This window comes from Prunus persica, chromosome G3 (genome assembly GCF_000346465.2).
Source record: "Prunus persica cultivar Lovell chromosome G3, Prunus_persica_NCBIv2, whole genome shotgun sequence".
Classification (NCBI taxonomy): Eukaryota; Viridiplantae; Streptophyta; class Magnoliopsida; order Rosales; family Rosaceae; genus Prunus; species Prunus persica.
Genome location: NC_034011.1, coordinates 23,276,388 through 23,345,173, shown reverse-complemented (window position 1 = coordinate 23,345,173; position 68,786 = coordinate 23,276,388). Strand labels below are relative to the sequence as shown.

Below are 68,786 nucleotides of genomic sequence, written 5' to 3'. Positions count from 1 at the left end.
ACTATAAAAGTATATATTGAATTACTGATTTACTCTAATATAAAATGACAAAAAAAGATATGGAATTGTGAAACAAATATAATTTTAATAAGTATACTCTATTAACTATATTCAACTCTAATCAAGAGATTGCTTGTCCTATTGTGTTTTTAACGAAAGATGTGGTGATTGCAAGAACTTGGAATTGCAAAAAAAGTGTCAATAGTTTTATTAAAAGCATAAATCTATATGAAAAGTCAAAGATTTATAAATACTATTAAAAAAATCAAGCTGAAAATCAACTATAAAATAATGCTACAAATATTAGAGTGTACCATGAGTATTTTTATTAGTTTTATAGAGTATACTTAGTTAATTTTACATTTTAATTAAAATATTAAGGTGTACTTAAATCATAAGGTGTACTCAGTTAATTTTAGAGTTTGTTTAGCAGCACTCTGTATTTATCTCTTGGCATTGATGATATTAATATTGGAACCGTTCATTATTTGTTGTATATTATTCTATAATTAATACAAAGAGCAATAACTCGAAAATTCTATTAATAGTTAAAATTTCATAGGACACAGGCCCAACCAAAATCATATAATTCTCCTCCACCCTGGTTGAACCGATTCAACCTAAAAAAGGAGTGGAAAATAAGAACAGCTCGAAACATTCAGCCAAACTAGATGTATATTACACAAATTCCTCATTCATAAGAAAATTCCACAGCAGATGCAAATACAGATTCCCTCTAACAATCCTCAACACAACTGCCCTCAGTCAGTTACATGAAGCTAGTTTCAACTTTCAATCAATTCATTGCACTGAATACAAAAAGAGAAGCTTCAGCTAGCCAAAAGCATCCGCTGAAGCTAAGTTGGCTTCCGCATGTTGCGTCCAGCACGAATTACTTCATCAACCAACAACAATTGAGATGCAATTACGGGTCTGCATTAGAATAAACGAACGTCAGTGAGATATATAAAACAGAAAAAGCTTACAAAAATAATCTAGGATTAATGAAAAAAATAAGGAAATCTTTTTTACAATCATGCGCCATACCCTGAGTTTATAATTTGTCGCTTCACAGAGTAGTTGTCAAAGATACCCTCCATTTGTGGGTCAATGGGTTCTCCAGTGTGGTGATTTAATCCCACGACGTTTCCCCGATCATGCTCTCCCTGAACAAGCATCCACATACATGATTATTTTTCAATCACCTCAAGAAAGATAACCAAATGAAAAAGTGAGGAACTTTCAAAGAAGTATACCGTAAGAGCAATTATCACATCTTGCGTGTCAAGGCCAGAGTTCTCAGCAAGTGTTTTGGGCACCACAAGGAGAGCATCAGCAAAAGCTTCAACACCAAGTTGAGCTCGCTGTTCCAAGTATGTCAATGTGAGAGCAATAAAGGCTGAGAAAAGATGAGGTGCTTAAAAGTATTTCCTATGAGAAAATTTAGGAAAATATTCAATTACCCCTTGAACAGTTTTCTTTACTTCATTTACTAAATGTTGTCTGGCTGCAACTTCAAAAGCTCCAGCACCCTGAGACACATATGAGAAACATACAAAAATCACAAGCTGACATGTATACCAGAAACCAAACTTACGCCCAAAGCATTACAACATGGAGAAGGCGGCACAATTCAAAACAAAAGAGGAAAAAGATAAGAATATGATGGGAAGATTTCCTAGGAATTTCTAACTCAAACTTACTAAGATGACAGCTTCATCTTCAATTGTATTTTTGACTGCCCTCAGGCCATCACGAACAGCATCCTTAATCTGGGCGATTGTATGGTCGTTAGGCCCTGCACCATTAAAAGTGGGCAATAAGGATTACATTCCCACAGGACTTGCCGAAGGCAATAGAACAATTTAAATCATGTAAGCATTACCATGAGATGGGTGCAAGATAAATTACAAAAGAAAAAAGGCAAAAATTATATATGGAAATAAAGTGAAACTACCAATGGAGTACCTTTGATTAAGATTGTGCAAGAATGAGGGTTCTTCACATTTTCAATAAATGTATACTTCTCTTCACCAAGGACATGCTCATATACAAGTCCAGCCCAACCAAGGCAATCAGGAGTTAAATCATCTACTGAGTTTACAGCCTCCCCTCCACAAGCCAAAACCAACCGTTCCATATTCCTCCTCTTTGCTCTTCTCAGGGCAATAATCTACGAAACCACGGGATTAGAAAAAATACCAAACAAGAAGAAAACAACAACAAATCATAAAAATAGCTGCGATGCATATCTGGCCCTCTCAATTCAAATTGAAATGTTTATAGCGTACACAACATGTCCAGTGGTCTATCAAAAACATGAATGATGTTAAATCATAACTTCAATGCAATAATGTCAAGTCTCTCTCTCATAATCATAACTCCATAAATTTGGCAAAAACATTGGAGCATAATGGAACTTCTTGTAACATGCTCCCCATAGGTGGAGATTATTAAAGATAAAAGATGTAGAACCATTAAGCTGCGAAGACGTTTTTCAATATTGTTTTCCTTTGTGTATTACAAGAATATAGTTTTGGAAGGGTCTCCAAGATCTTTCCCAAAGAGATACTTTAGTACTTACACAATTCATGCACATTTGACCAGAGGTAAATGGGAATATAAAAAGATATTTTGAAAAATAATTGGACACAAATGTGCAATAACGATCTATGACTTACCCCTGCCCTAGCGAGAAGGTCCAAAGATGGGGGATCAATTCCCTTCTGATTGATAACGACAAAATTATTATCATTACCAGAACAAACCTGCAAATCACCAAGTACAGGAAATATTTCAGAATCCGTAATGCAAGATATGCTAGGGTGCTACATCAATATCACAGATACAGCATGAATAACAACACTCGACCTTATTTTTCAGCTCAATGATTTTTCTAACTCTTTCATCAACCTGACGCCTTTCAGCTAAAACCATGGCTTCTCTCTGTTCCGCATTTGAATAGAAAAAGCCAGAATTTACTTCACTGAGATGAAAACCATCAAATTCATGATGATCAGGAAATCATATCCATAAAAGCAGAGGATGTCAGCTGTCCAGAAGACTGCTATCTCAATTTTAAATATTGTATTAATAAAAGGTGAAGGCAAGCACATTTCAAACGAAAATACTCTTAACACAATGGTTCTTGCACATAGATCAATTGTTTGTGAAAGAAATGAAGATCTCCATATGCAAACACTATCTCCACTATTTTATGCACGTGGATCAAAAACAATTACATAAAGACATCCTAACATAACTATGTAAATGAATGTGTGTGTGTGTGTGTGTGTGTGTGTGTGTGAGAGAGAGAGAGAGAGAGAGAGAGAGAGAGAGATTGAAGGCAAAACGTAACAATTATTTAAACAAACTTCTATATATTTACCTTTTCTCGTACTCCAAAGATACATTGCTTGTCAAGATGTAACAATTCTCTGCCCATCGCTTCATATCAGGATGCCTAGAACCATGATCAAGGACAAGACCCTCAACCTACAAGAGGACATAAATGAACTGAGAAACCACATGGTAACAGCAGATTTTTCTATTCTGTAAAAAAGTAAAAAATAAAACACTATTATGAAGCTTGCACCATGCTCAGTAATTAAAACCTAATTTAGATATAGGTAGCAATATCATGATTTACAATTCCATCATCAGAACTTGGAACTAAGAAACAAAATGAATAGAAAGAATCACTATACTACCAGCAGTAACGCTCATAACATAACATGCAATCTCCCGAGGTCTTCACTACATCTACATGATTAAATACAACTTTACATAACCATAAACAGCCTATCATATAAGATTGCAACTCTAAAAAAAAAATTATCTATAAGCTTAAATTTTTGCAGAACCTTTGCAGAAGATTGAGAACCCATTATCATAGGACTGCCTCTTAATATTCATCAAGAGATAAGGAGTATCTGAAAAGTAGAATAGAAAACATAAGATGTTAACATACCAAGCGTGTGTCAACATCAAACTTGTGTCGCATGTGCATAATCTCCACCATGAACAGATCAATGGATTCTTCAGGTTTGCGTATGCAAAGAACCTGTCATTTGAAAAGCCGTAATTTGTCACACATCAAGATGCAAGAGGTGCACTACAAATTCTGGTTTCCATAGAATGAGCGGAAAAATGGAAGGGGAAGTGAAATAGCAAACTTTCAAGCATTCTTAATAAGCCGCAAACACTCACTGAATTAACAACTATGTCAGTCAATTGATCCGCCAATGCTTCATATAACTGCACGATGGAACATGTCAGATTCAAATGACATATAATGTGTAAAACAATTCCATTTATCTGAGCAGTATGAAAACCTAGGAGTAAACCGAACCATGCCCAAAACCATTTTAACAGAAATAAATAAAATAAACAAAACACAAATACCTTTGTTCGCAACGTTGTCCTAGCTACCATTTTTAGAATCTCTTTGTCAGGCTCATTGCCCATCACCACAGGAGTTTTAAATTTCTCAATAAACTGAAGCGTTGCTCTTTTGGCAATCTCAAAGCCATCAACTAGGACACGTGGATGCATCCCTGTAACAAGCATAAACTCACTATTGTCATGGGTACACACAAAAAAGGAAGAAACGAAACAAATAGATTGACTAGAGGGATTTTGCAGAACCACAAGGTGCAAGGATCTATAGACTTTTATCCTTCCATGAAGAATCAGAAAAATTGTCCCATCATTGGTTACTGATAATTGTGAACCAACCTTCATCAATGTATCGCTCTGATTGTTTCATAAGCTCGCCAATGAATAAGACAGTAGACGTGGTGCCATCTCCGCTTATGTCATCTTGGGCAACAGCTGTTCTTGCTATCATAATTGCTGTTGGGTTTTGAATTTGCTGCAACCAATTGATAGAACACCATCAAACAAAGCAAAATAGGGAAACACAAAACATATGCAGAAACATGCTGGATAAATACACTTAATTTAACATACAAATCCATACAAACATTTGGAGAAAGCCCTAAACCACAGTTCAATGCACCTTTGGGTCCTTGCAAAAGCAAATCCAGTAACATACAGTTTACTTCAAAAAATTTAGAACAGTAAACAGATCCTCAGCTAGTGAAAACTGCTTCATTTCGTATTTTGATCCAATGAAGAAATGCTTAAACCCTAATTTCACACTCTACACAACTAATGGGTAAAACGGACAGTGTGCAAAAGCAACTGTACGAAACGGAGATCTAGGGTTTGGAATAAAGAACTGTACCATTTCTTTAAGCAAAGTGTTGCCATCTTTAGTGAGCTTGATGTCACCGGCTCCACCAACAAGCCTGCAAACATTATATAGCAAAACGTAAGAATAAAATAGACAGAAAAATGAGAAAACATACAGAAAAAGTTCAACTTCCGTACATTTTGATGGTGCCCTTAGGGCCAAGGTTGGTTTTGAGGACGTCCTGCAAGCCCTTGGCTGCGTTGATGTTCATGTGCAGAGCCGCCGATTTGTTCAGCACCTCCGCATTTGGATTCAAAACTCGTAGAGACATCTTCTTCTTCTTCTACTGCTCGACTGAAAATCAAAGTGGCTGAGAGAGTGAGTGTGAGGTTTTGAAACTTTGAGTTCGCGAAGAAGTAGAAGCTTTATGAATCTCAGGGTGGGTTTTAGGGCTTTCTGGAGCTTCGGTTATTTGAGTTTTATTTATTCTTTTGTCTTCTGAGCCACGACGTCGTATTGGATCTACTGAACGGGCCAAATGGGTCACACCCATGGGTCGACCCATGATACCAACTAAATAAGCCTATTCAAAAGTCCAAAGCCCAAAACAAGAAATGGCCCACATTAAATAGGCCACAACTAATTAGGTTTAGTGTTCAGCCGCGGTTATACAGCATAAAATGATTTTCTTACGTAATATTTTAGCATTTTTAATTACTTTAATGAGTAATTATTTTTTTAATTATCTTTTATTTAGTGAATAATTATAATATATTTAAAGATTATAGCCGTGCAGATATCTTATTCTTTTTAAAAAAATTAGAAGGTATAGCCGATCAGCTATACTATTTAAAAAACATTATAGCCGGTCGGCTATACCCTATAATAAGAATATTTCTAGAGTATAGCCGTCCGGTTATAATCTTTAAATAGAAAGTTTCAAACGTATAGCCGCGCGGCTATACTCTAAAATAGAAAGTTTCACAGGTATGGCCGATCGGCTATACCTGTAAATATCATAATATGGACTTCTCTTTTTTAATTACTTTAATTAGTACTTCTGTTTTAATTATTATTTAGTTAGTGAATAATTAGTATTTAAATATTTTATTAAAGAAAAAAATTACATATCATGTCAAGGGTATATTTAAATATTTTTTATAAACTACATATCAAGTCAAGGGTATGGCCGCGCGGCTATACTCTATAAGTTGAATTTTTCAGAAGTGTAGCCGCTTATAAGAATAATGTTTCCCGAGTATAGCCGGTCGGCTATACTGTTTAAATACAAAGTTTCAAAAGTATAGCCGGTCAGCTATACTCTAAAATAGAAAGTTTCAAAAGTCTAGCCGCCCGGCTATACCTTTAAGTAGCATAATATGAATTTCTTTTTTTTAATTACTTTAATTAGTAGTTATGTTTTAATTATGATTCAGTTAGTGAATAATTAGCATTTAAATATTTTATTAGAGAAAAAAATTAATTACTATTTATTAAGTAATATAATTTATGAATGAATTAAAATATTAAGTACTAATTATTCACTAAATAAATAATAATTAAAACATAATTACAATTGTAAGTAACTAAAAAATGATAAGATATTACTTAATTACTAAAAAAAATTTATAAAAAAAATTAGTATTTAATATTTTATAAACTATATACCATCTGAAAAGGATGGCCGGGCGAATATTTCAAAAGTATAGCCGTTCGGCTATACACTAGAAGTAGACTATTTCAGAAGTATAGCCGGCCGGCTATACTGTATGAGAAGAATTATTCTGCAGCATAGCCGGGCGGCTATACTATTTAAATTCAAAGTTTCAAAAGTATTAAACTAAATAAACTAATTAATCACTCTTTTTTTTCGCACATAAATCATCAAAAACATATAGAATCAGTTTGTAGCTGTAAAAGGCTCATGAATTTGTTTGGAAGGATTAAGCTTCAGCATATATATATAGAGAGAGGAATGCTGTAGCTGATTGTTTGGCTACTTGGGGTCACAACTTGGATCCGGGCTTCTGCTTGAGGGGAGTCCTGCCTGGCCTGGGCTCTGTTGCTTGATGTTTCGTTGGGGTTTGGTGTCTGCGGGTTTTCCCCCTTTCTTCATAAAAGAAAAACGTATGGAATCTCTTAGCGCTTGTTGAAGGGCCTTAATCTTGATCAGTTCGTGCTCTTCGTCATGGAACTGTGAGGAAGCATCATAAGGGATATGAGGAGGTCATTCCCCCAACACCAACAGCACAAATGAAAACCTGGGAAAAGCTGGTACCATTCGTAGTTCCATCACTCTACTGCATGTTTATCATTTTAGTTTTATTTACTGGTTCTCAATATTCTTACTTAAATTTGATAATTGGAGATGACTTAATAGGAAATGCACACAAGTGGACCCCGAGTGGGGGAATCTCCTACATTTTTTAGATACTAGCTGCTCTCATAACTCTGAAATACTAGACATGTTTTTTTTGCTTTCCATGATCAATAGGAATTGCTAAGTTTATCATTGCTATCATTAACATTATCAGTGTATAAACTAGCCATAATAATTTGCGTTTCTGGTGGTTAAACAAATAGGATTGTCCTTGCTTGCTATTTCTTTTATCACCTACTCACCTCTATTTCGGTTATTGCAATTTCTGTTTACTGTCCTCTGCTGTGAGATTGAGATAACGGAGTTAGATGAATTCGCTGAAGCTGCTTTTCGTGGTTATAATTCTCTGAACCGTATTCAGAGCCGCATATTTCATACTATTTATTACACTAATGGAAATATACTAGTAAGTTATTGATTATGTTGATTATGTGAATACCAAACCATTGCAGTGAAAGTGCTGATATGATATGCTTGAATATGATTTCCATTTACTTGCAGGTTTGTGCTCCAACAGGAGCTTGCAAAACAAACATAGCTATGATTTCTATTCTACATGAGGTATGCAAATGATTGGCTATTCCTGGGTTTCTATTCTCATTTTTGGTAATCATACTTTTTCTCTTACTACTTTGGCTTGATCTCAAATTCACACATTTGTTTTTGTATTGTGTATGAGTTAATCTGGGTTAATTGCATAGTTAAAATGGCATGGGGATGGCTGTAATGTCATATGTGCTGGTATTGTATATATTTTTCTGGGAGGGTTAGTGTGTTAAAGATATCAGCTTGCAAAATAAAGCAAGGAAACCAAGCTTTTGGCTGCCTTAGTTGTTCGACTCCTTTTATGTCATGATGATGTACTTATAGTACTTTTCATGTTGAATTCAACCTATTTAGTTTTTGAAAATATTCAGTATGGTAGTATATCATCCATTCTAAGATTTAGATACTGAGTCGGCATTGTCTGTGGCAGATTGCACAGCACTTCAAAGACGGTTACTTGCATAAAGATGAATTTAAGATAGTTTATGTTGCACCAATGAAGGTATCCACCCTATATAACTCTCTTCCTTTTTTTCTTTTTCTTTTTTTTGAGTTGGTGGGTCACTGGGGTGGGAAAGTAGCCATTGAAATAGTGGCTTGTTACTTATTATCATGTATTTTTTCAGGCATTAGCTGCAGAAGTTACATCAACTTTTAGCCATCGCTTATCTCCATTGAATATAACTGTGAGAGAACTTACTGGAGACATGCAACTTTATAAGAATGAACTTGAAGAAACTCAGGTCACTTTTATCAAATTCTGTGTGCTCTGTGTGCTTTTAACTGGTACCCAAAAGAGGAAAATGAAAACGTTAATGGCTTCACTTTCTTCTTATTCAGATGATAGTCGCAACACCTGAGAAATGGGATGTCATTACTCACAAGAGCAGTCACATGTCACTTTCAATGTTGGTGAAGATCCTAATTTTTGATTAAGTGCATCTATTAAATGATGATGGAGGCCCTGTAATTGAGGCACTAGTTGCTTGAAAAATTTGCGCCAGGTAAACTTTTACTGAATTATTAATGATCTTGGCTTCTTTCTGCTGAATAACTAACCCCCTATTTAAATTAGTTGAGAACATTTGTACAGTTGCAACTTATGCTCATGAAAGTTGGAGAGGTATTATCTGTTTCTTATTCGGGTTAATGTGATAGCAGGATGTTTATATTTAAAAATGTTTATCAGATGTCTGTTACAATTTACATGTTACTTATGTAGTTTATGATTGTTTGCAAAAAATTTAGTTGCTTATGACCTTTGGTTTACTTTTTATTTATTTATTTATTTTTTAATGTGTGTGGCAGGTGGAGTCTACACAGACAATGATACGCATTGTAGGCCTTTCAGCCACTCTACCGAACTATTTAGAGGTATTTTGGTCACCTGATGATATCTTTTGTCTGTATTTATTGGCCTTTAAATGCCGTACTCTGAAGTCTATTTTGTTTATTTGTTAATGTGGATTATTCTTTTATAACCACCCAGGTTGCTACAGTTTCTGAGAGTGAATCCAGAAGCAGGACTCTTCTTCTTTATTTCTAGTTATCGCTCTGTGCGCCTCGCACAGCAATATATTGGTATTAGTGAGCAGAATTTTACAGCCCATATTGAATTGCAGAATGAGATATGCTACAAGAAGGTTTCTTTTTCCTTGGGCTCTCTTTTGTGTAACGTATGTATTAGAATGATTATTTAACTGATTGATACTTTTTTTCTGCCAGTTTGTTGAATCACTCAGGAAAGGTTATCAGGCAATGGTATTCGTTCCTTGAAAGACAATTTAAAGGATATGTTAAGATGATTCACTTTTCCTTATTGTTCTTGAAATTTTCTCTATGCAGTTTATAAGTTCCTTGAAAGACAATTTAAATGCAGAGGTTGCACGTGGTACTGTCACCAATGTCAAGGAAGCTTGTGAATGGCTTGGATATACGTATCTTTTCATAAGAATGAGGCTGAATCCTTTGGTGTATGGTATTGGGTGGGATGAGGTACTCTATGTTGATTTGACTTTACCTATATGGTTGATTGGTTGATCCTTCTTGAACATTTTCTTGACTAGCAGCCTGGACATGTTGTATAATTCATTTGTCTTTAATGGTGCTTATGTATTTGATATTTGCTTTTGCTTGTTTCAGGTTATTGATATTTTCTTCTGCATTTTGCAGGTTGTTGCTGATCCTTCCTTGAGTTTAAAGCAAAGAGTTCTCATAGCAGATGCTGCACGTGCCCTGGACAAAGCAAAAATGATGCGCTTTGATGAGAAAAGTGGCAACTTTTTGTACAGAGCTTGGTCGAATTGCAAGCCACTTTTATATTCAATACTCAAATGTTGAAACATAGAATGAAATGTTGAGACGCCACATGAATGAGACTGAGGTTATTGTTTTTGTGAACTATTTTATCTTCATTTTTTAATTTATTTTCCTGCCAGTTACACCCCCATTCATTTCTTCTATATCAAACTCATTTTCAGAAAAGAATCCTACGCATAGCCTCGAAATATGTTTCTCTGTATTTCGGGTAATATAGAGTTTGTTTTTAATAATTATCATTTGATTTGATTTCACTGATGCTGCTTTTGCTGTTCCTTCAGGTAATAGACATGGTAGCCCACTCTTCAGAAATTGAAAATATTGTTGTTCGAGATGAGGAACAGAATGAGCTAGAGACGTTGGTGCGATCATCGTGCCCATTAGAAGTTAAGGGGACTCCTAAAAAACATGGAAAGATATCCATTCTCATTCAGGTTGATTTATGCTCAACTCGTACCAAATGCTAGTGAAGAAGTTAGAAAAACGGAAATATTTGTTGACTAATTTATGGCTTATGTGGTTTGCAGTTGTACAGATCTTGTGGCTCAATTGATACCATTTCGTTGGATTCTGATGCAGCATGCATAAGTGCAAGCTTGGCACTCATTATGCTTTCACATTTTATCAAATTTATAGACTGAATTAATTGTGTGTTTTCATACCATACAACTCTGCTGTGACTTGTTTCTGATTGTCATCAAATAGTATGCTCTGTAGTTAAGTATAAAATTTTGATTTTGCACTTGAGGTTCCTTATTGTGCGGTGCGGGTGAAACATTTGGTGTATGATCTTTGTGTTCCATTACATGTTTTGAATGCTGCCTTATACACTGAAGTGTACTGTTTCTGAATTGTTGACTTGACTGTAGGTCATTTACATAGCTCCTTTGAAGGCTATTGTTAGGCCACCGCTGGTCCCATCACATTGATCAATGGGCGTCGCAGGCCCCTCCTTCGCTGGTCCTTATTCTGTCTCGGGATGCCCTCCCACCCCAAAAAAATGTTTAGGATTTGGATTATCTTGCATTGGATCTATCTGGTGGCTTCATTATCTTTCATCAATCAAACAAACAAGCTAGCAACTTTTAGTGGCAGTTGTTACCGCTGCAAAAGCAAAATTCCTTCGGGAAAGACTGTTAAATATCGTCGCAGAAGGTGTAAAAAACCGTCAGAAAATAATAAAAACCATCATTTAAGACATGACTTGGCTGAATATTTCCGATTCCAAAGTGTTTCTCATCTGTTTTTCGGTAGAAATTTATGTACCTTCCATTAAAAGCCCTTTAAAAATTTTAGTAAACCATGGTAGAAGATTGTGTTTACCATTTTCCAATGTTATGTACAATCAAGATATGAAGAAGAGCTATTCCATATCAATAAATAACTTTGTAAATCGATATTTTCTAAAATAATTAACATGTACTTTTCTTATGAGTTGATCATCCGTACTTTATATAAAGTCAATGGTACGATAAAGTATGGATTAGCAAAATATTCACGATTCCATAAGTGTTCTTAATCTTATACTGTACACATCACATCAACATTTTGAGTTCAAATGAAGGCACTAGCCCAATTTTTATTCCCATCCCTCTGCATCCATAGCTTTGCTTTCTAGTTAGAGAGAGACGCATTAACTTAAAGCACCGATGGTGAGACAGTTGGGGTTGATTTTTGGTACTCATGATGAGAATTATATGTTGAAAGCATTTGGTCTAATAAGAGCCCATGACATAGAATTTATCAGTATCCAGCCCCTTGTACCCTCATGCATGGTGGAGTAGTCAAAAAGGAGGAATAAAAGAGAGAATAATTCTAAGATAAAGATGGCTTTGGCTGGTACTGTGGGCAACCCCATTTGCAAATCCATGGGGATTGAAAGATTTTCCTTCTGTTTGGGATTCGAGGATGAAAGAATCAAAAACTTTTACCTCCATAATGCATGTGACTTATGAACAGTGAGGAGAATACGACTAGACTTCTGATATATATGCATATAGGATTGGATTTGCTGAGGTATCTTGATATATGACTCAGTTCAGTGGATTGGAAGATTTTCAGGTTTCAGTAAATCTATCAAGGTTGAATTTGGTGGTACATAATCTTCTGAATACAACCGACTTAATGTCGAATTTAAGACACGTTTCATGATCTAGTATAGTTTTATCTGTTCTGCAGTGAACCAGTCCTAAATAATCTGCAGATATCATCATTGGATAGCATCATGCATGAGATAGGCTTTATGTGAAAGTCTAATAATACTAATGAAACCTTTGTTGAAGAATAATGACGGGCCAAAAGATGGACGGAAGGCAAATATTCCAAAGGCAAGTACAACACAAAGAACAAAATCTAATTTCAAGAATCTACTTCCATTTTTGTTCTCTTTACTCCTTTTTTTTTTTTTTCCTTTTTTGGGACAACTTGTGCGGGACAGGTACAAATGTACGTGTTCTAGTTCTGTGGCTGCAGAGAACAACAAGTAGTCCAAAATTTCATATCTAAACCATAATCCTTATTAGGGGAGAAACAAGAACTTCATCAGCTCCGTAATCAGTGATTAATTGCATGAAATCTCATCAGTCTTAGGATTGTTAATTATTCAGTCTCGGATGTTTTTGTTTTTTCTGCTAACCCCAGTAGAGAATTTGAATATAAAGAGTCAAAAAGCAACTGAGAAGATAATAAAATATCTGAAGAATAAAGTTGACTGTCCATTTGCAAGTCCTTAGAGTTTTAAGAATATTCATTAATCCAGAATCAAAAAGCACTGTCGGCAGGCAACTCTCCACTAGCAAACCACCAGAGATTTTCAGAAGAGGGTTAGTCATAATGCTTTGCATAACCTTACACATCACTTGCTGCATTAGACTTAAATTTGTTGTTTCTGCTGATCATGTCTGTGAGATGAATATTGCTTCGATTTATAGATAATGTTCCAAGAAAAGAAAATTTACCGAGGAAAACGATAATGCTTCAATCAAATCAACAAGAAGAAAATGCCAACAGAATATTTGGAAAGGACAAACTAGGAGGGGATGAGCAGCCCTCGTGATAAGTTTTATGTGTTGACTTCAATTTCGTTATCTTCTCACTGCTTGACCTTAATTATTGATTGTGAGGGGTGACCAGGAGATGTTTTAGACAAGTTGCTGCATGACAGCATATGCTGAGTTCAGATGCCACTTGTCAGATAAAAAGAAAGGGAAGCTTTCTTCCACAATGAACTAGAGCCTCTCTCTTTGGCCATAAGGTTCTCATTTTCTATATAAAGAGCATGCAAGGCAAATCATAATCACATCCACACCACAGAGGCCACAAGCCCACAGAACTATATTCTACTATTCCATACATCGCATGAAATTTAGAAGAATGTCAACCATTTCTCTTGATCCAAGGCTTAACCTCCAAGCCATTAAGAACCCTCCTAACCAACATGGAGTTGTTCTTGAAGAAATTGAAGGTCTCCTCAGAGTTCACAAAGACGGAAACATCGAAAGGCCTCCAATTATCCCCAGTGTCCCAAGCACTCTGGCACTACCACATGGTGTCACAGCCAAAGACGTTGTCATTGACAAATTTACCAACTTATGGGCCCGTATTTATGTTCCAAGCCACCCCGGAAACCTCCCCGTGCTTGTCTACTTTCACGGTGGTGGATTCTGTGTTGGCTCTGCTGCTTGGAGCTGTTACCATGACTTCTTGGCCAACCTTGCTTGCAAAGCAAGTTGTGTCATCATCTCTGTGAATTACCGTTTAGCCCCAGAAAACCGTCTCCCTGCTGCTTATGACGACGGATTCAAAACTCTTATGTGGGTGAAACAACAAGCTATGAGTGAGCCTAGTGAGCAAAGATGGTGGTTAAGTAGGTGCAGCTTGTCAAGCTTGTTCATAGTTGGTGACAGTGCAGGGGCTAACATAGCCTACAATGTCACCACACAATTAGTCTCCCGTGACCCCTCCAGTTTAAGACCTTTGACTTTGAGTCTCAAGGGCACCATCTTGATCCAACCTTTCTTTGGAGGAGAGGCTCGTACTTGGTCCGAGAAATATGCAACTCAGCCACCAACCTCTGCACTAACTCTGTCGAATTCCGACGTGTATTGGCGATTGGCTCTGCCGTTAGGGGCCAACAAAGACCATCCATGGTGCAACCCTCTGGCAAACGGCGTGACCAAGCTGCGTGATTTAAGGCTCCCGGCCATAATGGTGTGCATATCCGAACTGGATATATTGAAGGATAGGAATTTGGAGGTCGGCAATGCCTTGAGTAGCTTGGGGAAAAGGGTGGAGACAACAATGTACGAAGGAGTTGGACATGCCTTCCAAGTTATGCAGAACTCTCAGCTCTCCTATTCCCGGACCCAAGATTTAATCTCTCACATCAAGGCCTTCATCAACCAATAGAGTATTTGTGTTTTTTATTTTTCCTTTTACTTTGATATTTTAGGGTATTTTGTATGTATATAGTTACGCTAAAACTTAATATTTTGATACCTGTTAAATGCTAATGAATCAAAAAGTCTGTTATTATTTTGTTATGCATTATTATGTGTTTCTTTTCATGAACTTTATCCAGATGTGTATTATATTATCTTGCATAAACTATCTATTTTATATTACTCCCGATAAAAATAATAGAAATTCAGCATGTTTGGTATTCTATCCAACTTTGTAAATTTAAAAACAGAATTTGAGTATAAAATTCAAAAAATCTGTTTTAATCGAAGTTTAAAAAAAGAACTTCTTGTTTTTTAAGAAAAATAAAAGCTTTTGAATTCCTACTTAAATAGGATACCAAACACGACCTCAATTACTTTAATGCGTTTGGATAAAGGAATTCTAATTTTCATAGAATTTGTAAATGAGAATTTGTAATTACAACATTTGAAATTACGTCAATTCCAAATTTCAGTGTTTGGATATCTTGTATATAAAATTTAGGAAATGACAGAAATTACAATTTCCCATATTTGGATAATCATAGAAGGAATTTTAAAATTGTGATTCGCAGAGAATAAAACCGTCTCTATCTCCCCTTCGAAAGTCAATACAACATAAGAACGAGTAAAACAAGATAAAGAATCCCCTTCATTCTTTGAACTTGGCAGCTTCTATGAGTTGAAGAAAAAGACGCTTGCATTTGACTCTTCAGCCAAAGTTGAATTAACCTAAAGCATGCAATTGTAAAGCTAGTAACATTCAAATCCCTTAATAATAATAAATCATAATCGACTATTGTTATTACTCAAAATTGTAATCAATATAAAATCATCTATATTACTCAAAAGACAAGCGTAACAGTAAATCAAAACAAAAATCCAATCATTCCAACTACTATTTAAGGTACTTGTTATAAATAAAAATAATTAATAAAAATTGACGAGGATAGAATAGAAGTCTCCTATTCATGGTAGGAAAATAGATCGTCAAACCTCTCTTTATGTATAAACCCAACTCTTCAATTCCACAACACATGACCCATCAGACGACACATTCCCTCTCCTTCTCTTGTTTTGTTTCTGATCGTGGATGCTTTAGGAAGGAAGGAGGCTAGCTAGCTAGGACTATGGAGGAGGCATCGATGCCGCTGAGGAGCAAGAAGAGAATGATGAAGCAATTGCAATGCAGCGAGAGAACAACGCAGTTGGTGGAGCTCCCATTGGATATACTCCTGAACATCCTTTCGAGGCTGCCCACAAGATCACTGTTTTCTTTGCTTTGTGTCTCTAAGACCTTGCGCAGCTTAATCGACTGCCCATCTTTTGCTCACGAGCATTCACAATATATTGCTACCACCAATTATGAAGATTTGGACCCGTCTCACGTTATGGTTCTTACCAACTCCCAATTAATCACCTTGCGAGCTTTAAATCCATTGTCGCCCTTTAGCGAATTTGCATTCGACATTTCCAACTCCCTTAGAAACGGATTCAATCTAAAGCTTGTTTCGTACGGCTTGCTTTTGTTTAACAAGAAAGAGTCAACAACAAATGATCAAGCCCTACTCCTCCTAGTCAATCCTCTCATGGGAGAAGTTCTAAACCTCCCACCACCACCAACCACCATTTTCTATGAAGCCCTGCCGCCACGCTGGAACTATGAGTTGTATGGTATGGGATACGATGCCATGACTAGCAGCCACAAGATTGTTCGTCTTTCTAGACCCGGCCCAAAACACGACCTGGTGGCCCAAATTTATGAGCTGGGCACAGGCTCCTCATCGTCATGGAGACAAATATCCTCAGTTCCTCCACCTTCTTGTTGTCTAAGCAGCAAAAACTGTGTGTCTGCATATGGAAACATGCACTGGCTAGTTAATGGTTTCTCTTCTGATCTTGAATTCAGAATACTTTCTTTTGACTTCAAAAGGGAAGAGTTCGAATGGACTCCTCATACCAACTTGCCAGACTTCGGTAAGCGTTCTGTTCTTCACCTGATTAATTTCAGAGGACGTCTCGCCATTGTTGATGTTACGGCAATTTCATCACCTAAAAACAGTCATCACCATGACCAAATTGAGATATGGGTGATGAAAAGTTACAAAAACTTCACGTGGGAAAAAAAGTACGCAGTAGAAATCGATCTTCATCCTTGTTGCATGAAATCATGGGAGACTCCTTTTCGTTTCCATGGTGTTGGGCCTGGTTCTGTAGGTGCTTGGGAACATGGCATCTTTCTCAGAGATATTACTTCGACAAAATCTAAAAATATGGTGGTTTTTTTGGATGTGGATAGTGGCGGCATCAGAGCCGTACAAGTTGGATCATCTTCAATGAGCGATTGTGATGATCTTATGCCCATCAATGTGTTCAGTTATACCGGAGGCTATATTTCTCTAAGAAAATATGGTGATTTGATGGAAGCAGAGACAGGGGAGAGAAATTTCTTCTCTGTGGGGAAGATGATGCAGAGGTCAATGTTGACAAGGTATTGTTTTGAAGTACGTGTGTAGAAGGAGGGCTGAGAAGTAACAGAAAGGTTTAACTGAGACTAAACTTGTATTGATTATTGATTATGATATGTACTTAATGAATATCATTTTATTATATCTTGCTATGCTTATTTTGTTGAGCAACACCAAACTGTTTTGGTTACTTATTTGAGAAGCCTGAACTGAGTTTTGCTCTTCAAAGGTTGATGATTTGTTCAACTGCACATACCACTGCTTATTGAAGAGGTTAATTATTGATTGTCAGATTATGCAAGCCGATCGACCCTAATTAGAATTTAATTAGAACTCATGTCACTACTTCACTTGCATTCGATTTAAGATATGATTGCAAGTCAAAGCGATAAAAGGAAAGGATAAAAAACGTGGTCCAATGTCATATGTTCGATTCCTCCTTCCAATATCGCTTCTTTAAAAAAGACAACCACCACAACTAACTTTGAATAAAGAAAGAAACCAATTACTTGTTGTTACTTCATAACCCAAAACAAAAAAATCTAATTAATAAATTGGAATTTGAAGTCTATGGTAAAGCTCAAGGTAAAATCAATTACTTGATGTTACTTTTTGGTGTTCAAATTAAAAGACTGAATCACTGCTCTGGCCAACTGGTCTAACTCACGTATGCAAATAATGCCTAATTGTTATGAGAGGTTGTGTTATAAGAAAATTGATAAGTATTTTAAAAGTCTATTAAACCTGTTGATTTTAAAAAGGAGTATATAGTTGTCATTTGTTAAAAACCAAAATTAAATATTAATGGGTGTCCAGAGAAAGCCCTTGGGTGTGAATAAAGTCCCTGAAATTAGAACTTTCCAACGTGGGCATGGCTTTACTAATAATGGAGGCCTTTGGGCCCAACCCATATTAAGCACAGACGACACAATCAGATTTTCTCTCTCACTCTGCAGAGACGACACAATTTTTTATTGGGGAGATGATGCAGAGGTCAATGTTGCCAAGGTAATTTTTATCGGGGAGATGATGCAGAGGTCAATGCTGCCAAACTGTTTTGGTTACTAATTTTCGTCTCTTCACTGAACTGGAGGTCTCGAGACGCAGACTTCACTAGACTCTGCGGATTTGAGAAGCCTGAATTGAATTTTTCTCTTCAAACGTTGATGATTTGTTGAAACTGCACATGCCACTACTTACTGAACAGGTTAATTATTGATGGTTAGCTTAGTCAAAAGACAAGATTGATGGTCAGATTATGAATGCAAGCTACCCTTAGAACTTAATTAGAACCCATGTTACTACTTGCATTCAATTTAAGATATGAATGAATGCAAGTAGAAGCGCAAAAATAAAAGGATCGGAAAATGTGATCCAATGTTATTCATTCGATTCCCCCTTCTCAATGTTGCTTCTATTAAAAAGACAACAACTTTAACTAACTTTGAATAAAGAAAGAAAAATTGACAATGAAATGTGATAAGGTTACTAATAATATGAAGGAATGATAAGTAATAAGTTATCTATAATTCACTCAAAAGAGACTATAAATATTGTTTATACCCATCTGATCGACCAATGCGAAGGTTACTGTGGAAAATAAGATGGCCATTAGTAGGAAAGTGTTCGGCATCCCTTATTGTCGAACGCAACACAAGACCCCTTGCCAGTCATTTCTTGCTGGGACAAGTGAAGCCACCACATGCAATATCTACAGTTCCACATCGAAGTTTTACTCAACATGCACACCTCCTAAGACTTATAAAAGTGGGCACAAATCCCAAAAAAGTGTAACTTATACTTCTGGCAATTCAGCCATTACTCTGTCCAGATTACTATACACTCCGTACTTATTCTTACTTAAGCATCGGAGAGCTTTTGGCCGGTACAACACTAGTGCCCAAGGGCTTACCTAGCGTTTTCTATCTTGCAGATCAATATGGTTTAGGATTTAGAGTTAGGGAAGTCCAAAAGGTGCCAAAGGTCAAAATATCGCTAAGTTGGTCCAAAAGTGCTGAACTATTTTTTAGCACAACCAAATAAGATTCATATTGTTCAAATGATATACACATAGTAAGTGTGTTTTGTTTGGTTGATGGGAGAAATCACCTTGAGATATATTTTGCATCTGATATATGTGCAAATGAAACTCTTTTCGCCTTTGTTTCAGTGGTAGCTCCAATTGGCTCTCTTGATTTACAAAATTTTGTTCCTCAAAACAGTTATTTTCATCAGGTCCGTTGGATTAATCTAACGACACATACTTTTATTTGAGCGGGTTAGAATACATGGAGGGGGTTGTTTGTATAACAGAATGGTTATGTCTGAAATTTAATAACGTTGATTAATCGGGAGTGCTGCTATTTCAACCCACCTGTCATATTTTCCCACCTACCTTATATTCACACCCACCATGTAAATTTGAAAAAACATAATCTTATCTTTCCACCCACCATTATTCCTAAAATACCCTTTAATTAATTAATAATGCAATTAAATTCAATCCCTCTCTCTCATTCTCAAATAACAACGCAGAAGAAGAGGGAAGGAGGAGGAAGAAGAAGATGGACTGCGAAAGAGCCAAACCATCACCAATAGCGTTGTCTCCATTCTCAGCTCCTTTGACCACTGCCTCTCCGCACTTGAAACCTCCATGCGTCCTACCCATGTGGGTCTTCTCCTAACTATCTGTTTGGGTCGCCATAAAATCTTATTCAACAAGAATATGGAACCAATAGTTTTGGTTCACTTTGAGTTTGACTTGGCCTTTACTTTTCTTAATAAAACCAAATATGGGTCTTAGAGCTTCTTGATTTTTTACTTTTCTTAATAATCATATCATAGTTATAGGAGTTTGTTTATATAACTATAGTATGGTTCATGTCTTAATTCAAAGATAATCCCTATTTTCGAATTGGGGCATGACAACGTCATCTAGTTACTCCAGGGCCTCAACACATTAGTGAGCAGATGATTTATCATGATCAAGTCGCACAACACCTCAAAGAGGAACCTTGCAAGAATAGGCACAACCAAAACCAAACCGGATTTGAGACAATAGATTTACTAAAAGAATAATAGATCGACATAGGTCTACCTGAAGCCAGAGAATACCGAAGATCCGACGGAATCCAAGAAAAAATCCCATCAATCTCTCTCTCTCTCTCTCTCTCTCTCTCTCTCTCTCTCTCTCTCTCTTAGTACGAGACTAGGGTTTTACCTTGGGCTTAATTAATTAATTTCTGGCTATGATATGTTATTATTTATAGATATTTCCTTATTATTGCAATACGATTTAAATTAATATTGTCATTAATTAATTATAACATCACAAGCAAAGAACCTTTTACAGAGATATTGCACAAATATTTATTTTCTCTCATCACCTTGTTAGACTTGCTTTTCCAACTAAAACATGCAGCCAACGTGGCGCCAGTTCTTTATTTGACATAGAGTACCTCACTCTTGTAATCCTCATTGTTGCTTTAATCCTCCGGCACATCACCACAGAACCATATACAGGCCGGTGGCTGAGGCGGGCCCCAGCTATACAACCAAAATTCCGCCTGGCCCCACAACCAAATGCTCCCGCAGGCCCCAGCCATAGCTCCAAAATAAAAAACTCTGCCCCAGCTACAAAACAAATGCTGCCCCGGGCAACCCCAAAAAAACAAATACTGCCCGGAAACCCCACAAAACAAATGCTGCCCGGTTTTCACAAAACAAATGCCTGGTAGACAAATGCTGCCCGGTTGCTGCCCGGACTGCCCGGTAGACAAATGCTGCCCGGTTTTCACAAAACAAATGCTGCCAGGACTGCCCGGTATGCTGCCCGGTTTTCACAAAACAAATGCTGCCCGGACTGCCCCGTAGACAAAATGCGGCTATAAATCTCCAAATAAAAAAATCCCACAAGCCAAATGCTGCCCAATCTCCAAATGCTGCCCCAAAACCAAATTCTTTCTGAAAAAGATGGCCGTTCTGTCCCACTCCTCCAAAAACGCTTATATATAAGCAGAGCAAGTGTAAGCATTCATCCGAAACTCATCAAACACTACTTGTTCTGACCTCTGAATTTTACTTTTCCGGTACGGAGAAGGTCATTCCATTCGATATACAACCGTCAGACGTTTACAAGAGTAAGTAAGTGCACTTCTTTTACAAGACCCAGAAAGAGATCCAGTAACTTCTTTTACATATATATATGTCTGTGTGTGTGTTGGGTTCTGATGTGCATGTGCTGGCCGTTCTCATCAACTATGTTTTCTTATTTATTACTGTAGATTTAAGGCGGTTGTGCGCGGGATGAATCGTCAAGCAAGCAATCCTGTCAGTGTTAGCGGTCCTCTTCCTGCAGAGGCGTGAGTCTACATACATTACATACATACATTCATACTACTTTGGCTTTCATTTGTATAACTATTAATTTGTTTTCAGCCAACTTATTGCTTTAGCTTGAAAAAATCAAAGGGGGGAGAAATTTTGTAAAAGAAGTTAAAATGGACAAAATTGTCCTTATTTATTTATTGGATTTTCTAAAAAATCATTTACACTTGTATGTCTTTGGTTTGAAAGTTGAGAGGTTTTTTTGTTTTTTTTGAAATTTGTTTAGCTTTTTCCAAAAATAAAATTTGTTGTGTGGCTAAAACCTAAATTTACTTTGTTTTTTTTTGGGTTAGATAAATAGCTTAGCTGCATATAATATGTGTACAAATTTAACTGTTTTTGCCTTCGTTTCAGATCGTAGCTCAAATTAATATTAAAGTAATGTGGGACCCACTTTAAAATAATATGGGACCCATATTTTTCTTTATCTTTAATAAAAAAAAAAAAAAGAAGGAAACAAGCGTAAGTAAATAGTAATTTTTATTTTTATTTTAAAAAAAAAAACTATACTAGAAAAGATTTAGTTGCGAAATCTTAGTTTTAGTCATAAAATTAGCCAAAAAGGTTTAAAATATTTAATATATTTCAAAATGAGTATTTTTTTTCAAGTATAAATATTACAAATGATCAGTTTTTAAATTGTTGCATAATATTTTGTTCTAAATGCAGTTTACACTTTTTTTTTTTCTTGCTGAAATATGTTTGGTACATGTTAATTTTTGACCACCCCAAAATTCAAATCCTAGTTACGTCCCTGTACAAAAATTGTTCCTATAGTGAAGAATCTCTCTTCAAAATTATCAAGTTGAGGTACTGGATATTTCATTTGAGGTACATCTACAAATTATTATTGTGTAGATATCATTGAAAATAAAGAAAAAAGTAAAAAAAGATAATAAAAACACAAACCGTGCTAACCTCCACATAAGAGAAAATCTATATCTAAAATCAATATGAAAGCCCCGCGTGATTTAATGAGAAAGACTTTTGGTGGTTGACGTGCTTGGTCGGTCTTTGTGGAAAAAATACTCTCTCTCTCTCTCTCTCTCTTTGTTTTTATTTAGGAGACCTCCTTCCCTTCTTACTTCCCAAGAATTATGTCAATTTTTTTCCACGTTGGACTGAGTTCTCATGGCTCTAGCTCCCCCCATTTTACTGCTCATCATAGTTTTTCTTACTAGTTAAAGATTACATACATAATATAAATAATCCTTTATTGCAAAGCCAATAACATTTTCTCATTTATTGTAACAGCACAAGCAAAGAACCTTATATAAAGGCATTGCATAAATATATAGTTTCTCTCATCACCATGCTAGGCGTGTTCCTCCAACTGAAGCAGGAAGGCGGAATGACATCTCTATTTGACACAGACAACCCGACTTTTGTGATCCTTATTGTTGCTCTAATCATTTACGGGGGCTCGTTGGTTGGTTCTACATACATACTCTACGCTGACCTTAATCCAGATTTGGCAAAATTCATGAGTAACATTAGCCTCCTTTTTGGAGCTCTTGCCTTGGTTTTGGAATTGGTGATCCTTGTCCCGAATTTAGGGTTAGGCTTCCTCTTCTTTTGGGTCATTTGGTTTGTGAGCTTTGTAGTTGTTTACTCGTCCCCATACGTCAAAACATTGTTTACAAGTGCGGTTGGAGGAGTTGTTCAGGCGTTTGAAAAATTGAAAGAATATCTGAACATGATTATTGCCAGTTTCACAATGGAACATGTCTTCTATTCTTGACCAAAAAAATAAAATATATTCTTGCAATAAACTGCCAGACCAACTTGAACCCGTAAAAACATTAGAGAAACAAGCTCAAAGAGATGTACCATCCATCTCCCACAACATTCATTCTCCTTCTATGGAATCCAAATGACACACTGCAGTTCCATAAAAGTTTGAAGAGCATATCAAATGAAAGGAAATAAAGTGATTACTCAAAAGAAAGGAACTGCATTTAATCTAATGAAAGGAAATAAAGTGAAAACAAAGAAGCTATAAGACCCATCACCTCAACAATTACCTTCAGGGGAGGACATATGCCAAGAAAATAAAATCCAAAGTTCTCACCCCCAGCAATAATATACTCAAATTGTAGGGTAAAACAAATAGCAAAAGAACAGAGCAATAAGTATTATCCATTAATAATATACCCAAATCAAATGAACTTCTACACCCCAGAAATTAAGAAATAAAATCAGCATGTATTAATTGCAACAAGAAAATGCAAGAATGCTACATTAAAACAAACCTAAATCAAACCCTTTCCATCTCACAACTTAAAACACAACCAAAACCCCAAAAGCGAAGCAAATCATGCAAATAAATAAATAAATAAATAAAAATGTAGTAAGATTCAGATTTGACAAAAATTGAAGAAACTTAAACAAGAAATTGGAACCTGCAGCAATCCAAGGGTATGGCTGCACCAGTCTTCCCTCTTCTCAGAAATCAGAAAATAACAACATAGTTTTATGACTGCACCATTCTTCCTTCTTCTCAGAACGGTGGTGCATAAGTTTTATTTTTATTTTTATTCAGAACAAAAAAGAGAGTTGGTTAACTAAAATGGGTTACCAGTAAATCTGGATGTAAACATTCTCTCTTTTAAAAGACAGTCATATCATATGTCGTTATGCAATTGGTGTATTAATACATCAGAGCATATTATGGGTCGTTTGATATGACGGATTGTCATGAACTGGACTAAATGCTAGTATTGTCTTGGATTGGCTTGACATGGTATAAATTGGATAACACTAGTACAACGTTTGGTGTATGTTTGATTGAACTATGACTTATATATATATATATATAATTTTTTTTTTTTTTTATACTTTTCTTCTCTCTCCATCTCTTTCCTCGTTTCCTCTCTGCTTCACTTTTTTCTTCTTCCCATTTACATCTTTTTCATCTTCTTCTTCTCCATTTTCTCTCTTCTTCTTCTGTCTATTTTTTTTTCCGAAAATTTTCTCTCCTCTTCCCAGTTGTTTTTGAAAAAAATTTTATCCCCTCTTCTTCTCCATTTTCTCTTATCTTCTAAGTTTTTTTCAAAAAATTTATCTCCTCTTCTTCTCCATTTTCTCTCTACCCATCTTTGCAAGCCCTAAAATTCGTCCCATCTCCACATACACATTGATGTTGTTGGGGTGGTGAAAAGATTGGGACGATGATACAATGACTTTGTTGTGGTGTTTTTTTTTTTGAATTTCGAACGGGCTATGGCTGTTTGGAATAAAGATCTAGTGGCCACGGTGGATCTGTAAATCTAGGTTGTGTAGTGGTGTGAGTGTGGGAGTAGATAAGGGAGCAAAAGAGAGATAGAGAGGTTGGGCACTGGGCAGTGGCGTGGGGGTTGGGTTGGGCAATCTCTTAGAGCATCTCCACCCCAAAGGGCTAAGGCAAAGGCAAGGGCAACGTAGGGGCTGCCACTATTCACGTAAATAGTGGCAGCCTTGCCTTTTTTGGTTCCACCCCAAAAGGCTAGGGCAAGGACAAGAAAAAAACAAAATATGCAACAAAATATAAACTTGTTATGTATTTATAGAGAAAGTGAATAGAATTGTTATGTATTTATAGGAAAAACATCCATAATTTTTTGGTATTTTTTTTGCTCGCTGACGTCAGCGCCTTTGAGCTGAAGCTCAAGCTCAAGCAAAATCAACCATTGGGCTTGCCCGGGCTGGTGGGACCCAGGCCTTGCCCGGGTTGTTGGTTGCTCGCTGGAGCCATTTTGGGCTTGCTCGGGAGGCCTCCTACCCGGTTTGCATGCAACGCTGGAGCTGCTCTTGCGAGTTGCGGATGCTATTGAGACGTGAGTTCCACTAAGAACACCTAATGAGGTGTTTTTAGTGAGCCCACTTAAGCTTAGAACCGCTTAAAACGAACATGTGATATTTATCCAAGCCAGTCAAAGCCATGAGCTGTAACAAACAAACAGCTTTTTGGCTACCTGAGCCCCCATGATGACTTTATAAAGAGTCCACGGAATGTGAACAGTGCCTGTCCAATTACTTCAAAAAGGCCATACACAGAGCGAGTATTAAGTATCATTCGAAACACTCGCTCCAAAAGCTCTTCCTCATCAAACACTACCTTCTTTGAATTTTACTTTTCCAGTACGTAGAAGGTCATTCCATTAGATATACAACCGTCACACGTTTACAAGAGTAACTGAGTGCACTTCTTTCACAACACCCAGAAAGAGATCCAGTAACTTTACAAGTGTTTGATTATATATATATATATACATATATATATGTTGGGTTCTGATGATGTGCATGAGCTGGCCTTTCTCCTCAATTCTGTTTTTATTTATTACTGTAGATTTAAGGCGGTTGCGCGCTGGATGAATCGTCAAGCAAGCAATCCTGTCAGTGTTAGCGGTCCTCTTCCTGCAGAGGCGTGAGCCTACATACATACATACATTCATACTACTTTGGCTTTCATGCCAACTTATTGCTTTTGCTTCTTTCTCGGCATTGAAACAATATTGTGCTTCTTTTCTTACTTTGGCTCCCATTTAGCTGGTTGCATCTTCTTTGTATTTTTGGCAACTAACCTTAGCTGCATCTAATATCCGTACAAATTTAACAGTGATATTTAGTCATATACCCATTCTTAGCATTAATAATATAAATAAATTCTTTTTAAAAAAAAAATAAGAAAAAAGGAAATTACAAACAGAAACCATGCGGGCATGCAAGCCTAAAAAGACAAATCCAAAAAATGACAATTGACCCTATTAAATTTAATTATTATTATTAAATTACTTTGATACTCTATTGAGTGTTTTGGGCTTTTTTTTGGGAAGTTTTGGGGTTATGTTTGTTTTAAGAAATCAATGGCAGTTTTGTGATTTAAAAGAAGTTAAAAATCTTTTTGTTATGTTGTAAATTGGCTTTGAGTGTGTTTCTAAAGTCTATTTCATATAGGATTTTTTTAAATTATAATTTGTGCTTTTATATTGGGTATAATAGTGAACCCCTCTAACATTTTCTCATTAATTGTAACAGCACAAGCAAAGAACCTTATATAAAGGCATTGCATAAATATATGGTTTCTCTTATTTTCATGCTAGGCGTGTTCCCCCAATTAAAGCAGACTGACTACCCGACTTTTGTGATCCTTTTTGTTGCTCTAATAATTTACGGTGGCTCGTTGATTGGTTCTACATACATACTTTACGCTGACCCTAATCCAGATTTGGCAAAATTCATGAGTTACATTGGCCTCCTTTTTGGAGCTCTTGCTTTGGTTTTGGAATTGGTGATCCTTGTCCCGAATTTAGGGTTAGGCTTCCTCTTCTTTTGGGTCATTTGGTTTGTGAGCTTTGTAGTTGTTTACTCGTACCCATACGTCAAAACATTGTTTACAAGTGCGGTTGGAGGAGTCTTTCAGGCGTTTGAAAAATTGAAAGAATATCTGAACATGATCATTGCATGTTTCACAATGAAACCCGAGGAGCAAAATGGGTTGCCACAAGTAAGTTAGTTATATATACCAAGCTGCAAGCCAGATCAATTTGCTTCAATTCTTTGTCTATGTTTTTGGCCCAAATTGTGCTCAAAATGGGTCATGTTAAGTCATACTTGTTTGGTTTTCATTATGTTGTCGTGCGTCAAATGAACTTTCTTTCTTTTGAAAGAAAGGGATCAATAAAAGGAGAATTCCAAGTTTTCAAGTAGCAAACTGAGTAAATTCAAAATGCATTGGCAAGTTTTGAATTTGGGGCCGTGTGGAGCTTTTGGTTTTTGATTGCTGTGATTAAGTTGTACCAATGAGAGTGCAGTTGTTTTAAAAAGATTGCACCAGTGTGCAGTTGAGTGACTATGGCACCCCCCACATTTTTAAACTGCAACTTCTAATTTATATGATATAATATGGAACCTTGTTAATTTTGAGTAAACAACATCACAGCGCCTTTCAACGCATTATACATGAATAACTTAAAATTAGTTTTATTATATCAATTTTTAATACTTTTATTTAATAGTCTTTCAACCTTACAATTGTTATTGAATACATGCTCTACCCACCCACCCAAACTCCAAATACACCCAAGACACTCACAAACCTATTACACAAAAGAACAAATCTCAGGTTCTTTGCTCAACAAGTGGGAAGAATCTTGCGTAGTCAAAGAGAACTTTACATCACACCAAACAAAGAACCCCTTTCGTGTCTTGTTTGGCTTGAAATAAAATTCAGTATTGACCAAAAAAAAGAAAGAAAAAAGAAACTGACCCACCACATCACCAAGTTGGTTGCCTTTGTCCTCCAACTTAGCAATTAAAGCACCACAACACCAATAATGAAGGCGAGAGCCTTAATCTCTTCCTTACCTAAGCTCAAGAAAGAATTTCTCCCTCAAGAAGAAGTAGGATGCTAGGAGTGCTCTCAAGGAGGTTAGGAGATGCTCTCTAATGTTTCCCACACAAAGCTCTTGGATCCCTTGGTAGATTTTAATACCCACATGCTCTCAACCACAATAAGAAATCCAATGCTGCACAACCAATACAAAAGGAGACTCTTCAAATGATGCGGGAGAAAAATCATGAAAATCGGGGATCAAGATTCCCGAGTTTAATTTTCGTCAAAATAGGCGTCATTTTGCAATTTCTATTGAGCAGGAATTCGTTTTCATTGGAATTTCTATCATTTAAAAAATTTGACTTACATAAATCCAAGCACTGAAACGATGAAGATTTAAATTCCTCCATTTAAGAATTTTATACAATTTTCAATTCCTTCATCGACATAAAAGGTAAGTGGTTTTAAGTGATTTGATGAAGAAGCATATAAGAGGTGTTTCTCTCCAGAATCACTTAAAATTATTTAAAGTGATTATATATAGGGATGACGAAAATTCCCACGAGGGCGAGTTCCCAACCCTAACGGGGGGAGATTTCGAGGCTAAACGGGTATCGGGTACGGGGATTCCCGAATTTGAAAAATCCCCAACGGGTATGGGAGGGGATGGTATTGGTGTCTCCATCTCTGAACCTGGCCCGAATATATATATGTTTATACTTAAATAAATAAATATCTAATTATAATATTTATATTTAACCCTAAGTTAACCTCCATCTCCTAATTATTCCTAATCTTCTTTGGAACTTCAGATTGATTTGATTTTGAATAGTTGAGATGAACTTTATAGTTAATTTGGATGTGTTGAATGATAATTTAATATGAAACTTAATGTTAGAATGTATGATAAATATGTTTGTATGCAAAAAAATCGGAGATTCGAGCTGAATATGGGGGATAGTCCCCAAATGGGGACGGGGACGGGAATTCCCGAAACCTATTAAACGGGGATAGGTTCGGGGACGGGGGCGGGGATCGGGGGCGGGGACGGAGATGGTATTGTCATACCCGGCCCCTATCCGACCCGTTGCCATCCCTAATTACATTGAGAATCATGTGAGAGATGCTTCTTTCCAGAAGTGATTTTGGTATATTCAGAATCACTCCCAAACGAACTCTTAATCTCCTAGTTTAAAATGTGTCCCATGATATTTGTTAAAAATTAAAATTTTAATGGGTGTCCGTGAAATTAGTAGTTTTTTTGTTTTTTTCCAACATGGGCCGGAGCTCATGATTTTAATAATAATGGAGGCCTTTAGGCCCAATCCATATTAAGCACAGACGACGGCACAATCAAATTCTCTCTGTGTGCAGAGACGACGAAATTCTCTCTCTGCGTCTCCTTGAAGCAGCTGAGTTAGCTTTGGCCTTAGAGAGAGACATTGATGGGTTCATCAGACATGGAGGAGAGGCCAAAGAAACTACTCATACTCTACGCGACTCAAACCGGAAACGCCTTAGACGTTGCCGAGCGAGTGGGCCGTGAAGCCGAGCGCAGAGGCTGCCCCGTCCACCTTATTTCCATCGACCAATACGATACCGTAAGTTTTCCATTGCATTCTTTTTTGTTTTCTTTGTTTTTTGTTCTAGTAAACAACAATAACACATGAATAAAAATTACCACTTTCGAATATTAAGCTAATTTTTGCTGTTGCTTACCGTCTCAGAGTTGCTTAGCTCAAGAGGGCACTGTAATTTTTGTTGTTTCAACTACAGGCCAGGGGGATACTCCTGATCCCATGAAGGTTTGCTTTTTCTTAGCATTTCAGTTATTTATTTACAACAATTACTAAATACTATATACCTTTTGAAAGAGGCCTAGTTGTTTATTTTTGCTTATGTACATATCTATGTGTATGCAGGGATTTTGGAAATATCTTCTGCAGAGAAATCTAAGTGGGCAATGGCTTGAAGGACTTCATTATGCTGTTTTTGGATTGGGGGATTCTGGTTACCAGAAATTTAATGTAAAGTGTCTAGTCTTTAATGTGATTGATGAGTATAAAGTCGCCTTTCGACCCTTCGATTTAAATGGAAGAATTTATGTGTTTATGACTTTTGAGTTATGGTTGCAGTTTGTGGCAAAGAAGCTTGATAGAAGACTTCTGGACCTTGGGGCAACCCCTATTATCCAAAGAGGTTTGGGAGATGATCAGCACCCATCAGGGTATGGTTCTTTTATTTCAGAATTAATTATTGAAATCTTGCTATATGTTCTAAATTTGGACACTATTCTTGTTTACCGTTAACAGGTATGAGGCTGCTCTGGATCCTTGGATGATATCTTTGTGGAATATGTTGAATAACATCAATCCAAAATACTTCCCAAATGGCCCAGAATTTTTGATTCCGTATGAGAATTTTATGGCTGAACCTAAAGTTCGGATTCAATACCATGACATTAAGCAGGTGGATTCACAATTTTCAACTAATTCAGGTAATTTAGTTGTTCAGAGTTCCCTTCTTGGTATAATCATGTAATTACCTTCTTGTTGTTTGCAAACATCATTATGCAGATGAATCATTATAAAGCATGTTTTTTTACTAGTAAACTTTTTACTTCCATTGATAGGTTTTCAGATTCTATTAGAAGACATGTTGCCAAAAAAAAAATAAAAAAATCATTTCCTTTCCTTTCCCACCCTTTGAACCAAAATCAGTTCTATGTTAGACATGGAATGTTCGATACCACAGTGTCATTTCTGTTAAGCTCATCCTTGCATACAGTTTGTATGTAGTGTCTAATTAAGCCATGCCTTTGTGGTTTTCTCAGACTTGAATCACATTGCGTTGCAGATTGAAAGGGCTCGCAGAGTGTCTCCTGTAAAGTTTTCTCTTGACAAGAACAGGCCTGACTGCATTCTTAAATTGGTAATGCTAGAATGTTACACTATAGTGTGTATAAAATTCTGCTATTTCTAACTGCTTAGGCACATGTTAATTTAAGTTTGTGATGTTTGGGGACTTGTTTGCTTTCTCTCTTTCTCATTACCAGATGATTTTTTGTCTCATGCATTCCTCAGCTCATTTAAACTTTACTCATGTAGGTAAAAAATGAGCCACTGACTAAATCAGGAAGTATAGACAAAGAGGTGCATCACTTCGAATTTGAATTTGTTTCATCTGTAAGTTGCCTACTATGTGCTTGTTACGTTTCCTGTTGATTCAACCAATATGTATCATTACTTTTCTTTCCTAGTGAAAAGTTTCATTTGATATGTCAGGCTATTGAATATGAAGTTGGTAACGTCCTTGAGGTTCTCCCTAGTCAAAATCCTGCTGCAATAGATTCTTTCATACTTCGTTGTAATTTGGACCCTGAATCATTCATCACTGTGAGTTTTTTTGCTTGTATGTTGATTGAATATTTGAGTGGTACTACCTTCAAATTTTTACTAAAATAAATGATTGAATAAGATACTTCGATTATTTTTTTTGAAACCTGTGTACAAGAGAAAGGAAATACGTTGAATGGTTAAGGGGATTTTTTGCATTGTTCTTCGAAGTATCATTTTTTATTCTTATTTTTGGCATTGCTGATTTTAGGTTCATCCTTCAGAGATGGAGAATCAGCTTCTTGACGCTTGTACCCCCATCAAATTAAAAACTTTTGTTGAATTGACAATGGATGTTGCATCAGCATCTCCTCGGCGCTATTTCTTTGAGGCAAGAATCTAGTATGTAACTCATGGATTTATATTAGCACATTTCTTATAGAAAGCACCCCTTCCAGTTTATGTTATAGCCATATTCTTGCTTGCTTAGTTTTGCTCGTCATCCAGTTGGCTTTTTTTGTTGTTATTGATTTATTAGTTCAACTGTTTAGGCAATCTTAGAAAGTGATTTGAATAATAAGGAATAGTTAGGATATTGCTAAAATGGTAATGGTAACATAACTTTCAACCAAACACCTTACATATAAGCATATGGAATGGAAGTCTCATTAATGAACAATTTTTGTTATTGTAGACATGCTATGGCCCTTAAATTGATCTTCCATGGAATTTTCAGGTCATGAGTATATTTGCAACAGCTGAACATGAAAAGGAAAGACTCCAATATTTTGTGTCACCTGAAGGAAGAGATGATCTATACCAATACAATCAGAGGGAACGACGGACTGTTCTGGAGGTGATGTAAAATCCGTTGATGAAGTGCTTTGTTTCCTCCTTTAGGTTTGTTTTTAATAATTTAGTTCATATATGAAAATACAGGTTTTGGAAGATTTCCCCTCCGTTCAAATGCCATTGGAATGGTTGGTACAGTTGGTTCCTCCTTTAAAAACGAGGGCTTTCTCCATCTCTTCGTCCCCTTCTGCGCACCCCAATCAAGTTCACTTAACAGTGAATGTGGTGTCATGGACAACACCTTTCAAAAGAAGTCGAGCAGGTCTCTGCTCAAATTGGCTAGCCAAGCTTGATCCTGAACAATGTATGTCATATACTGTACATATAAAGCATGTTATTAACAAAGCAAAATACGAATTACCCTTTCATGTCCTTGATTTTTGTTCTTCTGTGATAAACAGGCGTTTATGTTCCAGTGTGGTTTCAAAAAGGTTCCCTTCCTCCCCCACCACCATCACTTCCTCTCATTCTCATTGGACCTGGAACTGGCTGTGCACCTTTCCGTGGATTTGTGGAGGAAAGAGCCATACAAAGTTTGACTGGTTCAACTGCTCCAGTGATGTTCTTCTTTGGATGCAGAAACGAGGACAATGATTTTTTATACAGAGAGTTTTGGATATCCCATTCACAAAATGGTGGGGTGCTTTCAGAAGCAAAAGGTGGAGGCTTTTATGCTGCCTTCTCAAGAGACCAGTCACAGAAGGTTTATGTGCAACATAAAATACAGGAACATAGCCGGAGGGTGTGGAATTTGCTGAGGGAGGGGGCTGCTGTATATGTTGCAGGCTCTTCTACAAAAATGCCGGCAGATGTATTATTAGCCTTTGAGGAGATTATTTCGAAAGAAAGTGGGCTTCCACAGGAGTCAGCAGTGAGATGGCTTAGAGCTCTGGAAAAGGCTGGAAGATACCATGTTGAAGCGTGGAGTTGAGCATTGCTGAAATTGTGACTTTGAAATCTGCTGTTGAGAACTAGAGATCAAATGTTTCATGGAACTTCAGGTGTGACTTGGATTACATGTGATGCTTGAGCAGGAGTAGATTGGATGGTGGAGATAGCATCTGTATAAGGAGTAAGAGATCATAGACAGCTGGTTTTAAGTTACTAACATTCCCAGGCATTGCGTGTCAGATCTCAATCTTTTGTTTTTCTTCTCTATTCAATTTTTGTGATTGTGGGTTGAAAAGAATTCAATTAATCTGAGTGATGGGTTATTTTATCACCCAATAAATATTTGTATTTGTAAAAGACTTGGAGAAGGAATAAAAGAAAGAATAAAAAAGTGATTTAAAAAAAAAGTAAAACTCTTGGCCCCTTACTTCTTCCTTCCTCCTTCTCATCTTACCTGGATGAAATGCTAGGAATTGATGTTTGTTTTTCTTTTTCCATTGTCATTGGCAATTTCTACTTCTACATCTAGATTTTCAATTAAAAAGATAGTTTCACATACTCCTGTGAACCCTAAACCCTTACCTCTCAGGTTTGATTGTGGGAAACCACCTCCACGGTTCACATCCTTTTGACTAATGTGTGTTTTTACAAAACAAAATTTTGAGTCAATCTTTAAGTGATGTTACTATCTTTCACCGACCAACGTTGCCAATAACAATGTCTTTTGGAGATCCTCTAAAATGCTTCAGTGAGTTTTACCATATACTTTTTTCCCAGTCTCCTTTGAACGTGAAGTGTTTCTTCCTTGAGACAAATTGAATCTTCAGAGTCTTGTGACCTCATTCAACTCCCTAAATCACCAGAAAATTACAAATTGATTAAGTTTTGACGAAATTATGAGCTTCCAAATAGACCTCAAAAGTCAAGTCATTATCTGAAAGCCCAAGATAATAAGAGCGAGTGCAACTTATCCCACATCGCTCATTTGATATCAAACACTACGCTTTATAAACCTAACACGAGAGGCTCTTGCCGCCGAGCTTTGTAACACAAGCTTGTAACCCGAGTGGGGGCTTTGAGGTGCTGGAACATTGGCCAAGAATTAGCGGGTCGGGTTCGAGCTGGCTCTCTACTGGCCTGCCCATTCCAAGCCAGGAGTTGAACCCACTGTGTCTTGAGCGGAGGCTTGGGTCACTGGTTTTCTAGAGAGGAGGGAACCGCGTTAGGCTGGCTTTACAGAGCAACGACTACCTCCCTCTCTTGGCAGTGGAAGGATTACAGGTCAGTGTCACTCGGATTCACCATGGCCCGCTAGACTGACCCAATAGAACCAAAACCTTTTTTGGCTTTTTAACTCTTGTTTTGATCAACTGCCTAAATAGACAGACACTCAAGTTGTTCTTCCTGATCTTTGAATGCATGACTCCAGATTGTCGAGCTGGTTGTCTGCATTTTTGTGATCCGACTTGCTCATCCTCTTCTTCAATAATCAGTGAGAGAGGTAACATTACATGATTTGAATTGGATCTGTCTGTTCCCTCGGCAATGTTTCTTCCCACCACAGCATTCCAATTCATAATTAAGCTCATAATTAACATATTGGACAGCTTTCTTCCATAAACTAATATATGCTTAAGCCTAATCCATTAACTCAACGGAAACCACTTGGCCACTCATTTATCCCTTCCTACTTCCCATCTTACTTGGACGAAATGCTAGGAATTGAGGTTTGTTTTTTGTTTTTCCATTGGCAGTTTCTACTTCTACATCAAGATTTCAATACCCGACGCCCAATAGTGTGTGAGAAAACTCCTCCTCCTCCTTTGGTAAAATCATAAAAAGCACCACGTTTTGAGCCGGGTTTGGATTGGGTTCCTTTGCCTAGCCCAGCTAATTTTATATTGGGCCTGGGTTTACCGAGCTAGGCTAGCCCCAGAACCAGAAACAAACAAGGTGAGAAAAATGGCATTTTATCCTCACTCACAATCTCACATGAATAGGTGTCTTTCTCTGAGTCGCACTGAAAGGGGAAGAAGATATAGATAAGAACCCAAGAAGAAGAAGATGTTATCTATGGGTTTGGGGATCGAGTGTCAGGCAAACTTGAATGCCTCCGTCTTGAGGCAGAAGTTGCCTCAGCAAAAGCACAAGCTTTTATTGGTTAACAATAATCAGAGAGCATTGAATTTCAAGCCAAGGACCTCTAACTTCTCTGTTTCTCACTCGCTGTCGGAGTTGAAGCTCAGACTGACCCAAACCACAAGAAACGTCAAGCTCTCCGCCGCCGCTGAGTCTCTAGTTGCTGAAGAAACGGCCGCTGCTGATGACAACTTAACCACCGAAACGCCTCTGGAAAAAGAGGTCTGTTTCATCCCTCGCACTCTCTTTCTGGTTTTCTTTTTTCTTCTGATAAATTGATTATGTCATTGAAAATTTGGTATATATGTTTTCCTGCGTTCTGTTTGGTTGCTGGGAAAATGTAGGGATAGTCTAGAAAGTTGAAAACTGATACAAACTGTAGCAATGTTGAGGCTGGCTGACGCTTATTCATAATTGGGTTTATCGAAGTCATGTGCTGAGTTGAACGGATTTTTGTTCTTTCTTTTTTCTTAACTTTTTCGTTTGCTCAGAATAAGACTCTGTGCTGTAAAATTTTGAATTCATCTTACTCTGTTATTATACATGAAATTATATTTAGTCACAACAGAAGTTTTGTCATTGCTGTGTATGGAAGAAATCTATTTTGTTATTAATCCTTGTATTTGCTTCTGATATAAGAGTGAATATCTAATCCAACATATTAATTTCCCCTCATTTTTCCAGTTACCAAACGAAGGTATTAGTTTGGCAAAGCAATGCTCTTGTAGTTAACTTATATCTTTATTTTGGATGTTATAGAAGCTTGGAGTAGTTGTGAAGCCAATTGAGAAACCAAGGCTTGTATTGAAGTTCATTTGGATGGAAAAGAACATCGGCATCGCCCTCGATCAAATGATACCGGGTCATGGCTCCATCCCTCTCAGCCCCTATTATTTCTGGCCGAGGAAAGATGCCTGGGAGGAGCTCAAGGTCTTGCTCGAGAGCAAGCCTTGGATATCTCAAAAGCAGATGATTATTCTTCTCAACCAGGCTACTGATATCATCAATTTGTGGCAGCAGAGTGGTGGCAATTTGGCGTAAACTTTTAAGGTAGAAATCTTTTTGAGTTTTAAGGTGCTGTGTGCTATTAATAGCTTGAGCCCCCCTTTAGCAATGCTCTTTGTGTAACCTGCTGAATAGAGCTCTATTGACTACTTGTGCATCAAATCCGTTAAATTTGAATGAAATATGGGTTCTATTTTCTCTTTAGATGATATCAGTTCAATCACATTTGTTGCACTCGAGCATTTTTTTGGCCTTTGTAATTGAATTCTGTTGTTCAGTAGTTTAACATTCATCCATTCCCAGCCAAGCTAGGGTTCTCTTAAGCAACAGATCCTTCTGGCAAAGTGGATTAGGTGTTTTTCCAATCCCTGATATCTTTGTTACCGTTGAGTTATCGGAATATAACTCAGCAACCGTGTGTTCACCTTGAACTCTAGCAGCTTGAGCAGCAGCACTTGAGTCATTGAAAGCAGAGTTCTTCATTCAGTGAAGTTACTAACCATTTAGATTATTTAAACACGAAGGTGAAAATTTGAACATTCAAAGTACAGATATAAAATCAAAATCATCCACTTTTCTTTTCTGAAAAGGTAAAAAATCTGTATATAATATAAGTAACCACCAATATTTGAAGCAGATAATTTATGCCATCCAAAACATAAAAGGGGGGGATATGACACCGTCTGCTGAGAGATACAAGACAAATAGCTGGAATAAGAAGAGTATAAGAAACCCTACTAAACTTAACCCACATGGCAAAGAGTTCACACAGAAGAAAAGATGGACCAAAGATAACCCATTTTGTCATATCATTCCTCAAACTCATGCATGTGATCCAAAAGATAGTTGGCCGCCAGCTCCTCATTCTTGTTGCATGCAAAGTATACCTCCAACACAAGGGCCCGATCAAAACCCATAGCTTCAAGCTGCAAGCAAAAGTTTTTGCATTTGTCAAAACCAGAGAACCAAAACCAGTGGAACAAATGCACTTACAAGCAGAGAGGAATACTACTTACACGTTCGATGGCCTCTCGCTCCTCAGGGGTGACGGTCACAGCCTGTGGCACTGCTGCACCCAACTGCTCCAATAGGTTCCTGAACAGAGTGTTTCAATAACTTAGCAACTTGTGTATCCAATTATCCACAAAGAAATCAACAAGTAAAGCAGATTTATCTAACCCTTCACCGCCTTCAACAGGCTCATTTATCAAGCGTAAGAAGTCAGCTTGATGTGCTTGAATGAGCTGCATTAGATGTGGATTTTGTTTCCCTAACTCTTGAAGCATAGGCTGCACCAAGATAAAATGCCAAGAGTTGTCAAATTATAATTAGTAATGAAAAAGACTGGCCAAAATGGGAGCAAAAAAAATCAGGAAACAAATAATACCTGGAGAATTTGAGGGTTTGCTTGCACCATAGCTCGCAAAGCTTGGAACTGAAATATGAGTTGGCAACTCAGATACCTTTCCACAAAAATAAGCATTAAACTGATTCAAAGATAAAAATATGACATATGTACCTGTGGACTGTTGCGCAGGAAATCCAAATTGCCTGCACCAGCATTTGCACCCATATTGGGAAGGCCCTGATTCAACGAATAAAATTAATCACTTGTCCCAATAAATTATAACCAGGTTCATAGATTACTAAAGTATCTACCTGTGGAAACAGGTCTAGTGGATTTGCATTCGGACCGCCAGTAGGCGCTACTGGTTGTGGAGCCTGGGCTGGAGGATTTGCTGCCGGAGGATTTGCTGCTTGTTCACCAGCAGGAACTTGGGCTGCTGGTGGGACTTCAGCTTGTTCAGGAATGCCCTGACATGTATATCAATTCTTGGGTCAATCTGATAGTTACACCTAAATATGCTTGCTACTATATATGCAGATACAACATACTATAACCAAAACAAGTAAATGATGAAGAGAGTAAATACCGAAATAACAGTCTACATTTTGCAATTTTGCAATTTTCTTCAAGGAGATAACAGTTATGAAAACTTAGAACACATGACCCAAACAGGTTAACATCAGAGCGTAAGCAAGCAACAACCAAGATCTTCATTTCACTTTGGATGTTATTTTTAACACCAGCCAATTTTATTGCTCTATATAGAGCTGAGTGGAGAAAGGATAATAACCCAACACCATTGAGTAACATCATTTACAAAAGTGATTATCACAAAGTACACGATATTAATCAACTGAATACCTAATTGTCAACAATTCTGAGAAAAACTGAGACAAAAAGTATATTGCATACTGCTAAATGACTTGTTAGGTAGAAAAACAACAAAACATTACCTTTACCTCCTAATCAATTAAAATTTCAAGATCAATTCCCAAATCCCTTTTCTCATTGAGTACTTACAGAATATAAATACTCAACAGCCCTTTCAGGGTTGTTGAAGGCAGCACGTAAAGCACGGACAACTGTATCACGATCCCAACTTCCTCCACCCATATCTAGAATCTGCTGAACGGTAGCCTCTAAATTAGTTCCTGCAACAAGATTTGATGCAGCTTGGCCATACACATCTGATCTTGAACTGCCCAATAATAAAGCCAGAATAAAAAATTTAAGAAAGTTCCATTTTATGGAAAAAAAATATTTACTTCAAATCGTCAACTAGTTTATACTATAAGAAAAATTCAAAAGCAAAGCACATGGCCTTATACAGTATAAAATTCATAAATAGAAACAAAAATAAGTACTCACGAATCAGTGGGAGCTGCAACAGCAGGAGTCTCAACGACAGGCTGTGACCTGGACAGTTAACCAACATCAAAAATTGTAATTAGTATATAAACTACTTATAGAAGAACAAACTTCAGGTTGAATAGTGAACAACTAAAACAGCCTTCACGAGTTTAAACAAGTTCAATTCTACATAATCCAACATACTTCTTAAATAGAGGCTATAAATGAAGACTAACTACACTTACGAAAGGGCCGTTTAATGCCAAAAATACATACGTTAACAGTTACAAGTCTTCAGTAAAAACAATTACAGATGAATGCTTCAAAAGAAAATCATTAAATCAAAAGCTACAAGCGTGAGGCAACACTCACTCTGCCACAGCTCGCACAGGAGCTGGAGATGCTACTGGTGGGGCTGTCGAGGTAGGAGTACTAGCAGGTTGAGCCTACAAAATCATAGCCTATATAAGATGGACTTGCAAAAAGAAAACATCATATTGTCAGCTAGTCAAACCTAAGGACTCTATAAAATAAAATATTATTGGTTATTATCAGTTATCTTTGCATTGTATATCTCATAATGAGGTTTTCAGCATGTATAAGTGGCTATCAGTGAACATTAATATACCCACTATTCACACGTTTTTCTTTTTTCTTTTGATAGATTTCCATTTAAGAATTTATTAAGATAAGGATGCAATCTCCACCATTGTGAACTATAAAACATGTGGTACTATCTGAGTCCACTTAAAATATATGCAATATTCAAAGGTCACTAAAAACCAATTAAATTAACAAACATTCCTAACCAAACTATTTAAGCAAACAGCTATCATTGTCCGCATAAGTCAGTGCAATCAAGAGCATCAAACGTGCAAAAGTCTATTTTTGGGCACACAGAGGACTTCGTAAGTACAATTCTCCAAACAAGAATATCCATTAGATCATTCTGCTCACATTCACACAAACCTCTTCTTAGACAAACAGACAGATATGTTTCCAAAGTTGGTCCATTATACAACTGATGTTAAGAGATCCAGTGTAATACAAAGATTACCAGTTTCACATCTAATATCAATGTGAAAATAGACATTCCAATACAGTGATACTAAATACAGCAACCGAGCTGAATTTACCTGACTTGTGGCTGCACCTTTTGTACTGGAGGCTCCGCTTGGTGATGCCTTATTCTACAATTGATAAATGAGACCATACTTAAGATTACAGTGATATGACTAAAAATCCCAACAGATTAATCAAGCCAAAGAACAAAAGTGTAATCATGCTTTAATATTCTCTTTACGATTGTCAAGCCCACTTTGAAAATCTTCTTTTAAAGATTGGATAAAATGGAAAACATGAGCAAGTTTACACAGTGGACTCTACTTCTGCCAATTACAAATCCTGTTACTCAGAAATTTTCTTACTTTCATCAACACAGTTAGTAATAAATGCAAACTCACCTTGGTTAACATTATCACAATAAAACTATTTTCAGCAACTTGATTTTCTTCTAGAGTTGTGGTGTCCTTAAGAACTTTCCCCTGATGAATAAGCATCTGTTGTGAGGCAGGGTACACATCTGCACCCTGTACGGTCTCAATAATTTTCTTGACATCAGCAACCTGGGAGAAAGGATTAACAAAATTAATTTCTGCACTGAGCTGAAAATAATAAAAAGGATAAGAAAAAGTAGTCGAGGAACCAAAAGTAAGTGCACTAGTTGCTTAGTGGCAGTGCTCATGAAGTGGGCTAAGTAACGAAAAAATCACTTGGAATTAATCAGTATGATTGTTTTTCATCTCTACGCCTCGGATGATTTCACTATAGACCATGAATTGGGTTCAATGTGAGTGGTATAAAATCTTAAACATCGAGTCCAAATCAACTAAAAATTTGAACGAACATAGAAGCGCATCCCTAGTCCACAGATCGAAGATGGAAAATTTTAAACCAACGTACATGCTTCAATAAAACACTAACGCTAAAGCTAGAGAATTTGCACAACCAAACAATAAATTCACAAAGACTTCACTAAATTCTGCGATTCCGCAAACAAGGACAGCGAACAATAATAAAAAAATCCGAACTCCGACAATAGCGGGAATGGGGAAAGCCCTAATTCGCATTCAATCCCCAAAAACCCTAATTACTCAAAATTGAAGCGATTATCATTACAAAATCAGCACAAAAACAATTAATTTTAATCTCTGATGATTAAGAAAAGTCACGGATATGTATATGCATGTTTTATACCATCTCTTCGGGTTTCACTTCGATCTCGAAGTTAGTGCCCTTCAAAGTCTTGACAAAAACCTTCATCGTCTTCTTCTCGTTTCTTCGACTTACAACATTCACCTAATTCGCACAGTTCCGATTATCCGGCGAGTCTCCGATTTCCGGTTGCCGGCGGTCGCCTTTTTCAGATAGAGAGAGAAAAGAAAAGAGAGAGCACGAAGTCACTGTGATAACGAAAAGCAGGAGTCTTTGCTCTCCATTATATAGTAGCTACAGGATGCGCGGAAGGAACGATCCGGTAACTGGTGAATTTTCATGTCGTAATTTTTCATCCAATCGTTGTCTGCCACGCTTACAATTTGTGATCTATATCGGTGGGGATTGGGTAATGGTAAAGTTTGGAGAGGATAGGGTTTTTGCTCCGTGTAGTTTGTGTAGAACACAATTGTAAAGAGTTGGATTGTTCCTAATTTATGCAAGATGTATTATCATTACTCTTCTTAATACTTGATACGTGTTCATAAGCATAATTATAGTTTTTTTTTTAATTTATGAAACCATGATTATGCTCATTAACACGTTTCACATGTTGAGAATGGTGATGATAGTACATCTTGAATTAAAATGGTGGACATTTTTATACGTTGACCAATACCACTAGAAGTCTCCAATTCAATAATAAATCTAATAAATACTAAGAGTGATGTCTTTCTTTATTTTTATTTTTTTTGAAAAATCCTTAGATTGGTGTCTAAATGTTAAACAAATGGCAAATATGATCCATTCGTGTTTAAACCCTCTTTTTTTGGTTCAAAGGTTCCATGATCTAGTCATTGGTACTTTTCTACAAATTCGAAAAGAGTATATGACTCATCTCTACCATTCACATTTAGTAAGCCCAACAAGAGCAACAAAAAACAAGCCCAAAAACCCACCCAGAAGCCGATCAAGCTCAGCCCACACCTAAAGTATGGGTTTTGTAGAACCCTAGCACAAACACACCGAAGCTGCCGTCGCCACCACCAATGCTGTCCTAAGGATAAGAACAGCATCACCGTGACCAAACACAACAACACAGCCTCTTGTATGTTCATTACACTTGTCTGTCTTTGTTTATTTTTTATTTTTCCTAAAATCACTTCCTAAAACCGGCCCAAGAACAGAACAGAGACAAACCAAGCGATTAGAGGCGCAAAGAGGCCCAACCCATCAACACAAAACCTAGGCAGAAAAGCTAGAAGCTGCGTCCCAAAATACCAAACATTTTGATTTACTTGACTACTTCTTCTACGTTGGCACATGGTTTCTGCCTCTAAACTCAATTCAGTTCAGGTACACATGTTCGTAATCATTAGAGATTAAGAAATTAAATGTTTTTGTTTCTGATTTTGTGATGATATTTGCTTCAATTTGAGAAATTAGAGTTTTGGGGAATTGGTTTGCGTAATCGTAGAATTTAGTGAAGTGTTTTGTGAATTTATGATGCATTGTACACTGAGCAACAAGATGAAGGAAGACGAAGTGAATCGATGCCAGATACAGGAATGGTACCCAAAATTCAAATCTGTGTCTATCAAAACTCGGATTCATGAACTTCCAGAACCCTTTGTCCAGTACCTTCTAGATGATTCGGGGCCCTTCCTCCTCCCCGTTTCAATCACAAATGAAGATGCTTTTCCCAATAGAATTCATAATCCAGAGGAGGAAGATGACTATCAAATATCAGAAGGGTCTGATGACGAGGCAGAGCAGCCTCCGTTGCCACCTTCTTTCCCTGAGCTTGAGTTGCAGGTCAAGGAGTCAATTGAATCACTTGGAGGTTCTGTGTTCCCTAAGCTCAACTGGAGTGCACCAAAAGACTCTGCTTGGATCAGCACGACTGGGACACTCAAATGCTCTTCATTCAGTGAGATTGCCCTCTTGCTACGCTCATCTGACTCATTGGTTCATGATTTATGTCATGCCTACGATTCGTGCCACGATAAAACCTCATCGAGACCTAAGAGTTTCGTGCTTGCACTTCGTAAATGGTACCAGTTCCTTAAGCCAGAGATGGAATTCCGTTGCTTTGTACGAAATCAGAATTTGGTTGGAATTTCCCAACGTGAGGTCACTACTTTTTACCCTGCTCTACTTGAAAAGAAAGACAGTCTTCGAGTGTTGATTGAAGATTTTTTCGTGGAGAATTTGATGTCGAGATTTGAGTCGGAAAACTACACCTTTGATGTCTATGTGACAGAGGATGATCGGGTTAAGGTTGTGGATTTTAACCCATGGGGTGCATTTACGTTGCCTCTCATGTTTACATGGGAGGAATTGGATCAGAATTGCAGTGAACTAGGGGATGATGGTGTGGACTTCAGAATTGTGGAGGGTCAGTGTGCTGTTAGGCCAGGTCTGAAGACCGCAGTGCCGTATGATTATTTGGACACCAGCCCCGGGAGCGGCTGGGACCAGTTTATGCGAAATGCCGATGAAGAGTTGCAGCAGCAAACTAGGAATGCTCAAGCAGGTGCTTAAGGTCGTCATTGTTTTGAAATCTTTCAGGTGAAATTTGAAAGTACTGTTTCGCGTATCACTTGTGCTTGCCAGGTTCAATACTATGGAGCCTGGATATTCCATGTTAGGCCATGTCAAGGAAGAAACAAAGTTTTGCATTTCAATATCTGATTATGATTTGTTAAAATGAAAAACCGACTGCTAGTATTGAATTTCACTTTGGATTCTGTCAATTTCCTTCGAATTTTGATTGTATTTTGATGGTTCCTTACTTCCTCTGCCTCACTTTGTTGCTGTTTGAATTGAAATGCTGAGCAGTTAGAAAAGAACATGCTCATAAAATGACTGGCAGAAGGCCCGTTTGGTATCCTACTTGTATCTAGTTTTATGAACTCGAAAATAGATTTTAAGTCCAAAGCTTAAAAATCCCGTTTGATTGGACCATTTTTAAGAACTCACACCCAAAATAAACTCAAAAACACTCTCTCCTCCCTCTCTTGTTGGTTGGTGGTTCTAGGTCGACGTCTTTTGCAGCTCCGTCAAGGTCTCCTTCGTCCACTACATCCCTGGCTTAACCCGACACCACCCAAAATTGATAAATCTTTTTTCATGTTTTGGGTTTTTAGGGTTTCCCTTGAAACCACACAAAATTTCCCTTTTCTTTGGTTAATTTTAATTTGGGAATCTAGGGTTTTTAATTTTAATTTTAATTTTTTTAGGTCTTAAAAATAATTTGGAGTTCAATACTAAAAAAGTTTTTAGATTTGAAAACTCATCTTTTTGTGGGCTAACTGTAGACAATTATATCCAGTTCATGTTGGGTTTAAATGGAAGGGGCTCAATCCTTTGGTGAGGGGTGAGGCTAGTATAACTTTGGTGGTTCAATTTTAAGATGGCCATAAGCCTTGATTAGCATGGGCTGGAAACTAGGGGTTGAGAATGAGGAATCTTGAGTTTGTTTTTAGCCGGAAACATTACTGATTTTGCTTTTGTAATTTAGAGAAAGGCACACCGCATGGCCATCAAATTTTCTGCAATTTGATGTACAGGAAATAAAAACAATCAACAACTGTGTAACAGAAACCATATACGCAGCAAAAAAAGCAAGAGGTCCCATCTTGAAAATATGTCCGAAGCTTTCTTCGATCGCATCCAATCGCAACCGTACAAAGCATCTATACTATCAGCATGATGTACGGCCAGAATTCAAATGTCTTGTAAGCTATAGCTTTTGAAGGGCAGGTAGCCCCAAAAGAACATGTTCCTTTTTTCTTGCATTGCTACAGTAATTTGCATATGTTCATACTTCTCTTTTTGACTCATCACAGTCAACAATTCCTCTCTAATCTCTATCTTCCCTTTTTGAAAATAAAAATGCGAAAGTAATGGTATTTTAATCATTAGCAGATTATGATTCTCTGAGTCTGAGTCCTTTGCTTTCCGCTAACTATGACATTTTTAATCCTTGATTTAACAGTAATTTAAACACAGGGATTGGTATTACGCACCGACGCACCAACCAGTAGCTTCCGATAAGGGCACTGCATAAGGATGGAACATATCCAAAGATTCTTCAAACTGTAATCTAACTACCCCTTTTTATCGTAATTAGCAAGTCTTGATCAACTTGTTAATGCACATATATCTAAGTTTGTCTGCTTTGATCAATTGTTAATGGAGATATCTTAACTTGTTTGCTTTCGGCTGGGTTCCTTCACCCCACTTGGTTATGGCTATGGCCGAGGAGGATACCCTACAGAATATAAGAAGATTCGGTGTGCATGCTTAGAATACTAAATTTCAATCCATCAAACCTGATCGAATACTTACAGTATGGCTAGGGATGGCAACGGGTCGGGTATGACAATATCATCTCCGTCCTCGCTCTCTATCCCTGCCCATGTCCCTGAACCCATCCCCGTTTAATAAGTTTCCGGAAATCCCCGCCTCCGTACCCGTCCCCGTCAGGGGACTATCCCCCATACCCGCCCCGAATTCCCGATTAGACCCATTACTTACAGTATGGGGATGGCAACGGGTCGAGTAACCATCTCCGTCCTCGCTCTTTATCCCTACCTTTGTTTTTGAATATAAACATATATATTCTCGGGTCCGGTTCGGGGATGGGGACGTCAATACCATCCGCTCCCCATACCCGTCGGGGATTTTTCAAGTTCAAGGATCCCCATACCCGATACTCATTTGGCTCCGAAATCTCCCCCCGTTAAGGTTGAGGACTCAATAGAGATCCGCCCTTGCGGGAATTTTTGCCATCCCTTAGTACGGCTGCTAATTAAACTACTTCTGCTCATACCATCATCAATGATCAATCCGCATGTGTTACGCTTGCAGATAATTTATTCTTATTAAACTGTGAATCTAAATTATAGATTAGACCCATTACTTTTGTGAAACTATCATATACTTAAACCATTAATTAAGCTGATTATTGCATGAACGTGGGATTCATATTCGCAACCTAAGCAACACAAACATTTATTCTTTGGCTAAGCAAATATTATCCGTGCTGTACAATTCAACTTGTTTCTCAATTTTAATTTTATCCAATACCTGATATATATCCAGCTTATTGAGTTTTGTTATAGGTATACATGTGTGTGTATATATATATATATCACTAATCGAAAGCTATATGTGAAAAAATTTCAACAACTAAACACTTTTTGGTGACTAATAATGACCAAAATACATTGGTTATGTGGATCCATATAGACATATAGATCAATTAAACCATTTAATTTCTACAGATATATCGTTAATTTCTAGGTATATATGAGCTGTATTTCTTCTATGTTAATTGAGTATATATGTATATATAGAATTTCTCTTATACGGACGTCCGGAAGTTATTATGGTGTGAACACAGTGTATTTTCTATTACTCTTCCCTGATTTCCTTATTGTTTACAATGACATCCACACAGTAATAGTATCCACATAAAAAAATAATATATATATATATATAGTTAGTTAGTTAGTATAATGCAATATTTATATAACACCTTTGGAATATTATTTTACAGGTGCAACCTGCAGGGCACCATCTCTGAAGAAAGCTGCTGTGTGAAATGCATGTGCAAGCCAATAAGGAATTAGAGAGCGTTGCACGAGGCCATAAAATTGATAATGTTTTTAATTGATGCATGTTATGAGCAATGCAATGTGTGATGAAATTCATGTATCTACCTATATATATATATATATATATATATATATATATAGAAAAGTTCTACGCATATACATGTAAAAGTTGCAGGAGAACCACATGCATGCATTAATCTTAATCCACATGCACCATAAATTCAATTAACCGTACGTTTTAAGCAAAAAACAAAGAAGAATTAGCCTCGATGACTTTAATTCTGATCCCACTTGTTGACTTGCAGTTGATACTAAATTCCACATCACATAAAAAGTCAAAACAGCATCTCCTTTCGAATGATTTTATTTTATTTTTATTTTAGTAATCACCCTTTCGACTGAAATTGACTCCAAAGGTCACACATAGATTTTACACACAGATTTATCATTCACACACAGATATTTACCAGTAGGACTTACCAAATACTAATGGAATTGAATTATGTTACGTACATATGACATGGATAAATTATTTCATAAACTCGGATTTTATATAAGTTAAGTACATGAAAATTGTGTGCTCATTCGTGTATGCACTGATTTAGGTATGTCTAATTTACACACAAAAATTAAAATTTATAAAATTAATAGATATAAGTAAAACACGTGATAAGTTATGTACAAAATAAAATCCATGGTTGATGTTTGCTTTTACCAATTCATTTTAACTTTAGGGGTGTAGTTCATATATAAATCTTAGTTCTAATCTAACTAAATGTCAACGTCTTAATTTGCATTCTACAATTGACTGATGAGTGTCGAGTTTGAAATAAGTCGAAGGTTGAAAGAATATACATAGCAACAATGCATAAACGGATTGAAACTACTAAATTTTCAAATATGTACACTCTGCAATTGACAAATTACCATATTAATTACAATATTCTCATTTGAGCAGCTAATGAAAGTACTTTCTTAATTGACTATTAAATTCCTTTTTGCTCTCTTTTAATTTGATCTATGATCGATACTTTGAATCATGTTTTAGGTAGTACAGTTGCAAAAGCCTCAATATGTTTCGTTTTCAAAATTTTCATCCTCCATAAAGTTCTTTGAAAACATCATAACCAAAAATGTAGTGAAGAACGTGCGAAATGTGAAAATTGCTAACTTGGAAAAGAAAAAAAACAAACTCACTTACATGATCTTTGAAAAATTATGGAAAAAAAACAGCAAATAAGGGAAGGAAAAAGATACACACTTTCTACACATTGAGCCCCACCATATTGTTATTAATTATTTTGAAAATATAGGAAGCAACTTACATCAACTTTTCCTAATTTATTTTTTGGAATTCATTCTGGAACAGATTGGGGAACAAAATTCCTGGCAGATTGAGGGAAGAGGAAATGGAGATTGCAGATCCAGATCATTGATTGGATGAATTGGACGGTTGGATTCCCCTTATATAAAGAGACATTAGATTTTTATTTGTTTCTAATTTTTAAATTATGAGAAAATAATTGGAATTAATACAATTTGCTACCCAGCAGCACCCACCCACCTATGAAGCATAATTTCCTTTTATATAATAACCCTTTTTTATTTATGGTCAGACTGGGCATGCGTGGGAATATAAACCTACTTCTCAATCTCAAGTCACAAATTAAGAAACTTGTTCTTCTAAAACTTCTAAAATTTGTGGTTTTTAAATTTTTTTTTTTAAACAACATTTTTAAAAAAAAGAAAAAAGATTGACGTATAAAGTAAAAACTGATGTGATAGTAAAACAATAATTTTTATATATAAAAATGTGATAAAATTTTATTAGATTAATAAGAATAAAGAGTACAAAGGTATATATAGAGAGAGATTAAATGAGCTTGAAAGAATAAAGCATGAGGGTAATGCTATATAAAGTTAAAATTGTCACTATATATAGAAATTTTAGTACCTCACAAGCGCCAAGTTAATGTGCATATATATATATCAAATACGCAGGCTTGAACTTTAAACCAAAGATTTCTGTGTGCTGCTAATATAATGACACGCTTTGTAACGAATTTAGAAAAGAAAATGGGTGATGTGCAAAATTAGAAAAAGTTATTAAAATTAAATGTGTGCCTCACGAGAATTTTTATATATTCTGGATACACCATGTGGTAAAAGAGACTACACAATATTTACTAATATTTTTATATTGATAAGATGTTTGTGTTTAAAATTGTGTCCCTTTAGGGTTATGAATACTTTGAATTTTTCGACCCGAAAAAAAAAACTTTGAATTTAAATTTTGGATACTAAATAATCTCTTTTTTTTTTCTTTTTCCAGATAAGTATATAATCTCTTGATTCAAACGAAATGACTAATACATTCCAAAATCATTTAACCACAAATGATCTCATTGGATTTTACATTCAATTCCAAAAAAATTAAAAGGAAACAAGGAAAGAAGCACTTCATGCACAATCAGATTTGTATGAGGCCAAATAAGGTAGACCAAATGACAATGTGGATTAGTCCTTTCTAAATTGGGGCGAATTTGTTAATTGAAGTTCTAAATATGGAAGAAATGATAGGGAAGAAGATAACCATGCTTCAAAAGTGACAGAAAAGATTAGGTGCATAGCAATTTGCCCAGTTCTGCAAGCATCAAACACATAGTAGCAAGTCTTTCAATCATGTTGTAAGTGTTAGACATGAAGATATTATTACGCATTTGGTCACTCCGCCGACCCTTCGTCTCTCTTCCTGAAACTGCAACTTCTCTTTAACCTATGGAAGCACCTGCAAGATCTCTAATCATTACAAATGGGTCCACCATATTCAAAGAAAGAGGCTTTAATCATTATCAAATTGAAATACTTATTTACTGAGACATTTGAATGAACATCGAGTAATGGAAAGACATAGAGGGAGGGCCGTCGGATGATGGTGTCACTGCGATGGTAGGGGTTGTTTTCATTTTCTCTGTTTTTCTAAAGATTTTTTAAATTTTCTTGTGAAGGGTAAAATTGGAGTTGCAAATCCAACTGGAAAAATAGTTTAATTTCTTATAAAAACGATACACATGGCAAATTTTGAATGAAAGTACTACCAGCTGACGTGGTGATACTGTACTATTCTATAACTTCTCATTTTAATGGTGACGCCGAAAGCCCCTCATAATTAAGTCAATATTATTGTTTAAAAACTTATGTACCAAAAATAATAATATTCACCACCTCCGCCCAAATATTTAGACTTCTTTCAACACTAACAAGAAAATTACCACTTATTTCAAAGCTAGTAATGTATCTTTGAAAAAAATGTTGATTCTAATTTCCCCAATCCCAACTCGTAACAGTGCGAAAGACGGTCAACCAGCACTACTATTGTACTTATCCCCTCATATATATATATATATATATATATATATATATATGCCTTAAAATCAAATTCCAAACAAATTCCCACTTTCCAATTTTAGTAACATTACGAATATGATTTAAAGTTTTTTTTAATCAAATAATGATATTCATTATAAAACTTGAGCAATATATTAAGCGAGGTGATTTTTTCACTCACTTTTTTTCTACTTACACTTTCTTTTAGCTTTTTAATACTTTTTAATCTTTTTTTTTGTTCTTTCTTTTTTCTATTCTACCTTTATCCTATAATTTCCTTTAATAAGAAGACATGTACAATCACTTACTAATATTATTAAAGAATAACAATTTGAGACTATTATGCATACCTTACTCTCTTCATATCTAAGCTCTTAATGACAATTTGGTTAGCAACATTCTTTGAGTCTTCTACCTGTAAATATGTTAGCTCAAAAATTTTATTATCTATTAACTACAACAAAGATAAATAGTACTCACATACTTACTTGGTAAAAAATAAACCAAAGAATTTAGCATACAAATATTTACATTATTTCTATCCATTTCAATTTTTTTTTGTTTTTTGTTTTTTGTTTTTTCTGTTAACTTTTCTTAATTTCAGTTATCAAAACCTTAATGCAGGGTAAAGGTAGAATAGGAAAGAGACAACCCAAAAAGGAAAAGGAAGTGTAAGTGGAAAAAAGATGAGTGGGAAAATCAGCTCCTTATATTAAAGACACAAAGAAAAAATCTTAAGTCCGCCCCTATGTACAAGACATAAATCTCAAAACAAACCAAAAAGGAAGAAACAACCCAAAAAGGAAAGCAACCCAAAATGGAAAACTAAATCGGGGAAAATCTATAACATTTGGTTAAAATGTAACACCATAATTGCCTTTTGCCCCTCCCAACCAAATAATATTTCTCCCAAATTTGTTTATTTTTTCTTATTTTAAAAAGCTAGCGTAATACTCACAGTGTGTTCCAATTAAAAAAAATGATGCTACTTCTATTCCTTATACCATTTCCCCACTCACCTTATCTTCCCGCCTACCATGTAAATTTTCTCCTAAATCTAGATTTCACATGTAAGATCTGCTTATGTTGTTGAATAACCATTAGAAACCGACTGCTGTAATATATTTAATTTGGTCTTGTTTCATTTTCCATGTTGCTGTTCTAATAATTTTCTTTAAAGGGAAGTTCAGCTAAAAAAATCTTTATAGTATCCAATTTTCATACGACATGTATTGGATTAGGAGATATTTCATTGAATAGGTATTTCCAGTTAGGAGAAAGCTAGGATTGTGTTTTTTCAAATTTATATGGTAGGTGAGAAGATAAGGTGGGCGGGAAAATAGAACAGTGGTGGAAATAACAGCACTAAAAAAAATTGCTGAAGGCCAGGCCTTCTCTGGCCATTATAAATGGGGTTGTGGCTGCTTGGTTCGCATTAAGACCACACTCTCTCTTTTCGTTCTGTCTTGTTCTATCAACCTGAGCAACTCTGCTAATCATTTTCCACCACATAGCCATGGCCGCGATGCTCCTGACGACTCTGCTAGTCATATTGCTTAGCTTGTTAATAAGAGTTGCATATGACACTCTCTCATGCTACTTTTTAACCCCAAGACGCATCAAGAAAATAATGGAAAAGCAAGGGGTGCGTGGCCCTAAACCCCGCCCTCTCAACGGCAACATCTTGGACATGGCCTCCCTTGTCGCCAAATCAACTTCTCATGACATGCACACTATCAGCCATGACATCGTCGGCCGCCTCTTGCCCCATTACGTCCTCTGGTCGAAGCAATATGGTTTGTTATTTCGTTTAGTTTTCTAGTCGTATAATTTAATCAATCACATAATTAATCAATGAAGCTTATGTGGTTTGCTTGGTATTTGAATTGGGTTACAGGAAAAAGGTTCATATATTGGACTGGAATTGAGCCCCGGATGTGCCTGGCCGAGACTGAGTTGATCAAGGAGCTTCTGTCCAAGTACAGCACCGTCTCTGGTAAATCCTGGCTTCAGCAGCAAGGCTCCAAGCATTTCATCGGCCGCGGCCTACTAATGGCCAACGGCGAAGACTGGTATCACCAACGCCACATCGTTGCACCGGCATTCATGGGAGATAGACTCAAGGTACATACATACAACAATGTTTGTTTTGTGTTTAATTAGAATGTTTTGTGTTAATTATGGTAACAAATTATTTATTGGTTTTGATTTAATTTGGTGTGTGCTTGCTTTTTATTAGAGCTATGCGGGGTACATGGTGGAATGCACTAAGGAGATGCTCCAGTCCCTCCAAAATGAGATAGAGACTTCAGGAGGAAGGGAGTTTGAGATAGGAGAGTACATGACAAGGCTCACGGCAGACATAATTTCAAGAACAGAGTTCGATAGCAGCTACGAGAAGGGAAAACAGATTTTTCGACTGCTCACGGTTCTGCAGCATCTATGCTCCCAAGCAAGCAAGCATTTGTGCCTTCCCGGAAGCCGGTGAGTAGAACATAATATATTTGATGTGCATTTTAGGAGGATATTTATTTGGTTTCGTTTGCTATTTGATAAATAATAAAAGAGCCAATATATATCTTTTACGTGGTCATGTTTTCTTGTTCCTAATTTCTTTACTCGATTCCATTTTCCCAATAAGCTTCTTTTTGTGTGGCCATTTGTTTTATGCTTATTATAGTTAATATAATTTGTTCTTTGTCAATTGTCAATCACTTTCAAGTCAGTTGTTGTGCTAGCTGCTCTTTCAATTGAGTCATGACAGATGTGCTAATTGTATGTCATGATACTTATTAATTTATAATATTTTTCTGCAATTTTAATTGGTTTTTCAGGTTTTTCCCAAGTAAATACAACAGAGAAATAAAATCCCTGAAAATGGAGGTGGAGAGGCTGCTAATGGAGATAATACAGAGTCGAAAGGACTGCGTGGAGATCGGCCGGAGCAGCTCTTATGGGAATGATTTGCTGGGGATGTTGCTTAATGAGATGCAGAAGAAGAGAGGGAATGGTTTTAGCATAAATTTGCAGCTGATCATGGATGAATGCAAGACGTTCTTCTTTGCAGGACATGAAACCACTGCCCTGCTTCTCACTTGGACTGTCATGTTACTAGCCAGCAACCCCTCTTGGCAAGAAAAGGTTAGGGCTGAGCTCAAGCAAGTCTGCAATGGTGGAACTCCCTCTGTTGATCATCTCCCCAAGCTCACTTTGGTAAGCAAGCTTGCTTACTCTGTATTTTTATTGCTACTTTTTAGTTTTTTTTGGGTGGTTTGGTATGGTGGACATTTGGGCATTTGTTGTCATGAACTGAAATTAACAAAAAATTAAGGTAGTGTGGGTAGGGACAAGATATAACAGCCAGCCACTAAGCAATGCTTCCAAAACTTGAAAACAAATTACTCTGTTCTAAGTACCTCTTCATACTCGCATTGAGCAAGAGGTATTTAAAAACAATGTGGGAAAAAGTAGTGGCCCCTAGTCTACTACCCCTTGACATAGGCTCTCCATTGGTTCTACTTAATGAGCAGAAGCCTAATTAAAAATACCCAGAACACCAAAATGAATATTTTATAGAGGCTTAGCCGGTAAAAAGGCTTGGCAGTGGCAGTGCCTTGCATGTCTAGGTCCTGCCTTTAATTATATGTGTTCTTTTCTGCAATCGTGTTGATGTAGCTGAGTTTATTGGTCAGTTAATAATTTTTTTTATTATTTTTTGCAGTTAAATATGGTAATAAATGAATCACTGAGGCTGTATCCACCAGCAACTGTTCTGCCTCGAATGGCCTTTGAAGACATCAAACTTGGTGACCTCCATATTCCGAAGGGCCTATCTATATGGATACCCGTTCTGGCCATTCACCACAGTGAAGAATTATGGGGCAAAGATGCAAATGAATTTAACCCTGAAAGGTTTGCTTCCAAGTCATTCACCCCCGGGAGGTTTATCCCATTTGCTACTGGTCCTCGAAATTGTATTGGCCAATCTTTCGCCATGATGGAAGCTAAGATCATATTAGCCATGTTAATCTCCCGGTTTAGCTTCACGATTTCACCTAATTATCGTCATGCTCCCGTTATTGTCCTCACCATCAAACCTAAGTATGGGGTTCAAGTATGCATGACCCCTATAGACCCTTCGACTTAGTATACTGATTTTGGAATTAGAGTGCATGGATGAGTTTGTTATTTGAGGAGCTAGGAGAGCTTGAGATGGAATTTTGGTCATCATTTTTCTTGTAATTTTGTTCTTTCTGGAGTTATACATAGTAAAGAGACAGGGTTTGGAACGATGTTTGTGTAACCAAACGAGTTAGATGTCAATAAAAATGAAAATCGCAGTGATTATTTCAACCGAAAAATAGATCACATTGATTTTACTTGCTTTTAGTCATACTTGTGAATGAATTGCAAGTCAAATCGACAATCTAATAAATATTTCTTGTTTAATTTGAATATACGGTACATATTAACAGTTTGAAGATCAAAACTTGCATTTAAATAATAAGAGGATACGCATAAAAACGATATGATTAAAGCAAGAAAAACACACACAAAGGGATGAGTTATAAAGGGTTTCTTCTTTAGCTTTGATGGCCCATAAAACTTATATATTAATGATAGATTGATTCTTTTTATTCAATCGGATTTGATTTAACAAAGTGCTTATCTTTCAAGATTAATTAAAATAAGCCAACTCGCATTTGACAGGGGGGGTAGGGTAGGGTCAGGATCTTCCTTTCAAAGGAGACTTGTATATATATAAATATACAGTGCTTTGGCAACCATCCCATCATCTGCTTACACCAATCTCTGATTCTTCTGCGTCTCCCACTACTCAATTTTTTCTCAATTGTTTTGTTGTCAACTACCTTTTATTTATTTATTTATCTTCTCTGTCACTGTCTAATGCATTGCATACGAGAAATTCCAATGCCGCACTTTTAAATACGGCCTTCTATGAGAAACAGGGAAACATCCCCACCCCCAATTTGAACCAATTGCTATTTCTTATAGTTCCAGAATTAAATTCATGTATTCGACCCATAAAGTCAATGAGATTTGATCTTACTTCCTTTTTTTTAAAGTTTCTTTTACACAAGAGTATGATTTATGAACTTTCAACTCCGTCCTCGTTTACAATCTTTACTAAAAAGCATTTATAAATGAATGATACTTATCGTGAAAATATATTTATATTTATTTTTGAATATAACTGATAGTTTAAATTATAAAGAAAAAATGAATTTCTCACACATGTTACCAAAGTGTTATGACGATTCAAACTTAAGACAATTGGTCACAAGTTAAGTCCATTTTCCATTGAGTTAAACTTTATTGGCTCTTTACTTCTATTTTGGTATTCATCTCATCGTAGAATTCATCTCATCTTAATTATGACGAGGATATATTCAAACTTACATAGTCATCTTCCAATGGTGTAAAGATAATATCACTAAATCAATAGTGAATTGATAAATAAGGGTCATGAAAAATTACATCCATAAAAGAAAAGATGAATTACTTGTGTGTACATCACATATATATCGAATCGAATGCATGGATAGAGTTGAAAAAGAATCTAAAATTTCCAATCATCATAATGGATAGAGTTGAAAATAAATAAAAATGACAAAATTTGTGTTCCTTTGATCCGAGAGTGATATATAGAGTTAAAATATGCATATCCCTATAATAAAAGAAGTTAGAACATATATATTTATCATAATTAAGAAATTAGGATGTATTTTTTAACCCGTGTGATTCAAAATCTTCCTGAAAATGTTGAAGTAAAACTAGAACATAATTTATAGAAAAAGATAAGCAGCTAAAGAAACTTTGTATAAAATGATTATAGGCTTATTTACTGTTTCACCTTTGGAATTCAAGTTTGGTCTCATTTAACCCCTTTAAACTCAAATTTCCTCACTTAATCATTCATTTTTCCACTTCGTCTAAAATGTTACGTCCTCTGCTCAATGACATCCTATTAACTCGTTAAATGAGCTTGCGTGGCAGGAAATGTGGGTTAATTCACACATGTGGTGGTGCTGATGTGGCGAGGGGCGAGTGTTGTCTCAAATAGGGGAACTAAAAGAGAGTATTATTTGTCGATTAGGGTTCAAAAGAGTTTAGGATTTTGGGATTTAGGCAGAGGAAATGGCACGACGACAAGAGAACATACCTTATATTTGCCAGTGTGGGAATCCATGTCAGGTGAAGACATCGTGGACTAAAGCTAACCCAAGAAGGAGGTTTCAATTCTGTCGAAGGGTAATGAATTGACATATTTATTGATTTTTGTTGGTTTTTCAGTTTGAATATGTGTATTTTTCCAATGTTGATATATGAGTTGATTGATACAAGGGAGGAACAATGGATGTGTGCATTTTGAGTAGTACGATCTTGAGATGTGCCCCTGTTCTAAGGCCATCATACCAAGGTTTCTGAGGAATCGTATAAGACTGGAAGAAGAAGTGGCTGTTCTTCTAGCAAAGCAGAAGAAATTGTGGGCAGTTTTGGTTGTTAGTTGGTTACTTGTTTTTGCTTGGGTTTTGTGGTAGACCTCATGTGTTCAGTGTTTTGGCTAAAGACTGGCTCTAGGCATATGTTTGAGTGAAGTTTGTAATGTTAAAGAAATGGAAATGAAACATTTGAAGCACTTTGGTAAATTATAACCTTGCATAGCAGCTTGGTCATTTTTTCCCTAACCAACTCTTTACATTACAAGCACAAGCAGTTTGGGCAGTTACATTCCCTAAGAAACTTAATATATAAGAAGCACTAAACTTAACATAACAAGCAATGAAGGGAATTACAACCTTGCATTGATAAATCTCCAAATTACCAGCAATTTGACAAATTTTTCCTAAGCCACTTGCATTCCAAGCACAAAATATACACGTCCAAGCACAAACCTTGTGCAATAGTGTCCAAAATTTACATTCCAAACTAGTTACCAACTGTTTGCAACAAAATACCATCCAAACTAGTTACATTCCAAATCAGTATCTATCCAAACTAGTTACAAAATACCAATGATTATGTGCCTATTTCTTTCTTTTTAATGGATACGTGAATCTCCTTTTAACAGATGGAATATGGTTGTGATTGAAGAACTTGTGGAGTAGGTTGTGAGTGCACTTGACTTGGTCCAACTTGTGAGTGCACTTCACCTTGAACAGATTGTGAATGCACTTAACTTGGAACAAGTTGTGAGTGCACTTGACTTGGAACAGGTTGTGAGTGCACTTGACTTGATCCAACTTCTGACTGCACTTGATTTGGTCAAGTTGGTCCACTATGTGTGTGAATTGGCCCACTTTCCCTGCCACGCAAGCTCATTTAACGGGTCAATAGGACGAGATTGAGCAGAAGGGATAACAGTTTACATAATATGGGAGAATTTGTGATTAAGTGAGGAAATTTGAGTTCAAGAAGATTAAGTGAAACCGAACTCGAATTTCAGAGGTGAAACAATAAATAAGCGATGATTATATATGAGGAATTTGACCAAATCTAAGTTAGAGGAAGTTGACCATGGCCGCATCCTTGTACAATAAGGAACCCAATTTTCAATTACATGCAAGCTTAAATATTTTACAAAACAAATTCAATTGAATTAATTATCTTCTGCATTCCTCTCATGTGAATAGGATCCAGCGTTCACACATACTTGTTTTTAGTTTTTTTTTTTATAAATTTTATGAGGACATGCTTTCTTATATTAACATGAGATGCTCAAGAGTTTTAAAGATCAGTAAATTTAGTTTAACCTCTTGAAAGTCATTTTTCCTCACTTACAACCTATTTCTTTATTTTTTGTTTGAATAAAATCTGTTTTATCTAAATAAAACCCAATGACTAGGATCCAACTTGGCAAGTTACTTAATTAAGCGCAAAATAGAATTTAATATGTAATTTTTTGATTCCTAAAATACCCTCAACTAAGCTATTATTGCATTTTGTATATTAATGTAGGAACCAATTTAGAAACAAAAATTTAATTGGATTGTAACTAATAATACACGTTGAATTTGGAAAGACACATGTAGAAATTAATTTGGAATTTTTTTTAAAATTTGACAATAAATTCATATTTAGCATACCTAATCCGTTTATTTAATAAAAAAAAAATTTAAAAAAATTTATTTATGAAGTGTACTTGATTAATTATCTATTGTATTATTGTTTTATAAATATAATTGCATACATACATTTTTATGTTGAAAAAATAATGTACCTATTACTTCTTTTAAAAAAAATAATGTACCTAGTATGAATTTACTTATTATTAAAATAATATACCCAACTTTTATAAACGCATTTTGGATATAATTTACCTAATAATTAACTATTATGAAATAGTATAACTTGTAATTTACTTATTATGGGTATATTGTATTAAAGGTATATGAAAGCCAACACATTTATAGGTATATTGTGAAAATACTTTACTTACCCAACTTTTATAGATACATTGTCTATTATGTATCTAGTACGAGTTTACTTACCCAACTTTTCACAATATATTGTGAAAATAATGTACTTAATATGAATTTACTTATTATTCAAATAATACACAAAACTTTAATAAACACATTTTGGATATAATTTACCTAATAATTGACTATTACGCAATAATATAACTTGTAATTTACCTATTATGGGTATATTGTAGGCATATTAAAGCCAATACATTTTTTCTATGAGTATTGTACCTATTAGAATATATATTATGCATACACATTTATATCATTGAAGTATATTAGGTAATGTTTAAATATAATTGTAGGATATTAGGTATAATAAAATTCATTTATTCGAGCTATAGGAGGTTAGGATGGAATTTTTAAAGTAATATGATTGTAGCCCATTATTTATGGGAGTGTAAACATAAATATGTAGTGAGGTATTATTCATTTGTCTTAATTAGGTGATTGAAAAATGGTTAGCAACCAAATAAAGATCCAGTTGCATAATTTGTAAATAAATCAACCTACACGGACAAATTTTATCATAATTAAAAATTGGTGGGTTATTATCTAGAGTTTTTAAATTGTGTGTTGGTGGCTCTTACATAGGTTGGAGGGATTTAGCCAAACTAATGAGGGTTGGTTTAGTTGGTAAGGTCCCTGCACTGTGTGTAGTCATGCAAGTGTTTGAGTTCCGCTGTTCGTAGTCCTCATTAATGCACGATATGTAATTTCCTACATAAATCCATACTGATGGCAGCTGGCAATTGAGTGCCACGCGTAAATCTTTATGGCTCGAGATTGTGAGTATGATCTGGCGCGAGATTGAGTGCCAGTACCAATCTCCTCATAAACTTTTTTTTATAAAAAAGAAAAAGAAAAAAAGAAAAGAGATACAACAATATACACCAAGGCCGGAATCAACGAGGGAACACTAAACCCAGCTCACCAGAAGCCAGAATCTTAAACAAACTCAAAGTAAATAGAGCTTGCAAAACTAGTGCCACAAGTGAATCCAGTAATCATCTGACAATATCTGATTTGAGAAGAAAACAATGCTTCTAAGAGAAAGGGCATAAGCACCCAGCTTCCTCCCGGCACTCAAACAAGCATCAGAACACGGTCTCTTCTTCACCAAATTCACAACACCCCAACTCTGAAAAGTCCTCCAAGAAATCTGACTTCTCCTCCATAAAGCCAACCCCAAAGCAATCTCGTGTTTTAATGCTTCAATTATTTACTTGTTTTTTTTTTTAAGAGAAAAGCGAAAACAACTATTTACCTTTTGATTTTCTTATACTATGAGACTTTTATACCCTAGCTAGATTCTACATTTTCTCACTTTACTCCAGTGATACTTGAGTAAGAGCTGATTCCTTAATTGCGTGCTTATCCCAATAGAAAAGCAGTAGTGCTAAGGACATAAAATTGACCAAAAAAAGTTAACGGGATGCAACTTGCTCAAAAGATAATTTATACATAAATTTGCAGTCATATCATGTCTACTGTGTAAAATGGGTCAAACTTAATAATAACGCTCAAAGTCAAAATTATGAGGTGACAATAGTTTCGTGTAGGAATTCTTTTTTGAGTATCGCATATGTTTGTATCATAATTTCCTAAAAAAGAATAACACATCAAAATAAATGAAACGATATCACATTATTTAGTGAATAAAATTTGATACACAAATTTAACGAGTGTAGCAATACATGGTACACAAAGAAGAATATAATATTGATCAAGTAGTTCAGACTAATCCATATGCTATTGAAAAGGTATGATTTACACTCAAGGACGTCCCTTTCGTACAGTAAAACAGTATTGTATTATTATGTATAGAAGAGATTAGAGCCATGTAATCTCCTCATGCACTTTCTGGGAGCACGCACACACAAAATATAAAAAATATAAAATAAATAAATAAAACAGATTATCCGATGATATATAATGATTAGATGTAACCTTTTTATTTCCTTTCTATTTCCTCTTGCACGAGTGGGGGTGGCTCAAAAGTAGCGGCCTTCTTCACCCCTCACACAAAAAGTAGATGATATCTTCAAAATGGGCCTCATAAAATTAATTAAACAACTTTCGACTTGAAAGAGACAGAGTCAAAATTAGATTATAGGGTTGATATCTAATCAATACAGATAATTAAGCTTTTAATTTGCTAATGATTAAAAAAAAACATATAAACACCAGCATTAGATGTCAAATTATATGCGCCACCCTTAATCCCACCCCCACTCCCCACTCCCCACCACCACCTTCTTCCCTACCACAATTCTCTTGGCCTCACAAATATATGCAAAACTACTCAATTTTTCATTATTATTTTTTTTGGCGACGATGATAATGAGGTAGTGCTTCTGATTTTAAAAAATTATAATTACGTATATGATATTTTGTCCTTAAAGAAGATGTTACTTTGGGTTTCATTTTGATATGATACAAATTAATTCAAGTGGATGATCATGATTACATTCATAATTTAAATGATTAATTGAACCCTCGTGTGCTACCATTGTCTTATTGATGATACTATATACCTTTTGTTTTTGTGAAGACTAATACTGATATTATTTTATACCTTTAGATATTTAACAACTAATTAAGCATAAGAGGTAATGTTTGTCTTGTATATATAAAAAGTTGCAATGCCAGCAGGATTGTATTGGGTCCAGAAGTGTACTCATGGAATCATTGCATTCAGTGCTGCAGGAAGATAAGACGATAGATGAGAGCTCTCTATCAATTTAAGATTTTAGAATAGGAAATACCTACAAGTGAAAATAAATCCCACTCAACTTCTACCAGGAAACGCGGTGCATAATTGCAATGTTGAAACTTGATGTAGAGCTCAACAAGAATAATAATTTGTAGTTCTAGTTCTAGGTCTAGCTCTAGACGGGCTTTTCCCCCAACTCATTAGAGGGCAAACTTTACTTTTCCCCAATTTATCAAAATTCTCAATCATGATTTGGAGCCTACCTATAAAGACAGTGATAGGGTAAAAACACCTAACTCCTTCAAGGAAATCCATCGAGAAGAATACTATTAGAGGAAGGCAGCCACCTCACAAGTCGTGACATTGTCCACCCGTTGTTTTTTCAAATAATTTCATTGACCAACCTTCAAAAATATCGATGTAAACCTAAATCAAAAGATAATGATGCCAATTAGATTCAATGATTCTATAATAATGTACACCTAAATCATGCTTATTTAATATCTTGTTTGACTCATATGCAAGGGAAGATCCATCCTAAATCTCACCAACCAATCTGTAAACTTAGCAAGATGTTTATTTTATTTTTTTGAAAAGGTCCAGATCATCTTTGGATTTGGGAATGTTTTGGGTAGATCTTTGCAATTGCATCATGGTTGGCATATGTTTTTAAACACAAGCAAGCCAAATCTAATTATCGAAGCGTGACGTATATGCATCCTAATTAAATTGTTTATATGCACACCCATTTAGGCTATCATTTTGGTTTCTTATGTTCTTCAGCTTTCACCATTTAGAATTTAGTGGAAATTACTTAAGAAATTGCGGCCACGAAGCACACCCATGTCCAGGTGAATTGCTGCCAACAGTTGTTTTTCCTTTAATTTTTGGATAGGGCAACATTTTTCTAGAGGCACTTATGAAGAAGGAAACATGTCATACGTGTTCACTAAAGATAGCGCCAAGCAATATAATTACCCATAACGACAAGATAAGTTATTGGATACAGCGCTGCTCTCACAATGATTCATCACACAACACAATAGACGTTCGTATTCTAGAATTTCCATGTTAGAGATGTCAATACAACATCAAAAGCCCATTCATTTTCCAGCAAAGTGAGCCCCAAACATGGGAACCCTATCTTAGAAAATGAATGCTGGTGATGGCGATTTTCTCGAAACGTATGCGTACTGTATATGCAATATGCACAAATTTTGTCGGACCACTTGTTATTCTTGGCTTAAAGGCTTCATACTAATGGCTCATGCCAACTGCATTTCAAAAGTTTGATTGACTTTGTATAGTTGGATTGGTATTTTGGTCAATAGTCATAGGCCATGCAATGATGAAACCCAAATCATAAACAATAGTACTAAATGCACCAAAATTATTCACAAGTTTGTTCACCAAATTTATTCATATAACTCGGCATGTATAGTTGGATTGGTATTTTGGTCAATAGTCATAGGCCATGCAATGATGATACCCAAATCATAAACAATAGTACTAAATGCACCAAAATTATTCACAAGTTTGTTCCCCAAATGATGTGTCTGTTCACATGACAAAGTTTTACTTGTTATAAATAAATGAATTTCAAAGTGAGTTTAGATTTAAATAAGTGATAGAATGACACATCATTTGGTGAATAAGATCTGGCGAGTGCAGGAGTGCACGGTAGCGATACTATCGAACAATGGAAACCATGAAGTTGCACATGCACTATAAGGTGCTGCCGGATAAGAAGAAACTTTGTCGACAGATTGAAGAAAAGACAAGTTAGATCTCACAATGCATGAGTTGGATGAGGAACAGTCAATTGGTCATGTCTAGAATCAAAATATATAGGATGGTGATGGTGATGGTCATGGTGGTGATGTTAGTGTTCATAGATATCAATGATTCAATGAAGCCAAGAGACGAAACCATGAACATATGGATAACATGAAAAAAGCGTCTTCTTGTGGGATTTCATGGGAATGGATGATGAAGATGACAAGGCAAACACCAAAGCTTCTCAACAGGGCTCACCACAATGCAATTCCTCTGAGTGAGTGAGTGGCCACTGGCCAAGTTGAAGGAGCACTTAAATGTTAATTGAGGTTGAGAAATTAGCATCTCATGAACAACTCTTGCTTTCTTCATCATGGGATTTTTGAGGTACTAACCTTTATCTAATTGGGCACTTGATGACTTGTTCACGTGTGAAATGAAAAATACTCATCATCTCCTTCAACACATAATGGAAGGAAGATGTACTTTTCTGTACCAGATAGAAGACCTCCAATTACAAAAAGGTCAACCCTAGATTGGCCAAGTGCTCCCCACCCCATGCTTGTAATGCAGATGGGACTTGTCGACACACTTGGACAATTTGGCTTGTAATTGACTGGGGATAATATCCCCGTTTGACACAAGTTTTTCCGATACTTCTTCCGATACTGTTGGCTGCATTTGGATTTACAAGTTCATGCGAATCAATTTGTAGAGGAAAACTCTTAATATTTTACTTCTTTACTATGACCACCATTTAACATTCCTTTCACAAAAAAAGCAACATGAACTGATTTGCAATTCAATCCATTTCACAAGATGATCCAATTTTTTTGGATAGGTACATTTGTTATCATCTTTTTTGCGAACTTTTTTGTAGCTTGCTTTATCATCATCTTTTGTTAGTTTCGGTTAATTAGCTTGCTTTGTTATTATCAAAGTAACTGGTTCTTGATGGTTAATAGAGATCTCATCAAGAAGGAGAAACATGGTGAAAAGTAAATCAAGCAAAATGAAAAATTCATAAACAGTCAACATTTTGTGGTCATACAGGAAACCCTTATATATATATCGGAATGATGTTTACAACTCCATGAAGCACATAACAGGACGTGTTACTTCAGTCACACCTAGAAACTCAAAGGAATTTGACAACTTAAGTATTTTCTATAGTATCCTGTTGGTACACTAATAATACCAATCCTTATCTTTTTTTTCTTTTTTTTTGAAAGGATGCCGATCCTTGTCTAGAAGCATAATATCAATTATGATACAAAAATTCCCGAATCAGAGTCGGTATTGGTAGGTACCTTGCTGTGAATTATAGTTGTGGTAGGTGCCTTGAGAAGCATTGATGTTGGGGTATGAACCTTGTTGAGCACTCAATTGATAGGGGCTTTGCGTAGCATTTATTTGGTAGGGGCTTTGCGGAGCATTTAATTGGTAGGGGCTTCGCTGAGGATTGTTTTGATAGGGGCTTTGCTGAAAACTCATTTGGAAGGGCAAGGGGCTTTGCTGAGAACTCATTTGGAAGGGGCTTTGCTGAGAATTCATTTGGTAGGGACTTCGCTGAGGATTCATGTTGTGGTAGGAGCCTTGCAAAGCATTCACATTGTGGTAAGAACCAGCCTGAGCACTCACACTTTGACCAGCAGAAGCCATGAATGCCTGAAGGATGTTCTGTGCTACATTCAAATTATCAGAACCACGGATCTCAACAGGACGTTCAGAGAAAACACCTTGGGAGTCTTGGAGCTTTATTCTAGGTGCACCAACCTGAATAACAATTGAAGAGATTAGCAATCATATTGCCTCAAGAACAGTTTTCAACACAAGATCAAATTATGCAAATAAGATGAGCATTCAAATCATGCTTAATAATATGAGAATATTCAAAGTATGCCATCAAGGGATACAATTCCAATCTTCCACAATAGGATTCTGCCTTTTACATAACTTACATGTAAAAATGAGGGGAAAAAGAAGAAGAAATATAACAAAAAAGCTAATAAGAATGCCCCAAACCAAAATAACACCATTGAATGAAGCCAATTCAAATAACCAAATAAAAACACTTTCCGATTTTTCTAATGCTTTTGTACTAAAGCTGAGGACAATGTAGCTGCTTTGCGTCAGACATACTAGGGCGCTATTCTTGAGCATTGCTGAGTACTAAGCTTATAATTTACCTTGGATTCTTTGAGCGAAAGTTTAATTGAAACAACATATAAGCAAATCAACCTATAAGACACCAGTTGAAAGTGAAACAATCACAGCTTAAGTTGACTTCTTCCAAAGCATAACTAAAAGACAATTTATTTTTTTTTGGTAACAACTAAAAGACAATTTCACAGGACTCATAGCAAGGCATGCCAAAATGTGCCCTAGATCATTCTACTTCTACTTCTAAAAGTCCTGTCAAGAACAGGCCGAATGACAAAATTTCAAATGGCTAGATGTATACTTTGTCAAAGGTGTTGGCATATTACCATGTCCCTTATCCTATTACTCCTATAAAGTCGTGAAAATATACCTCTCTAATAGTGGAAGTGTTGCCTCCTCTTGTTCCAGGAAAAGAATCCACTGTATTCTTTGGGATCTTACCTTCCAAGGCATGGTTGACACTTGGATAACTGGAACAACATAAAACAAGCATAAAAATCAGGCTGATTAAATATGAGGTTTACTAATAAAGTCAAGAGTTTGAATACTTCCATACCCAGAAGCAGTCGAAGGAATTCGATAACTCTGTAGTTCATATTCATGTCTACCAACCTTCAAGAGTGTAACCAAAAAAAAAAAAAAATTATCATTCATGAATGTATTATTTCACTTATCCATGAAGTAAGTTTCTCATTATCTGGATTTACTTTTTTTATTGTATTAGAGTCTGGATAAGAATTATGGTTCAATATATGGGAATTTTCAAACATAAGCTGTGGATCGCATGTACTGCTATTTCTAAGCAGATTGCATATGCTCTTAATTGACTTGAATTCCATGTAACCAGTAAAAGCTTCATATGGAAAGGAGGACAACTGTTTTTCTGTGAAAAAATAGAGGGCAAAATGGCAAAAATCTTCACCTCCCTCTTAGCTTGTAATACTCAACTTATGTCCTTGTCCAATAAAAGCTCATTAAGTTCTAGAGAAATTAAAAAACATGGAGGGTTACCTTTAGAGGGTCATATCTACTAGAGCTTCCAGCTCCAACTGCACTTGGCGGTTGTCGTGGTCCTCCACCAGGTACACTGCCTGCAAGACCAAATCCGTGTGCAGGGCCAACAAGAGCAGGTTCTGCTCCAGCATTTGCATCTCGCAGAGTTCTCACTCTGAGTCTTGAAGTAATCTCAGCCAAAGCGTCTTTAGCAACTCCAAAGTTCCCAGATATCTTAATGACCAAAATAAGAGAAAATAATCAAGAACTGCAAAGTTGAAAAGGCGAAAGTTATCTGCCAAATAGAAAAAATAAATAAAAATTGATGCAACTGCATCACCTGCACAAGCTCTTCATCTTCAGCTGCACACCTAGGCCTATCATCCTTCGAGTACACACGAATATCAGCCTGGGTTCTCCTTCTCATCTCATTTATAACTTGACCTCCTTGTCCAAGGATGCAGCCAACTTTACTTGATGGAACAAGAAGCCTAGTAGTGATTATACCTTTATCAGATAATTCACTTGTTTTGTTCTGAAGCTCAAGAATTGCCTCAATAGTTTGTGATATGGGATTCCAGAAGGCCTGAAAAAATATCAGCCAGGTGATCCACCACTAGCATATTGGTAGCATATAATCCATATGCATGAACAAATAGTTGATGCATATTAGGCTATCCAGGCACATAACACTTCTGAGCCAATATGAATGTTAAAGGTAGAAAAATGGTTGTGTATTACAAAACGGCATACCTCAAAAGCAGAGACATGAATTACACGTTCTTCTGAGTCTGTTGATGCTTCCTGAACATGAATACTGGCTCCTGTTTCCAGTTGCAACTGTTTTACATTAAACCCCCCCTTGCCAATGACCCCACCAATTTTCCCAGGTGAACACAAAATTTTCATAGAAAACTCAGCTAAGGCTTCACCCCCATGTCCAGGAGGAACACCATTAAAACCACCTAGTGCAAATTCAGAAGAGCAGTTTCCATATCCTTCCATCCGTGGCATTGGGGCGGTACTGTGGGAAGGAGCCCGATTAGACCACATTGGATTTCCAGGTGGCAGCACATTAGTCATCGGGGCTCCAGGAGGACGAAACCCCTGGCCCCAAAAAGGCATAGGAAAACCTGAAGGGGGCTTGTCCTTCCGAGGATTCTGATGCAGTAGTGTAGACACTTCATAAAGCGCTCTCTTTGTCACATCTGGTTTTCCAGATATCTGTCATTTTTGTTGAAAGTTAATATGGGTGCCAAAAATAAACAACAAAAAATTCATGAAATTTTAATCTAAGCATTTTCAGAGATTAAAAGTTATTTTTAATCTATGTTCAGATATTAAAATTGACCAACCTCCAAAATCATATACTTGTAAAAAGGAATGTAAAATCCTAATACAGCATCGTAGCATCAAACCCACAAGTTTGCATTATGCAAGAAAGCAAACAAAAGAACAGAAACAGTACCTGCACCAATTCATCAGTTTCCATAGCACAAGTTGGAAGCTGATCTGCAGGAAGCACACGAATGCTTGCACTCGTCTCACTTCGTAATCTTTGAATAACATCTCCACCCTTTCCAAGAAGACACCCCACCATATTGTTTGGAACTAGAAGCCTTGCAGTGACAACACTGTTCTCATTGTCATCATCAAATGTAACCCCACCAAAAAGATCTTCCTCTACAATTCTGTTATGAACTTTCAAGAGAGCATCCTGGGCAGCACAGTGCGGGTCCATGGGCTCCAGTTCATTTTCCTCAGATGAATCTCCATCATTAGTTTGTTTACTTGAAATTTTTGTTGGAGAGCTAAAGATAATAATTACTCTCTCATCTGAGCCTAGAACAGAATCAGCGACCGTTATCTTTGCCCGCGTCTCTTCTCTCAGGGCTTTGACTATGCCACCACCTTTTCCAATAACACCACCGATTCTTTTAGAAGGGCAGAGTATACGATACACTGTGTCCAGGGATTGATAATTCTCTAAAAGTTGTTCACGGGTTGAATTATTCCAGTTTCCTTTCTTGTAGTTGTTGTTACCTCCTTTTCTTTTAAACTGGACATTAGGGCGTTTCTTGAAAAAGTTCCGCTTGTTCCCATCCATAATACCACGAAAAGGAAAACTAATACCAAGCAGAGTAAATTTTAAGCAAAGACCAAAGCACCTGGATTAAAAGAAACGAAACTAGAAGTTGTCATTACTGAGAGAGAGCCCAATAAAACATACTAATTTTAGCACAGAGCAAAATTGAACACATATCAATATCTAGTTTCATAGGGAGATGTAAAGCGCAACCACTAATCGTGCATCGTTGAAGATTGTAATTAAATGACGTACCTTGTTGAACAATAATTCAGGGATCCTAATAAAGCATTTCACAACGAGCAAGTACCTAAGCAGCCGCGATCAGTTTAGTCTTCAGCTTGGAGCTCACGCCCTAGGGTTCCACAAC

General features: G+C 36.3%; 10 protein-coding genes and 1 long non-coding RNA gene across 18 annotated transcripts in view; 8 read left to right on the top strand and 3 right to left on the bottom strand.

Annotated features, from left to right (window-relative positions):
* On the bottom strand, positions 510–5,658 carry LOC18784073 (T-complex protein 1 subunit zeta 1). The gene is made up of 15 exons (XM_007215617.2): positions 5,395–5,658; positions 5,249–5,312; positions 4,738–4,873; positions 4,405–4,556; positions 4,210–4,257; positions 3,971–4,063; positions 3,389–3,495; positions 2,872–2,986; positions 2,682–2,768; positions 1,969–2,173; positions 1,704–1,798; positions 1,464–1,532; positions 1,257–1,364; positions 1,048–1,166; positions 510–933 (listed from the first exon to the last, which is right to left on the bottom strand). The coding sequence occupies exons 1-15, from the start codon at positions 5,526–5,528 to the stop codon at positions 858–860; spliced, it is 1,608 nt and encodes a 535-aa protein (XP_007215679.1). The 5' UTR covers positions 5,529–5,658; the 3' UTR covers positions 510–857.
* On the top strand, positions 7,113–8,983 carry LOC109946250 (DExH-box ATP-dependent RNA helicase DExH14-like). The gene is made up of 5 exons (XM_020560101.1): positions 7,113–7,471; positions 7,867–7,983; positions 8,079–8,138; positions 8,554–8,625; positions 8,750–8,983. The coding sequence occupies exons 1-5, from the start codon at positions 7,451–7,453 to the stop codon at positions 8,981–8,983; spliced, it is 504 nt and encodes a 167-aa protein (XP_020415690.1). The 5' UTR covers positions 7,113–7,450.
* LOC18781931 lies at positions 9,088–11,634 on the top strand. 4 transcript variants are annotated; one of them, XR_002270579.1, is made up of 8 exons: positions 9,088–9,127; positions 9,432–9,497; positions 9,613–9,766; positions 9,849–9,884; positions 10,003–10,118; positions 10,296–10,506; positions 10,724–10,876; positions 10,970–11,634. It is a non-coding gene; the product is annotated as an uncharacterized LOC18781931 (long non-coding RNA). The 4 variants fall into 4 exon arrangements; XR_002270577.1 differs by having other exon boundaries at positions 9,969–10,118; XR_002270578.1 differs by lacking the exon at positions 9,849–9,884 and having other exon boundaries at positions 9,969–10,118.
* On the top strand, positions 13,751–15,006 carry LOC18783402 (probable carboxylesterase 17). The gene has a single exon (XM_007217556.2). It carries the CDS (start codon positions 13,800–13,802, stop codon positions 14,847–14,849), a length of 1,050 nt encoding a protein of 349 aa, XP_007217618.2. The 5' UTR covers positions 13,751–13,799; the 3' UTR covers positions 14,850–15,006.
* On the top strand, positions 16,012–17,397 carry LOC18784261 (F-box protein CPR30). Its single transcript, XM_007216696.1, has one exon. The coding sequence runs from the start codon at positions 16,012–16,014 to the stop codon at positions 17,395–17,397; it is 1,386 nt and encodes a 461-aa protein (XP_007216758.1).
* Positions 29,384–33,522, top strand: LOC18782643 (NADPH-dependent diflavin oxidoreductase 1). 3 transcript variants are annotated; one of them, XM_020560830.1, is made up of 12 exons: positions 29,384–29,649; positions 29,776–29,853; positions 29,971–30,075; positions 30,184–30,275; positions 30,361–30,545; positions 30,882–30,979; positions 31,156–31,233; positions 31,333–31,443; positions 31,655–31,774; positions 32,120–32,239; positions 32,323–32,539; positions 32,637–33,522. In XM_020560830.1, exons 1-12 carry the CDS (start codon positions 29,494–29,496, stop codon positions 33,164–33,166), a joined length of 1,890 nt encoding a protein of 629 aa, XP_020416419.1. In that variant the 5' UTR covers positions 29,384–29,493; the 3' UTR covers positions 33,167–33,522. The 3 variants fall into 3 exon arrangements, with proteins under 3 accessions (XP_020416419.1, XP_020416421.1, XP_020416420.1); XM_020560832.1 differs by lacking the exons at positions 29,384–29,649; positions 29,776–29,853; positions 29,971–30,075; positions 30,184–30,275 and having other exon boundaries at positions 30,528–30,545; positions 30,905–30,979; XM_020560831.1 differs by lacking the exons at positions 29,384–29,649; positions 29,776–29,853; positions 29,971–30,075; ... (3 more) ...; positions 31,156–31,233; positions 31,333–31,443 and having other exon boundaries at positions 31,698–31,785.
* LOC18782204 (30S ribosomal protein 3, chloroplastic) lies at positions 35,046–36,479 on the top strand. Its single transcript, XM_007215934.2, has 2 exons — positions 35,046–35,487; positions 36,025–36,479. Exons 1-2 carry the CDS (start codon positions 35,191–35,193, stop codon positions 36,304–36,306), a joined length of 579 nt encoding a protein of 192 aa, XP_007215996.1. The 5' UTR covers positions 35,046–35,190; the 3' UTR covers positions 36,307–36,479.
* Positions 36,825–41,447, bottom strand: LOC18782309 (ubiquitin receptor RAD23d). The gene is made up of 12 exons (XM_007215453.2): positions 41,225–41,447; positions 40,432–40,593; positions 40,105–40,158; positions 39,341–39,414; positions 38,987–39,034; positions 38,639–38,816; positions 37,930–38,085; positions 37,790–37,855; positions 37,658–37,705; positions 37,450–37,559; positions 37,287–37,365; positions 36,825–37,196 (listed from the first exon to the last, which is right to left on the bottom strand). Exons 1-12 carry the CDS (start codon positions 41,288–41,290, stop codon positions 37,080–37,082), a joined length of 1,158 nt encoding a protein of 385 aa, XP_007215515.1. The 5' UTR covers positions 41,291–41,447; the 3' UTR covers positions 36,825–37,079.
* Positions 42,228–43,976, top strand: LOC18782749 (cell division cycle protein 123 homolog). The gene has a single exon (XM_007215570.2). The coding sequence runs from the start codon at positions 42,686–42,688 to the stop codon at positions 43,724–43,726; it is 1,041 nt and encodes a 346-aa protein (XP_007215632.1). The 5' UTR covers positions 42,228–42,685; the 3' UTR covers positions 43,727–43,976.
* LOC18784282 (cytokinin hydroxylase) lies at positions 51,531–54,548 on the top strand. Its single transcript, XM_007216040.2, has 5 exons — positions 51,531–51,989; positions 52,091–52,317; positions 52,433–52,677; positions 53,028–53,406; positions 53,915–54,548. Exons 1-5 carry the CDS (start codon positions 51,710–51,712, stop codon positions 54,338–54,340), a joined length of 1,557 nt encoding a protein of 518 aa, XP_007216102.1. The 5' UTR covers positions 51,531–51,709; the 3' UTR covers positions 54,341–54,548.
* Positions 64,188–68,786, bottom strand: part of LOC18783220 (KH domain-containing protein At4g18375) — a 5,316-nt gene continuing 717 nt past the window's right edge. For 2 of the 3 annotated variants that reach the window (XM_007217587.2, XM_020560299.1), the window contains exons 2-9: positions 68,672–68,786; positions 67,799–68,498; positions 67,084–67,554; positions 66,671–66,916; positions 66,349–66,564; positions 65,894–65,949; positions 65,708–65,807; positions 64,188–64,950 (exon numbers count right to left, since the gene is read on the bottom strand). The exon at positions 68,672–68,786 is cut by the window's right edge. In XM_007217587.2, the coding sequence (XP_007217649.2) occupies positions 64,462–64,950; positions 65,708–65,807; positions 65,894–65,949; positions 66,349–66,564; positions 66,671–66,916; positions 67,084–67,554; positions 67,799–68,437 (2,217 nt within the window). In that variant the 5' untranslated portion in view covers positions 68,438–68,498; positions 68,672–68,786 and the 3' untranslated portion in view covers positions 64,188–64,461. The remainder of the gene's footprint in view (positions 64,951–65,707; positions 65,808–65,893; positions 65,950–66,348; positions 66,565–66,670; positions 66,917–67,083; positions 67,555–67,798; positions 68,499–68,671) is intronic. The other variant, XM_020560300.1, reaches the window with a different exon arrangement.

Coding starts and splice junctions, on each gene's coding strand:
- LOC18784073 (XM_007215617.2), bottom strand. CDS start 5,528: ATGTCTCTACGAGTTTTGAATCCAAATGCGGAGGTGCTGAACAAATCG. Junction 2,769..2,871: donor TCATTGAGCTGAAAAATAAG/GTCGAGTGTTGT, acceptor GGTGATTTGCAG/GTTTGTTCTGGTAATGATAA. Junction 1,365..1,463: donor TAAAGAAAACTGTTCAAGGG/GTAATTGAATAT, acceptor TACTTGGAACAG/CGAGCTCAACTTGGTGTTGA.
- LOC109946250 (XM_020560101.1), top strand. CDS start 7,451: ATGAAAACCTGGGAAAAGCTG. Junction 8,139..8,553: donor TGATTTCTATTCTACATGAG/GTATGCAAATGA, acceptor TGTCTGTGGCAG/ATTGCACAGCACTTCAAAGA. Junction 8,626..8,749: donor TTTATGTTGCACCAATGAAG/GTATCCACCCTA, acceptor GTATTTTTTCAG/GCATTAGCTGCAGAAGTTAC.
- LOC18783402 (XM_007217556.2), top strand. CDS start 13,800: ATGAAATTTAGAAGAATGTCAACCATTTCTCTTGATCCAAGGCTTAAC.
- LOC18784261 (XM_007216696.1), top strand. CDS start 16,012: ATGGAGGAGGCATCGATGCCGCTGAGGAGCAAGAAGAGAATGATGAAG.
- LOC18782643 (XM_020560830.1), top strand. CDS start 29,494: ATGGGTTCATCAGACATGGAGGAGAGGCCAAAGAAACTACTCATACTC. Junction 29,854..29,970: donor ATACTCCTGATCCCATGAAG/GTTTGCTTTTTC, acceptor ATGTGTATGCAG/GGATTTTGGAAATATCTTCT. Junction 31,234..31,332: donor AATTTGAATTTGTTTCATCT/GTAAGTTGCCTA, acceptor TTGATATGTCAG/GCTATTGAATATGAAGTTGG.
- LOC18782204 (XM_007215934.2), top strand. CDS start 35,191: ATGTTATCTATGGGTTTGGGGATCGAGTGTCAGGCAAACTTGAATGCC. Junction 35,488..36,024: donor AAACGCCTCTGGAAAAAGAG/GTCTGTTTCATC, acceptor TGGATGTTATAG/AAGCTTGGAGTAGTTGTGAA.
- LOC18782309 (XM_007215453.2), bottom strand. CDS start 41,290: ATGAAGGTTTTTGTCAAGACTTTGAAGGGCACTAACTTCGAGATCGAA. Junction 39,415..40,104: donor AAGGTGCAGCCACAAGTCAG/GTAAATTCAGCT, acceptor ATGATTTTGTAG/GCTCAACCTGCTAGTACTCC. Junction 37,366..37,449: donor CCTGTTGAAGGCGGTGAAGG/GTTAGATAAATC, acceptor CACTCTGTTCAG/GAACCTATTGGAGCAGTTGG.
- LOC18782749 (XM_007215570.2), top strand. CDS start 42,686: ATGATGCATTGTACACTGAGCAACAAGATGAAGGAAGACGAAGTGAAT.
- LOC18784282 (XM_007216040.2), top strand. CDS start 51,710: ATGGCCGCGATGCTCCTGACGACTCTGCTAGTCATATTGCTTAGCTTG. Junction 52,318..52,432: donor TCATGGGAGATAGACTCAAG/GTACATACATAC, acceptor GCTTTTTATTAG/AGCTATGCGGGGTACATGGT. Junction 52,678..53,027: donor TTGTGCCTTCCCGGAAGCCG/GTGAGTAGAACA, acceptor TTGGTTTTTCAG/GTTTTTCCCAAGTAAATACA.